We start from the raw sequence: 61,555 nt of genomic DNA, 5'->3' as shown, positions 1-61,555 counted from the left end.
AAAGGTGTGCCCAGGCTGGAGCGCTTGGTTAAAATTAGTTACAGAACCATTTTTTTTTTTTTTTAGATTCCATATATATGTGCTAGCATACGTTATTTTGTTTTTCTCTTTCTGGTGAACCTAGAGCCAGGACAGGAATAAAGCCACAGACGTAGAGAGTGGACTTGAGGACACAGGGAGGGGGAAGGGTAAGCTGGGACGAAGTGAGAGAGTAGCACTGACATATATACACTACCAAATGTAAAATAGATAGTGGGAAGCAGCCCCATGGCACAGGGAGATCAGCTCAGTGATTTGCGACCACCTAGAGCGGTGGGATAAGGAGGGTGGGAGGGAGACGCAAGAGGGAGGGGATATGGGGATATACGGATGCAAATAGCTGATTCACTTTGTTATACAGCAGAAACTAACACAACACTGTAAAGCAATTATACTCCAATAAACATGTTAAAAAAAAAGTTAGCTACAATATAGCTTTGCTAAAGTGGCAAGGAAAGGGGTTTCCTGCTGAGGGCGGTTTCCTGCAAAGACCTGTTTACAGAATGAGATGCTGTAGGTCAGGGTCCAAATATGCACACTTTGGGGAAATGACATTCAGGGCAGCCTCTAAGCTGCCTGTAGTAAACCAGTGATATATTATTGAAGAGGGAAAACGTAATTAAAAAAAAAAGAAATGTCACTACACAGGTGAATGAAAAAATTTTTGTCATATACGTTGGGTTGAAGAAAATTGATTAAAATAATCATTAAAAGAGAAAATAACTTGGAAAAAAGAAATCAATGTAAAATAAGAAAAAAAGGGAATTCAAAATTAAGATTTCTAAGAAAAGGGAAGAAAAAGAAAGATTTATGGACTTAAGAAACACGAGCCTCTAAGGTTGTGCTCTGCAACAGGAGAAGCCCCCACTCAAAACTAGAGAAAGCCTGCGTGCAGCAAACAAGACCCAGTGCAACCAAAAAAAAAAAAAAAAAAAAAAAGACATTCCAAATATATATTTAATCCAAATATATATTTAATAGTGGGTGAATGATTATGTGTTATGGGAATTATATCTCAGTAAAGCTGCCTAAAAATAAATTTTAAAATAGATCTAGATCTAGATAAATAGGTGTTCCAGAAGAGAATAGACGGGATAGTAGTGAAGTGTTACTGAAGAGACAGCAGCTGATAATTTTCTAGAACTGAATAAAATCTTAAGTTGTCAGAGAGAAAGCCTTAGATACACTCTAGTGAATCTATAAAATTATAAGGAATAAGAAAACCTTAAGACTACAATATGGAACTATAAAGTGTATGCAGTTGAAATCCTCCTTCATCTATCCCCTCAATATCATTTCCCTTTCCACCAATGAGCCCTATTAACTGCTTGGTGTATGGGTGTACATCTGTATCCATAGCTGTATCAATAGCAATACATCTATATCTATAGCTATCTATCCATATTTATACAAGTATATTATATAGTTCAGTGTGTGTTGGTTTTTAATTAATAAAGGGAATCTTACAATACATTTGCTGTACAACTTTTCATGTAACAATAAACCATAGGGATCAGATTCAGCTTTTTTACTATAAAGCTCTTCTTCTTTTAAATGTTATTTTAAAATAATGTTTGTTATTTTTTTTCAAATTCAGAGGAAAATAGAGGTGCTCATAATCTCACTACCTATGTATTGATATTTTTAAAATAATAAAAGTAATAATCATTCATGGCTAGAAAGTAGAAACACCTCAGAAAAGAACAACATGATAGCATGTGATTCTTCCTGGAAAAAATTATGTTTATTAACATACACTATCTGTGCAAATTTTTCTTTTGTTTTAAAAGTTAACATGGGGGTTTCCTTGGTGGCTCAGTGGTTAAGAATCCACCTGCCAATGAAGGGGACACAGGTGCCAGCCCTGGTCTGGGAAGATCCCACATGCCGCGGAGCAACTAAGCCCATGAGCCACAACTACTGAAGCCTGCGTGCCTAGAGCCCGTGCTCTGTAACAAGAGAAGCCACCGCAATGAGAAGCCCGCACATTGCAACGAAGAGTAGCCCCCACTCGCCTCAACTAGAGAAAGCCCATGCTCAGCAACGAAGTTCCAAGGCAGCCAAAAATAAATAAAAATAAAATAAATTAATTAAAAGTTAACAAAAAAGGAGTCATTATAACATTGTTCCACACACTGATTTTTTACTTAATAGTATACCTTGGAGATCTTTATATATTCGTATATGTAAATATACGAATATAGTATTCTTTTATTTTTAAAAATATATATATTTATTTATTTGGCCATGCCAGGTCTTAGCTGTGGCATGTGGGATCTTTTTTTTCAGTTGCGGCATGCAGGCTCTTATTTGCAGCACATGGGATCTAGCCCCCTGACCAGGGATCGAACCCGGGCCCCCTTCATTAGGAATCTGGAGTCTTAACCACTGGACCACCAGGGAAGTCCCAGTATTCTTTTCTTTTTTAATGGATTCATAATATTCCATAAAATGCAATGTATTGTACATAAATACAACCATTTACTCTACATGGAATACCTTGTATATAAAATCACTTACATCCTCTAACATTCCGTTAATATTCTTCTAATGACAACTTTTAGGTGGTTTCCAGTGTTTTGTTTCTACAAGCTTTGCCCACACTAAACGTCCTTGTTCATATATCTTTGTGCATATGTGCGAATATTTTTCTTGGACAGATTTCTAGATTTTGAATTCTGGGTTAAGGTATATAGGCACTTAAAATTTTGATGACCACTGTCCAATTTCCCTCCCAAAAAGCTGCACCAATTTACACTTCCTTTAACAAAGAATCTGAGTTCTTTTCTTCTTCACTTCCCATAAATACTGGGTATTACAAATGAAAAAAAAAAAAACTTCACCTGCATGGATAACTAAAAATGAGATCTCATTATTTTAAATGGTATTTTCCTAATTACTAGTAAGAAGGACAATATTTCATAGCTTAATGATCATTTCAGTTTCTTTTTCAAGACTATTTTTTGGTGAGTTTGTGTGTGTGTGTGTGTGTGTGTGTGTGTGTGTATAATCTGATAATTGTCTTTTTTTTATCTGTCATGGTATCTTTTCACTACACCAAAGCTTGAAATTTTTATAAAATCTAATGATCAATCTTTTTATTATGGATTTAGGGTTTAGTGATTTTCTTAAACGCTACATGGCCAAGAAATTGTTTTTGTTTTTGCAGTACGCGGGCCTCTCACTGTTGTGGAGCGCAGGCTCCAGACGCGCAGGCTCAGCAGCCATGGCTCATGGGCCTAGCCGCTCCATGGCATGTGGGATCTTCCTGGACTGGGGCATGAACCCGTGTCCCCTGCATTAGCAGGCGGATTCTCAACCACTGCGCCACCAGGGAAGCCCCAAAATATTGTTTTATATTTTGTTTCTAAGGTGTTTTTTAAAAAAAATTTAGATGTTAGGTTGGGATGTAAATAAAATTTTGATTTTCAAATCCATAGCCAATGATCCCAACATTATTTATTGAATCATCTTTTCCTTCATTGACTTGAAATGTCACATTCATCGTGTACTAATTTCTGATATATATACTCACATATTTGTGTATATATTACAAGTATGCATATGTACACATATATGTGTGTATATATATCTGTGTGTGCATGTGTGTGTGTGTGAGTGTAGAGATCTCAGATCTCTTACTGCAGGAGAGTAATCACCAGCAGCTCTAAGGTAGGAGATAGGCCCCAGACTGAGCAACTGCAGCTGGTCTCCTGCTAATGCTTCCAGATGGGATACCAGTGGGAGCATTGGACCCTGATTGGGTGCATTCTTGTGGGTTTCCAGTCCAACACATGTGCAAAGAAGGTCCTAGGTCTAGGGGAAGGACAAAAGGAGGGAGAAGATGTCAGGTGGAATCCATCTTGGCTGAGAGATGCGTGCCCACCCCAGTACCAAATATGGAGATAATTGGCCAGAAAAAAACCTGGAAAACTGCCCCTATATAAGCAACTTAAGCTGCTCCTATTGCAGACAACTCCGAGCTCATCTGTGTCTTCTTCCACACATACTTTTCTTCTTCTATAATTATTTGGCTTCTAATAAACACTTTTGCCTTTTTCACAATCTTAGTCTCTCTGCTGAATTCTTTCTTCAAAAAAGACAAGAGCCGAGGTCCTTCTTCCAGCTTCTTACAGCTGGAATCAGCTCCACCTCTTACACTCTGAAATCCATCATCTTTTTTGCTCTGAGGCCTCACTTCCCATGGGTTGCTCCTAGTGACTGAGTATCTACTAAGGTAGGTCTATTTCTGGGAGACAAGATGCCTCTGACAAATCACTTTGGCTGGAAGACTCCCTGTTGGCCTGTCAAAACTTTTTCTTTTTCTTCAGCTTTACTGAGGTATGATTGACAAATAAAATTGTAATATGTTTAAAGTGTACAATAAGATTATTATACGAATAATACTTTTATATACATTATTAATTTATATATTAATTAAAATAATTTATATAATAAATATCTTGTGTATATACTTCCAGTTGAACTTGTTTCATAAAAAATATGTATTATATATAGGTATATATGGAAAGAATTCCCACCATTGAGTTAACACATTCATCACCTTACAGATTTACTTTTTTTTTGGACTGGAACACTTAAGTTCTACTCTTTTAGCAAATTTCAATTATACAGTACAGTATAAGCAACTATAGATACCATTTTCTACATTAGATCTTCAGACCTTATTCATCTTATAACTGAAAGTTTATACTCTTTTATCAACTTCTCCCTATTTCCCCCACCCCCTCAGCCCCTGGTAATCCACAGTTCCACTCTCTGAAGCTTTCTTAGAACTGCATTGCAGGCTAAGACCTTCCTCCCTTCCTTCTCTCTTTCCCAGGGTGGGGGAATGGGGTGTGGTCTGCATTGTTGTCTGCTGCATTCCCAGTCCTCTTCCCTCACTCAATTTTCCCTCTCAGGTATTTCCCACTGTAGATGGGAGACAGCTCATATTTTGATTTTCAGATGATCTGGACTAACACAGTATACATGGGTCTCTGTTTCATTGATCTATTTGTCTGTTCTACCTCTGTTATCACAGTTTTTAAAAAAATTTATTATTTATTTTATTTTATTTATTTTTGGCTGCTTTGGATCTTTGTTGCTGCATGTGGGCTTTCTCTAGTTGCGACAAGGGGCGGTACTCTTCGTTGTGGTGTGAGAGCTTCTCATTGTGGTGGCTTCTCTTGTTGCGGAGCATGGGCTCTAGGTGCTCGGGCTTCAATAGTTGTGGCATGTGGGTTCAGTAGTTGTGGCTCACGGGCTCTAGAGCGCAAGCTCAGTAGTGGCAAGTGGGCTTAGTTGCTCCGTGGCATGTGGGATCTTCCCAGACCAGGGGTCGAACCCATGTCCCCTGCATTGGCAGGTGGATTCTTAACCACTGCGTCACCAGGGAAGTCCCTCACAGAGTTTTAATTACAAATATACAATAAAGCTGTAATTACCATAATTACAGCTTTATGGTATATTTTGAAATTCAGTTGAATAAATCCCGTACATTGTCAGAATACATCTTTGTCAGAATATTTTTGTCTATTCTTGTGCATATACTTCCAACTGAACTTGTTTCATAAGGATTTTTTTCTTTTTAATTAAAGCATGCACATGATGACAAAAGGCTGTGTAAAAAGTAAGTTTCCCCTCCCATCTCTGACCCTCACTTCCAGAAATTCCCTTCTTAGAGGAAACTACCTTTCCTAGATTCTTCTATATCATTCCAGAAACATTCTAGATATACACAAGCATGTGTGTGTGTGTGTGTGTGTGTGTGTGTGTGTATACATATACATAGGTATCAATTCCTATACATATCCCTTCCTTCTTGGTCCATATTGTGGTGGAGTATGCACTCTGTTCTGTACTTTGCTTTTTTCATTTAACAATAGATCTTGGAAAGCTTTCAGTGTCAATATTTATAGTTCTGACTCATTCTTTTTAATAACTACTTAGCATCCTACTGTTCCCTCCCAATGCACATTTAAGTAGTTCCCAGTCCCTTGCTATAATGAACAATGCTACAGTGAATCAAAGGAACTTTATTGTATTTTATTATTATTATTATTATTATTTTGGCTGCGTTGGGTCTTCATTGCTGCGCATGGGCTTTCTCTAGTTGTGGCGAGAGGGGGCTACTCTTCACTGTGGTGCACGGGCTTCTCATTGCAGTGGCTTCTCTAGTTGTGGAGAATGGGCTCTAGGCACACAGGCTTCAGTAGTTGCAGCACGTGGGCTCAGTAGTTGCGGCACACGGGCCCTATAGCACAAGCTCAGTAGTTGTGGCGCACAGGCTTAGTTGGTCTGCAGCATGTGGGATCTTCCCAGATGAGGGGTCGAACCCCTGTCCCCTGCATTGGCAGGTGGATTCTTAACTACTGTGCCACGAGGGAAGTCCCTCAAAGGAAATTTAGAATCATCTTATCAAGTTCTATTCTGTAAAAATCCAACCAGGATTTTAAGGAGAGTTGCCTTGAAATTTATAGATTTAATTTGGGCAAAAGAAACATCACTATATTTGGGTCTTCCAAAGAAGGTCATGTAGAATATCTTTCCCTCCATTTAGTTAGAAGGAAAAAAAATGTACATCCTTGGCCAACTTTTATAGTTTTTGTAAATATAGGTTCTTGCCCTTTTGTTTAGATTTCTTCCTGAGTTTTTGTTTAGTTTGCTTGTTTTTTTTAATGATTACCACAATAATTTTAGTGAACATCCATCATCTCATACAGATACAAAATAAAAGAAAAAAATGTTTTTTCCTGGGCTTCCCTGGTGGCGCAGTGGTTGAGAGTCTGCCTGCCGATGCAGGGGACACGGGTTCATGCCCCGGTCCGGGAAGATCCCACATGCCGTGGAGCGGCTGGGCCCGTGAGCCATGGCCACTGAGCCTGCGCACCTGGAGGCTGTGCTGTGCAATGGGAGAGGCCACAACAGTGAGAGGCCCGCGTACCGCAAAAAAAAAAAAAAAAAAAAAAAGTTTTTTCCTCGTGATGAGGACTCTTAGGATTTACTCTTTTTAAAAAGTTTTTAAATTTTTATTGAGGTACAGTTGATTTACAACATTTTATTAGTTTCAGGTGTATACCATAGTGGTTCAAAATTTTTATAGATTATACTGAATTTAAAGTTATTATAAAATATTGGCTATATTCTCTGTGCTGTACAATATATTCTTGTAGCTTATTTATTTTATACATAGTAGCTTATACCTCTTAATACCCTACCCCTAATTTGCCCCTCCCCCTTCCTTCTCCACATTGGTAACCACTAGTTTGTTCTCTGTATCTGTGAGTCTGTTTTCGTTTTGTTATATTCATTTGTTTGTTCTATTTTTTAGATTCCACAAATAAGTGATAACGTACAGTATTTGTCTTTCTCTATTTGACTAGGATTTACTCTTTTAACAACTTTCATGTGTAACACAACTTAGTGTTAATTATATTAACCATGTTGTACATTACCCCTCTAGTATTTATTTACCTTGTAACTGGAAGTTTGTACCTTTTGACCACCTTTATCCAATTCCCCCTCCCCCTCCCCCTTGCCTCTGGTAACCACAATTCCGATCTCCTTTTCTATGGATTTGTTTGTTTACTTTTTGAAGTATAATTGACCTGCAACACGATATTATTTCCTGGTGCACAGTATAGTGATTTGATATGTCTATACATTTCAAAGTGATCACCGCAATAAGTCTAGTTACCATCTGTTATCATACAAAGATATTACATAATTATTGACTATAATCCCCATATTGTACATTTCATACCTGTGACTCATATATTTTGTAACTGTAAGTTTGTACCTCTTAATTTCTCTCACTTTTTTCACTCATCCCCTCACCTTTCCCCTCTTGCAACCACCTGTCTGTTCTCTGTATCTATGACTCTGTTTCTGTTTTGTTATGTTTGTTCATTTGTTTTGCTCTTTTAGATTCTACATATAAGTGAAATCATACAGTATTTATCTTTCTTTCTCTTACTTATTTCCCTTAGCATAATAACCTCAAGGTCCATCCATGTTGTCACAAATTGCAAACTTTCATTCTGTTTTTATGGTTGAGTAAAATTCCATTTTAAAAAATTTTTTAAAAAAATCTCACATCTTCTTTGTCCATTCATCTATCCAATGAGTACTTAGCTGTATTCTGTATCTTGCCTATTGTGAATAACGCTACAAGGAACATAGGGGTGTATATATCTTTTCTAGTAGTGTTTTTGTTTTCTTAGAATAAATACCCAGGATTGGCAATCCTGGATCATATGGTAGTTTTATTTTTAATTTTTTGAGGAACTGTTTTCCATAGTGGCTGTACCAATTTACATTCCCATCCACAGTTCACGAGGGTTCCCTTTTCTCCACATCCTTGCCAACACTTGTTATTTGTGGCCTTCTTGATAATAGCCATGCTGGTGAGGTGATATTTCATTATGGTTTTGATTTGCATTTCCCTGATGATTAGTGATATTGAGAATTTCTCATGTGCCTGTTGGCCCTTTGTATGTCCTCTTTGGAAAAATGTCTATTCAGATCCTCTGCCCATTTTTTAATTGGGTTGTTAGTTTTTAGTTTTTTGTTTTTTTGATGTTGAGTTGCGTGAGTTCTTTGTATATTTTGGATATTAACCCCTTATCAGATATATCATTTACAAATATCTTCTCTCATTCAGTAGGCAGCCTTTTCATTTTGTTGATCATTTTCTCTGCTGTGCAAAATCTTTTTACTTTGATGTAGTTCCCTTTGTTTGTTTTGCTTTTGTTTCCCTTGCATGAGGAGATAGATCTAAAACAATATAGACTTATGTCAAAGAGTATACTGCCTGTGTTTTCTTCTAGGAGTTTTATGTTGGCAGGTCTTCCATTTAGGTCTTTAATCCATTTTGAGTTTGTTTTTGTATATGGTGAGAGAAAGTAGTCCAGTTTGTTTCTTTTGTATGTAGCTGTCCAGTTTTCCCAACACCATTTACTGAAGAGGCTATCTTTTCCCTCTTGTGTATTCTTGCCTCCTTTGTCATAGATGAATTGACCATATAAGTGTGGGTTCATTTCTGGGCTCTCTATTCTATTCCATTGATCTATGTGTCAGTACCAACCCCACCCACCACTGTGTTATACACCTGAAATTTCTAAAATATTTGCCTGTTGTTGGGTGGGGTTGGGTCACCAGGCAGCCAGCTGCAAAGCCCTGGGGGGTCCCCGGGCTATTGCTGGTCCACTGGTGGGCAGAGCCAGGTCCCAGGATGGCTGGATGCAAGGTAGGGTGTTTCAGAGCTAGTGTCAGCCCGCTGGTGGGCGAGGCCATGGCCCACAGGTGTCCTGGGGCTGGTGTCAGCCTGCTGGTAGGTGGGCCCAGACCCTGAGGCAGTTGGCTGAGGGGCCGAAGGTGTCCTGAGGCTGGCGTTGGCCTGCTGGTGGGTGAGCCTGGTCTTGAGATGGCTGGCTGAGGGTTTGGGATAGTCCCAGGACTGGTGTTTACCCAGTGGTGTGTGGAACTGGGTCCTGGAGTCTCTTGCTGCAGGGTTCTGGGGTTCCTGGAGTTGGTGTTGGCCTGCTGGTGGGCGGGGCTTCTTCCCTGGGTGGCTGGGGGCTCAGTGGCAGCTTGTCTGCTGGTAGATGAGGCTATATCCCTGCCTGGCTAGCTGCTTGGCCTGGGGTGTCTCAGGACTGGTGCTAACTGCGCAATGGGCAAGGCCAGGCCGGCACTAATAAACTAGAGGGAGGATTCCAAAATGGCTCTTAATGGCATCAGTATCCTCATGGTGGAACAAGCCCCCAGAATAGCTGCCTCCAGAGTCTATTTGGCCAGGGAAGTCCCAGTTGCCTCTCTCATCTCTGGGAGGCTCTCCAAGAACAGCAGATGGCCCCTTTCAAATTAATGTTTCTGCTCTGGGTATAAGAATGTGTGAAATTTTGTCCATGTGCATATTAACCTATTTGAACCATCATGTGTTCTATATATTAGCAACAAACAATCAGAAAAGTCATATAAATATGGCATCTAGCTCCTCTGTATCAAAATGTTAGAAGGAGAAAGGGTATGGAGAATCGCTCGTGGAACATTTTTGTGGGCCAGGCCTGAAAGGAGGTGTACATTACTTCTGCTTACGTAAGGGTAAATACAAATCTAACACCTGTGCTGGGATATCTGTTGCCGAGAGGAGACAAGATCTTCAACAGGGACTATGCACGAAGTTACTCTGTTCCTGAATGCCGTGACTGGATGGAACTTTAGGATTTCTTCATTGGATAAGGGTCGAGAATGTTCTGTGTTGGGGAACATGTGAATCTCATATTCAGCAGATGCAGAAGCTAGCTAGTTGTTTATTAAACTAGAGGAATTAACAGCTCACCAAAGTGGTATGAAAATGGTCTGAAAATTATTTTAAACTGGAAACATCTGAACAATCAGCTGCCACAGAAAGAAATATTATCTGAACTTAAGCAGAACCTCTAGAAAATACAGCTGCCATTAACCCTCCTCTGAGAAAGTTTCCTTCTTGGAAAAAGACTGACCCTTAGCATTAGGAAGCATAAACTCAGCTGTCATTAATAGCAAAAAATCCAATAGAACCTTCCTTTTGGTGGGAAACATACTTTCTCACTGAAGCCCTAAAACAGCCTCCTTTTTAAAGCTGGTATGTAAATCTTTATCTCTGACTATTCAGGGGATTACTCACTGTGGAGTACTCTTGAGGTAAAATAAACTTTTCTTTGTTAATCTGTCTATTGTTAGTTAATTTGAAGTCCCACCCCAACCAGTAACCAGTAAGACCTAAATTGGTAGAGAAGTTTTCCTCCCCTGCAAAACACAGGCCCTTATTTACCTGGTCATACAGTTTAGTTATATTTATATTCCTCCTGTAGCTGTGGTCCTGTGACTGTGTACTAGCCAATGGAACATGAGTGTTGAGGAAATAATTAAAATTAGTTTTACTGTCAATCCAGGAAACATCTCACAAAGGTACTTCAGGAAGAATAAAGTTTTATTACTGAATAAGCATTAAACCATGCTTGTCACAGTAAATGGCCAAATAGATTGCAAAATCAAAAAGAATTCTTGTCTTTTTATATACACGTGTTAATTATCCTTATCAAAGGGGAAAATAAAACTTCTCAAATCTTTTCAACGAGTGGGAAGTCATATCTTGTAGCCAAGCAGCTGGGCTAGAACAGGCAGCTAGGAAATCATGCTCTTTGAGGTTCACATTTCAAAAAGTTGGCTCCAAGAAAGAGGTTCCTGAGATGCAAAACTGACAAGAAGCTCATTTAGCTTTTAAAAAGATTTACATACATCTCTAGGAGACAGAGAAAGCATTTACAGCTTCAAGTTTTCTAAAGGAAATTCTAAAATGAAGGAAAATGGGGAAATTTCTTTTTCCTTTTTGGCACCAGTGAAAATTTTAAATTAAATCAATTTTAAAAAATTTTAGATTTGTATTTACCCTTAGGTTTTCAGAAATAATGTGTACTTCCTGCAGGCCTGGCCCATAACTATGTTCTATGAGAGATTCTCTACAATATCTAGTCATCAAAAAATATTTTTTTAATGCTTAATATCAGGGACTTCCCTGGTGGTCCCGTGCATAAGACTCCATGTTCCCAATGCAGGGGACCTGGGTTTGACCTCTGGTCAAGGAGCTAGATCCTGTGTGCCGCAACCAAGACCCAGTGCAGCCAAATAAATAAATATTTTTTAAAAAATGCTTAATATCAGGTATTAGTAAATATACCACATACGATTGCTTTGTAAAAGTCAAAAGCTTAAGACTTAAGATAGATATACTCTGTTTATTTTGTGAATGTTTGTACAATGTGCAAGGGAGTTGAAATGGGACAATGTAAAAATCCTATAATATAGTTGGGTTAATGGGATTTCTAAGTGAAAAATGCAGCTGTGTGATTCCCAAGAGGCCCAAAAAAGAACTTGGGAGGCTGCTGTTTTAGACATGCTAATGTGGCCATTATCAGTGAGGAGGGAGGTACTAGAAAATTATTGCACAAATAGTTTACATTTAGGAGTTTGTTTCTTTTTTCAAGCTACATTTTAAATTCCATTATGGTGAATATTTAATTGTAACAAAAAAATAGGTTGCATTTGCATTAGCTTACACCAGATAACACCGAATTGGCACATAAATTTCATTGAAAGGCAATATTCCTACTTCATTAACATACTTGCTACAAGAATTCTGTGATGAAATAATTAAACAAATTTCAAATAAGGGTTTATAGATAAGTTTATTGTGCTGGGGAGTGTTGTGGGTTCAGGAAATAGTCACAGAAGTCTAGTTCTATAATGTGTTTTAAAATATTTCTCTTAGGGCTTCCCTGGTGGCACAGTGGTTAAGAGTCTGCCTGCCAATGCAGGGGACACGGGTTCAAGCTCTGGTCTGGGAAGATCCCACATGCCACGGAGCAACCAAGCCCGTGCGCCACAACCACTGAGCCTGCATGCCTAGAGCCCGTGCTCTGCAACAAGAGAAGCCACCGCCATGAGAAGCCCGTGCATCGCAACGAAGAGTAGCCCCCGCTCCCTGCAACTAGAGGAAGCCCACGTGCCGCAATGAAGACCCAATGCAGCCAAAACTAAATAAACAAATTTTTAAAAAGAAAAAAATATTTCTCTTATAATCATCATTTATTTTTGTGTGCACCATCATTTTTTTTGTTGTTAATTTGGTTGCACCGGGTCTTAGTTGAAGGAGTCGGGCTCCTTAGTTGTGGCATGCGAACTCTTCGTTGCATCATGCATGTGGGATCTAGTTACTTGACCGGGGATCGAACCCCGGGCTCCCCGTAGTGGGAGTGCAGAGTCCTGTACACTGTGCCACATAGGGAAGTCCCTATGTGCACCATAATTGATTTTCAAAGAAATATGGTGCTTTCCTCCTCATAATCTTTTATACTGATTGTGTTAATTATAACCAGGGTCTGTAAAGTCATAGTAGCTAGTTAAATATTTCAAGATTTATGAATAAATTTGTTTGATTTCCCTTAATACACTTAGAATGAATAGATAAAATTTGCTACACCAAACGAGGAAACAAGCATTCTAATCTTAAAGTTAAGAGTTACATGACAATAACTCCACATTATAGTAGACTCTCAGGATTTTCCTGGTGGTCCAGTGGCTAAGACTCTGTGCTCCTAATGCAGGGGGCCCAGATTCAATCCCTGGTCAGGGAACAGATCCCACATGCATGCCACAACTAAGAGTTCGCATGCCACAACTAAAGATCCCGCATGTGGCAACGAAGATCCCATGTACCGCAACTAAGACCCTGCACAGCCAAATAAATAAATAAATATTAAAAAAATAAATAAAGTAGACTCTCATATGGAATTTGACAGAAAGTACACTCTGGCAAATGTCAGTTTCCTTCCTTCCTTCTTCTCTCCTCTATATTATATTGATTTTTTCTTATTAAATATGGTACTTTTTGGTTTATTTAAAGAAGTAAAATTTCAGCAAGCATTAAGCACACATATGATTATCACCAAGTCATCCAACCCTCCTGGATGACCCAAGTTGAAAGGAACAAAATCTGATGCCTGAGAAAGGAGGGGAAGCGAACTGTAGAGTAACAGGTGCAGACACTTGTTTCAATTAAGCCTCAGGTGAGTTGCAGGCAAAAGACAAGGGATTTAAATCCTTTCTCCAGATCCATCTTAATGTAATTTCATTATTCACACTAGTTGATTGTGTGAGGGAGAGTTAAGATTTTGTTTGTGAATTATATCTTTTGTGTTGTTTACTGTGATCCTGTATAACAGCTGAGAAGACCTTAAAATAATGCCTTGGGCTAGATAATGTAAATATCTAGAACTTGAGTCAGTGCATCTATTAGTTTTTATTTTTTTAATTATTCTTACTAGTAATTCACAATGAAAACTGAATTTCCAAAATCTGTGTAGTTCTAAAATGTACTTAAACATTTATTATTTACGGAGAAGAGAAGAAAAAAGAATGTCTGTTCAGAAAGGGCTTATAATCTAAATTTATGCAAAAAATGACAAAAATCAGTTATTTATCCAAAAGGCCAAAGTGATTGCATACAAAATAAATAGATAAGGCACAGAAAAGAACAATCACAGCAGAGCTGGCTTGGTCAGGGAAGGTTTCTTGAAATGGTAGTTGTGAGTCGTTTTCTTGTATACTCACTCTCCTTTAAAGAATGCCTGCATTTGTGTTTATTTTCAATTAAATTTTTAAAAATGTAGTAAAATATACAAGACAAGATTTACCATCTTTATTATTTTTAAGTGTACAGTTCGGTAGTGTGAAATACATTCACATTGTTGTGCAATTGATCTCCAGAACGATTTTCATCTTGCAAAACTGAAACTCTCTACCCATTAAACAACCCCTCATTCCCTTCTCTCCCCACCCCCCCTCCACCCCTCACCCCCAGCAACCACCATTCTACTTTCTGTCTCTATGAATTTGACTGCTCTGGGTACCTCATGTAAGTGGAATCATACAATATTTCTTTTTTTGTGACTGTCTTATTTCAATTAACGATGTCCTCGAAGTTCATTATGTTGGAGTATGTGTCAGAGTTTTCTTTCTTTTTAAGGCTGAATAATTAATATTCCATTCTATGTATATACCTCATTTTGTTTATTCATTCATTCATTGATGAATACTTAGGGTTGTTTCTACCTTTTGGCTATTGTGGATAATACTCTTACGAAAATGGGTGTAGAAATATCTTTTTGACACCATGCTTTCAATTCTTTGGAGTATATACCCAGAAGTAGAATTGCTGGATCATATGGTAATTCTATTTTAAATTTTTTGAGGAATTCCCATATTGTTTTTCATAGTGACTGCATCATTTTACATTCCTAACTACACAAGGGTTCCAATTTCTCCACGTCCTTACCAACACTTGTTATTTTCTGGGCTTTTTTTTTTTTTTTTTTTTAAATAGTAACCATTCTAATTCATGTAAGGAGGTATCTTATTGTGGTTTTGATTTGCATTTCCCTATAATTAGTGATATCGAGCGTCTTTTTATTTTTAACTACTCAATAATACATGTTAATTTAGAAAAAACAGTAAAATTTTATCTAAATAAAAATGAGGAAAAGAAACCACCTTTAATCACACAGTCATAGATAACTACCTCTAACATTTTGGTGAGATTTCATCCAGACTATTTTCTACATACTCATAAAAATGCAAATGAATGGGAACATATTATATTTACTGTTTTAATCTTTTAAAAAAACTGTATACTCTTAATATTATCATTTTTATAAGTGTTATGTACGTTACAGTTTGAAGTGACTGCAGACTATTTCCTTATATGAATTTACTATACTCGATTTAGCCAAATCCCTATTGTTGAGCCTTTAGGTTGTTTTTAAATTGGGGACATTATGAATAACCAATAGTTATTGTCTACTAAAGGGGGGGGTGGGAAATGATCTTTACAAATATTAACAAATATCTACTGTCTCCCCCTCAAAAAAAGTGAAGAGCCTTCCACATCTTTCTCCACTTCAAATCATTATATAGACTTTGCATTCTTTTGTCTTTTATCACATCGTTTCAACAATTGAGTCTATTCTTTGTCACTAATATCTCTCATTTGTTTGAATATTATATTTTCCAAATGCTTCTAGATTTGGATTTCTACTCTTTTTTTCCTTGCCTAGAAGTTGAATGTGTGTGGTTGTGTCTAATAATTTTTGAAAGAAGTTTTAGTTAACTCGTGGACAAAAATGTCTCCTTGCAGGAAACCCAGTAATGAGCTAAGGAAGTGTCAGCATTTTAAGAAATTTGAAATGAAAACAATCATGTTGAGTGTATTTATAAATAGCTCCATATCTTTTCTTCATCTACTCCTCAATCCTATCACAGGTATTCATCGTCTCTTACTCGGGTTATTAAAATACCCATGTTCCCAGTGTTACTCTCTACCTCCTACCCTGCATTAATAAGGATAGCTATGTTGATAGAAAATCAAGACTTACAGAATTTAGTGACTTAAAGAACAATAAGTTCATTTCTCATCTCATTCCAGAGTAGGTTTCCAAGTCAGCAGATGACTCTCCTCCATATAGTGATTCAGTCCAAACTCTTTCTGTCTTAGGTCTCTGCCACCGACTAGGACATTTTCCTCGTTTGCAAAATTAAGGCTGGGTTCTGATTTTTCACCAGCAAGAGGAAGTAGAAAAAGTCTTAGTCTGGTCTAAAGTTGCTGGGAGGGAAGTAAGTGCACACACTTCCATAACTTCTGTCTCACATTCCTTTGCATAGAACATATTCACACGGCCATACCAAACTCAACAGAGGCTGGAAATGTAGTCTGGTTGTATGCTCAGGAAGAAAAGGAGACTGGACTTGGACAGACAGCTCTCAGTCTCTGCCACACCCCCTCAACTTTGCTCAGCCTCCACACTGCTACCAATGTTAGCTAACTGAATCCCAAATCTGATCCTGTCATTCCCACTGCATAAAAGAAATATGCAGTGGTTTTCTATCACTGAACAACAAATATTTTTATTGAGCACCTATTAGGGGTGGAATAGTATAGATACAGTGATAAGGAAAACAAAGATTATTTGTCCTCCTGGAGCTTACAGAGGAGATAAAATCCTGGGAATCATGCAGTTCTTCCTTCTCCGTCACCCCTACACCCAATCCATCATGAAGACCCATGAATTTTACTTCCCCAAACTACTACTCTGCACCCCGCTTCCCCATTTTCCCACCAGTGTCACCGCTGTAGATATGTGTTTAAATCCTAAATTACATAGCTCCTACATAACCAGGTTTATAGAAGGCTTTAGCAAAGGAGCCATGAATGTGCAGAGTGTGCATGGAAATGAAGCATTTAATTTTAACTAATTTGTTGACAATGACCTATTTTTGTGTTCACCCTGACTCTGCTCTGGCTTGAAGGTGTGAGGGGAACCTTTTCAAGGAATGCTATTGGAACCCTTTTCCTTTGTGGAATGACTGGGTTCATTAGCTGTGCTGGTGGTCCATGAGATTTCCTCTCATATTCTTACAACAAACTCCCTTTACTTTGAGTAGTTTGACTAGCTCTCTGCTCCTAGCCACGAAAAGATCCTTCAGTAAAACACTTTTTAAAAAACTTTTTTGAAAAGTGTACTTAACATCTAATGTGGATATTGCATGGTACTAGATGTTTGAGTGTTAGTATTTCATCCTGCTTGGAAAGGGCTTTGGCAGTGGCTGATGCCCAGTCTAAAGAAGAGCAAGACATCTGTATTATTTTTCTATTGCTGCTGTAACAAATTACCACAAACACACATAGTGGCTTATAACAATACCCATTTATTATCTCACAGTTCTGTAGGTGAGAACTCTGCAATTATGTCAAAATTTAAAAAGGAATATTTCACCGGGTTTCGCTGAGAAATAATTGACATACATCACTGTATATGTTTAAGGCATACAGAATGATGGTTTGATTAACATATGTTGTGAAATGATTACCACGATAGGTTCAGCTGACCTCCATTTTCTCATACAGATACAATAGAAAAGAAAAGAATAAAGAAAAAGAGTTCTTAGGATCTACCATCTTAAGAACTTTCCTACATATCATACAGCAAGGTTAGCTATAGTCATCATGTTGTATATTACATCCCTAGTACTTATTTATCTTATAATTGGAAGTTTGTACACTTTGACCACCTTCCTCCAATTCCTTCCCCCTCAAACCTCCACCTCTGCTAACCACAAGTCAGATATATTTTTCTATGAGTTGTTTTTGTTTTTATTTCTTTTAGATCCCATGTATAAGTGAAATCATATAGTATTTGTCTTTCTCTATCTGATTTATTTCACTTAGCATAATGTCTTCAAGTTCCATCCATGTTGTCACAAATAGTAGGATTTCCTCATTTTTTATGGTTGAATAATATTCCATTATATATATATATATATATATATATATATACCACAACTTCTTTATCCATTCATCCATCAATGGACACTTAGGTTATTTCCATGTCTCAACTATTGTTAAAACAATAATTTTTAAAAATACAAGTAGCAGTGAACTAGAGTTAACATGATTTGTTCTAGTTATGGGATTACATCATAAACTCAATCTGAAGTAAGGAGGACAGAATAGCATTGAAAGCAATAAGACTTCTAACTCCAGCAATATCTCTTACTAGTTGTGTGAGCTTGGTTAAGTTATTTAACTTGTTAATAAACAAAATATTGCTGTAATAATTTGTTTATTATTATTTTGTTTATTTATTATTATTTTATTTATATTATATACTGCTATATAATAGTGATAATAATAATACCTAAACCATAGACTAATTATAAATTATATGAGAGTGCTTGTAACAAAGTGTAAGAACTGTTTAGCAAAAAAAAACTGTTCAGCATAAATGATCAATAAATGTTAACTAACTAAATAAATTTTGAAAAATAAAGGAGGTGAATATCTGCTTATTCCATAAAGATATAATTCTTCTTAGCTTTTAAAACAGTGACATGCACACATCTTAAGAATATAGTTTGATGAGCTTTGACAAATGTATGTCTCTGTGTAACCCACATCCCAAAGTATAGACCTTTTCTGTCATCCCAGAAGTTCCCTTGTGTACCTTTCAAGTCATTCCTTCCTACCCTATGAGAGGTAACCACTGCTCAGTCTCTAAAAACTAGTTTACAAATTATTGTAGCTTTGTCCATTGTTGAAATCATTGAAATAGAATTTTTCAATATGTACTCTGTAGTATCTAGCTTCTTTTGATCAAAATAATGTCTGTGAGATATATCTATGTCATTGTGTGTTTCAGCTGTTCCTTCCTTTTTATTGCTGAGTAGTATGAACATATCACAATTTGTTTATTCATTCCCTGTTGACAGACATTTGGGTTATTTCCAGTTATGAATAAAGCTGCTATGAGCATTCTTGAACAAAATTTCTTATGAAGGTAGGTTTTCATTTCTCTTGTGTAAATACCTAGGAGTGGAATTACTGCATCATACAGTAAGTATACATTAAACTTGATAAAAAAACTGAAGAATGGTTTTCAAAAGTGGGCATACCATTTTATAGAGCTCCCAGCAAAATATGAGAATTCCTGTTACTCTACTTCCTTGCTACCATTTGATATTGTCATATTACATAACAGTGAAGGAAACCAGAATATGTCACCCCAAAATATGTTGCTTTGGCATGTTGATTAAAGACACTTAGGAAACAGCAGATATAAGAAGGATGCTCTGACCCTCATTTTTCTTTCTGAAAGTAGGAGATAAAACTACCATGTGCAAGGTTTCCTCCCTGTACCAGGAGGAGAGAAGACATTCTTATCAGCCCAGAGGAAACTGCAAATAAATCTTACTCCATTAGTTTCCTCCCATACCTACTTTCCCACAGTTGGCTGACCTTGGAAGCCTAACTTTCCTTTATCTTGTCATTTCTCTACAAATTTATTGTTCATTGTTTTTTTTTTTTTTTTTTTTTTTTTTTTTTTTTTTTGCGGTATACGGGCCTCTCACTGTAGTGGCCTCTCCCGTTGCGGAGCACAGGCTCCGGACGCACAGGCTCGGCGGCCATGGCTCACGGGCCCAGCCGCTCCGCGGCATGTGGGATCTTCCCGGACCGGGGCACGAACCCGTGTCCCCTGCACCGGCAGGTGGACTCTCAACCACTGCGCCACCAGGGAAGCCCTATTGTTCATTGTTGAAGATGCTCTGTAAGCAGGAATTTTAAGCTGTCATTTTGTGTCACTTTTTGTTTAGATATCTACCCCATGATGTGTTATGTGTACTGCAGGTGTTAATAAACTGGTTTTCTCTTGTTAATCTGTCTTTTTGCTAGAGTCCCAGTTGAAAACCTAAGATGGGTAAAGTTTTGCCTCTTTACAACAGGAATTATGTCCAATTCTCCTTCTCTCTCTTTCTGTCTCTATATATCCGTTCGTCCTCACAATGACCGATACAATAGGTACTAACATTACCCACATTTTGTAGATGAGGAAACTAAAGTACATAAACATAAAATCACTTGCTCAAGGTCATACAACTTTCAAATGGCGGTGCAGGGAATTTTATCGGGTAGCTTGCTTCCAGCACTGCTCTCACTCACTACATTCTGCCTTCTCCACATATAGCTTAAAGAGAGAGAGCTATAATAGATATTGTTACCATATATTATATTTTACACATGTATAATTTATATAATCCAGTTACTTCACTCTCTTTTTTTTTGCTGGCATGCACGGGCTTTCTCTAGTTGCCGCGAGTGGGGGCTTCTCTTCACTGTGGTGCGTGGGCTTCTCATTGCGGTGGCTTCTCTTGTTGCGGAGCACGGGCTCTAGACATGCGGGCTTCAGTAGCTGAGGCACGCGAGCTCAGTTGCTCTGCGCCATGTAGGATCTTCCCGGACCAGGGCTTGAACCCGTGTCCCCTGCATTGGCAGGCAGATTCTTAACCACTGCGCCACCAGGGAAGTCCCTCTTATGTACAAATGAAAAGAATAAACCTGAATAGAATTTGGCACTTGTGCCCTTTGCTCTTCCTAAACTTCCTGGTTATTTTTCAAAGTTTTAGATGCTTAGGTTTATTTTTCCTTCCTGGGTCATGAAAATGATTCCAAAGAAGGAAGGAGGACTGAAGCATAGCTGTTGTGTTAGGACAGAGTGACAATACTCTTAGGTCTTTTCTAACTCCAAATATCTGATTTACTGCTTCACAAAGAAACTAACTTCTGTATAAATAGGACATATCTGGGAACCGTTTGCTAATGTGGGAGAAAAATTAAAGTGGAGTTGGTATTGCTGAGAGAGCTCACTAAAATGGAGGAAGGAGGCCATTGAGGAAGCATAACTTATACAAGTCTCAGCCTGGATGGAATTCAACCTTTTGACCACTTATTGTCCTAACCAAGGCTTCCAGAACATCTGCCAGCATCTCAAGATACTTATGGAGCCCTTACCCTAAAATAAGTCATGACAGCTTATCTACATATCTGACCTTTACCCTAAAATGACTGGTGACAGCCACCCCTTAAGGACAAATATTTCCTTTTTCATGTCAGAGTACAGCCTCATGCCTTTTGCATGAGCCTGACTCTCTTCCCCAGAGCACTCTTTTGGTTTTACCTGAATCTCTGTGTCCCAAATTGCAATTCTTAGGACTCCAAATAAACTCTCTGCAGGCTTCTGCATTTTGTTTTGGTTTGGTTTGGTTGATACTAAAGACAAGTTAGCTTTCTTATTTTGTAATTATTAGTCCCTGTAATCATATTTCATACAAAAAGACTAAGTCGTGCAGAAAAGGGAAAACATTAATTTGAAATATTTTTCTGATTTAAGGTTGAAACTGATATAAATGTGCATATATTTGTGAGTCTATGAATGTGTGTATGTATTTATTTTCTTAACCTAAAAATTGATATTTTGCTTCAAGATGTTCTTTGTACTTTCCTGTGCTCCGTAAAGACGAATAAGAGCATTTGTGTTTTCTATTATCTGAGTTCCACACTGAAAACAGAATCAAAATTTAGAATTTAGATTTAGTGACAGTAAAATGAAAAATCTATTAAGATTCATAAATTATAAAGATGGTATTCTTCCAAGGTCTCAGAATTTATGAGCATATCTTATATCTCACAATAAAATAAATTTGTTTTGCCTGAGTATTCAAAAGGAAACTTTCAAGTTCCTGATTCTGGTTTTGTACAACTGTATAATTAATGGTGATGATCACATTATAAGGGCAGATTTACATGTGTGGGGGAGGTGGTGATGGGGAGGCCCAAATAGAAATTACAAATAAAGGAAATAACATTCCATTTTTTAAAGTACAAAAACCACCTACTGGTTTTGAGTTAGGGATGTGTCACTTAAAAAGAAAGACAGCCTTCTGCATTGCAAGACTGAAGCTAAATTGAATTTATTTTTATAGCTAAAGAAAGAATGTGTCAGTCAGAAGAGGAATTGATGGGTCTTTTAAACAAAAGAAAAAGAAAAGGGAAATTCCTAAAGAAAATTTTGGCTGTACTCATTTAACACGACTCAGGGGAAGAAACTTACTTGGAAAATTTCAGAAATCACTTTCCCAGTGGCAAATCTAACCCAATTTTGAAAGTGGCTGTATTAGGTCTCTTACTAGTAATCATTCAAGTTAACTTATTCCTTTTGTTCCATTTCCATGTCTACTATTCAGGCCTGTGGTCATAATTTTTCTTTTGTCCCATGGAAGTGTGCCTATTGGAGGCAAATGTGCTAGGCTTATTGCCCTGAGTGTTCTGGTCTCTGTAGCAGGTGTATTTTTATTATAAATCCAAACATTGACACTCAGCCTTTAGGCACTAGCTCCTTTGAGCTTGGTTAATGTAAGCTTACTCTAAGCCTGCCTTAGCTAACCTTTAAGCCTTCAGGGGGTAAGAGTCAGACCCTGTAGGCACGTTAGTAAAGTTACCAAGGTACTGACACAAATTACCAGCATTTTTCCCTCCAAAGACCTCTGGATCAGTTTCCTTTCAAAACATCAATGCAGTTGTTGCTCATCTCATGAATCCATTGAAATAGAGTGAAATAATATTTATAGAGAGCTTTTCTCTCCTAGAAAAGAAAAAAGTTGCCAGTTGTTACTTCACAGAACCAAAATGATAGGAATTCAAATAATTTTCTTCTGCTCTTTTAAAATATCTTTCTATCCTGCAGATGGAATGGCCTCTGATCATGAAAAGAGAAACCTTATCTCTAAAATGGTTTTAAAAATTAGCTGAAGATAAAATTGATGAAATATTCAAACTCTTGAAAACTATGAAAAACCCCACAGAGAAATCAATTATTTGAGAGGCAAGTTTTTGAAAATCATTTAAATGTTTTGAAATGAAAAGATGAGAAATAGCAAAATTTATTTTGCAATCATTATATAGAAATTTTATTTTAAAAATATATATTATATGTATATATCCCAAAGGATAATATTAAAATATGAATCTTTTATAAGAAATCATACTCTGTGTAAGAATAATCAGTTTTTTCATTGGAGAAAAATAAATTTGTCAGAAGCTACTTGGAAGTGCAATGGTAATTTTAGGTAAAATGAAAAATGTAATAATAGTGTGAATTAACATTTAAAATTAATGCCCTCTTTCTTTTTTGTCTCAGAAATTTGGTCTTTCAAACAGTATTCATTTACACTAAGGACCTGGAGAGGTTGTTACCCAGAGTCATAATGTCAAAACGTTGTGGACTGGGATTCCCACCCAGGGAGCTTAACTCTAGAGCTTGATCTTTCCATCTACTGTGGTATGTCCCAGAGAATTGATGCTTAACATTAACATACAGTTGTTTGAACCTATGTTTCATTCGCTACGAATTATGTTAAGAGAATTCTAGGTAAAGAATTGTTGACTGAGGGACTTCCCTGGTGGTTCAGCAGGTAAGACTCTGAGCTCCCAATGCAGGGGGCCTGGGTTTGATCCCTGGTGGGGGAACGAGATCCCACATGCACGCCACAACAAAGAAGTCTGCATTCCACAGATAAGACCCAGTGCAACCATAATAAATACATAAATATTAAAAAAAGAATTTCTGACTGAGCTGTCAAATGCAGCTAAAATTTCAAGTAGGAACTTGAACACCTTCTGACAATCCTTGATGACTGTTGGTAAATCCATTCAAATTCTTTACATTTAATAGTACAAATAAATACGGTTCAAGTAAGTTTGAAGTCAGAAATGCCAAACTGATTTGCCTACTTATCCTAAAGTTCCCCTTCACAGCTAAGATTTTTCACCAGAGCACTGGAAAATTCTGTTCTAAATATGTATTCCACAAAATATTATTCTCATGAAATGTTAAAATCTTTAATCAAATAAGTTTGGGAAATGCTGGATAAATGAAAATAAAATATATTGCTTTATCCACAATTTCTCAGAGCCTTTAAATTGGTAATATACACTCCCAAGAAGGGAATGAACCATGCAACATTTCCTAGGTTTATTTAATCATGTAAGTCTTCTTTCTTCAAATGAGCCTCTTGGAGTTTAGTGTTCCCCCAAACACCCTACTAAGAGCTGCCCTAAGCCAATTTTTCAGGCACAGTTATAAGGTACTTTTTGGTAGATTAGTGAAGTATCTATTAGAGTGGATGAAGATTAACTATGCCTCCTTAACCTCACTACTAGGTTATAGGAAAGCAAGTCTGGGACATAATTATGGGACATTTACTAAACAGAAATTCATTACTAATAAAGCATAAGACAATACTATCTCAGTAAAATTCAGGTCTCTGCCCTTTTTTTTTGGCTGTGTTGGGTCTTTGTTGCTGCACACAGGCTTTCTCCAGATGCATCGAGCGGGGTCTGCTCTTCGTTGTGGTGTGAGGGCTTCTCAGTGAGGTGGCTTCTCTTGTTGCAGAGCATGGGCTCTAGGTATGCGAGCTTCAGTAGTTGTGGCTCACAAGCTCTAGAGCGCAGGCTCAGTAGTTGTGTCGCACGGGCTTAGTTGCTCCGCGGCATCTGGGATCTTCCTGGACCAGGGCTCGAGCTCGTGTCCCCTGCATTGGCAGGAGGAGTCTCAACCACTGTGCCACCATGAAAACCCTAAAATGCTGTTTTAAGGATGGTATTTTAGAAATAATGCCCCAGGCTCTGCAATGGCCATTTTCTAATTTTAAAGTTTTCTTTAGTTGGCTATAATAGGAAGACTGTCTTACTTCTTTCCCTGTAAATGTAGGGTTTTGATATCTGGATTCAGAGTTTATAGTTTCCTAGACATGCGCATCCTTGCACCTTAGTTTCCTCAAGGCTGGTGTCCAACTGGGAGGCACTAAGATGGCTGTGTTGGTATTTTAAAGGTGGCCTCTGTGCTGATTGTTTGGTGCTGAGCTCTGTCATTTGTTAAAACTTTAGAGTAATCATCCTATCATCCTTGAGAATAAAGATATCAGTCTGGTAGTTATACATTCTGACTCTCATAGTGGGATCAAGGATGCCTATCTGAATCCCTACAGAGTCCTTTATTCACTCTCTAGCTGGGGAAATTGTCAGTCTTCCTGTTTAGCAGAATTGATGAGAGGAGCAAAGCGACATTGAGATGTGGGAAAATATTTACAGAGACTATGAATATGTGTAGGATCTGTGAGGTGGCAATTTAACCTCTGCGATGATCACATGACTTTCAAAAAGATTTGTTAAAGGACGTACTTCCTTATATAAGTTGTTTGTAAACGCTTTTTAGCTTTTAGGAGACAAAATATTGAAGTTCACTGCTTAAGGTGAACCTTCTTCAGAACTTTGTGATGGGACTTACAGCTGTGTTATTACAGGGTGTGTTAATGTCTCAAGTTTTGGGATATGGTTAAGTAAGCATTTAAAAATCAATGCTTGGACAAATAATGCGTTATTCTACGTACATGAGGTATCGAAAATAGTCAAACTTAGAAAAGCAGAAAATCGAATGGTGGTTGCCAGGGAATGGGGGGAATAGGAGATGGGGAGTGATGCCAGTGGGTATAAAGTTACAGTTATGCAAGATGAGTCCTAGAGATCTGCTGTACAATATCGTGCCTATAGTTAGCAATTTGGTGTTTTGCATTTTAAAAGCTGTTAAGAGGGCAGATCTCATGTTAATTGTCCTCACCATGAAATTGTTTTTTAATTTGAAAAAAAAAGAAAAGGGACACAAGGAAACTTTTGGAAATGATGGATATGTCTGTTACCTTGCTTGTGGTGATTGTATCACGGGTACATGTATATATGCAAACTCATCATATTGTATACGTTTAAATAAGTGTAGGGTTTTGTATGTCAATTACACTTTAATAAAGCTGTAAAAAAAATCAATGCTTGTAGTAAAAACTGGTGAAATCCAAATATGATCTATGCATGAGTTAATAGTACTGTACTAACTTCAGTTTCCTGGTTTCAACAATGTACTATGTTAAAATAAAAAACAATGCTTGAAGGCTTCCCTGGTGGTGCAGTGGTTGAGAATCCGCCTGCCGATGCAGGGGACACGGGTTCGTGCCCCGGTCCGGGAAGATCCCACATGCCGCGGAGTGGCTAGGCCCGTGAGCCATGGCTGCTGAGCCTGCGCGTCCGGAGCCTGTGCTCCGCAACGGGAGAGGCCACAACAGTGAGAGACCCGCGTACCACAAAAAAACCCAACAAACAAACAAAAAATGCTTGATATTAGGGTGTTAAATATTACTTTATTTTACTTTTTGATAGCCATCCTTTCAATCATCTCTTTCTGCTGTTTACACACCCATCTTTCCCTCTGTTCCTCCCAGGTAACTAACAACATTCTGACGTTATTTTTCATAGCTTTCTCCATGCTTATGTGATCACACAGAAGTACAGACATATATTGATGTTTACATTTTTGGTTTATTTCATAACAATATGATTAGACTATATATACTTTTTCTTACCTGAAAATACATTGCGAAAAAAACCTCTTCAAATTAACTGGTATAGATGAAACTGAATCTTTTTAATGCCACCGTAAGGGTCAATGTATCACAGTTTATTCAATTATTCCCCTTTTGATTGATATTCATTTTTTTCCCTAGTGTTTTGCTACTCAAATATTGCTGTAATAAATATCTTATAAATATGTACTTTGGACTGAGTCTGGGGGGATGGGATTACTAGATTGATAGAATATGAATTTAAAACATTTTAAAAGATATTTCTAGACTTCTTCCCCAAATGGTTGCAATATTTTATATTTCCAACAAAGTATGAGAAGAAAGCAAAGCATGAGAATACACTTTTCCTTCATCCCTACCAGCAGTAGGTATTATATTGTCTTAGAATTGTTGTGAATTTGATAAATGAGACTTTATATTCCACTGTTATATTAATTTTACCTTTCCCTGACAATCAATAAGATTGAGCAGGCTTGCAAAGTTTATCAATCGTTTGGATTTTTGGTGTGTGACTTGTTATTCCTAGCTTTTGCCCTCTTTTTTTTCAAATATGTATTTATTTATTTGCCATATCAGGTCTTAGATGCAGTGCACGGGCTCTAGAGTACCCAGGCTCATTAGTTGTGGCATGGGCTTAGTTGTCTTGCAGCATGTGGGATCTCAGTTCCCTGACCAGGGAGTGAACCAGCATCCCCTGCATTGCAAGACCGATTCTTAACCACTGGACCACCAGGGAAGTCCCTGCCCTCTTTTCAATTGAAGTGTTTTTGTCATTTTCTTGAAAATTTGTCAGAGCTCCTTGTATATTACAGATACTAATAATTTAGCTTTCATATGTATTGCAAATCTTTCTTCTAAGCTACTTTTTGCCTTTTGTCTATGTTTATGGCATCATTTGCTATACCACATTTAATTTTTTTTTAATGTTTTGAAATAGGTCTATATTTTTTTCCAATGGCTTCTAAGTTCCCTACATTTTTAAAGAAATTGCTCCCAATCCCTAAATTCTATGTGTATTGTACAAAATTTTTTCATATGCTTTTGTTATTTTATTTAATTATGTACAATTTTCATGGAGTTGAAGTGCTGATTACTAAGCTACCTTCCCTCAGCTTCAGACCCACTCCTCTATAATCTGCTTTGTGCCTCTGGATCTAGGACTCTGCAAACCCCATTTCTGCTTTGCCAGCTGGCTCCCTGCTGGGCTCTGTCTGTGGCAAGTAGAAGAGGGAGACTGGAAAGATACAGGAGGAAGAAGAGACTTGCTTATTCCTGTTTGTCCTGCATTCCTGTCAACATCACTGGATCGACTGGTCTTCAACCAGTGGCAACTAGCTTCAGAACAGCATCCCAATTTGCAGTTTTCCCAACACCTGCAGAAGCAGCCACATCGCACCACCTCAGAGACACTGGCCAGTTGGCACCATGCACCTCTCTGCGGGTCTGACCTCCAGCTCAATGCCCATCTCCAACCTTCTAAATTTTAATAATTCCCACTCCTTCCCTCTGTTCCCCCGTCCCTTGGATTGGTAGTTGCTTCCTGCAGTTGTTTCCTGTGATATCGCAGATCCTCTTTCTGCCCTCTAATCAATCTCTTGAGTACTTGGTTAACAATTCTTTATATTAAATTATCTCTATTAAAATAGCTGACATGATTTCTGTTTCCCCCAGATCCTGAATGATACTGCTGAATTTTTCAATCTTTTCCTTTACAATTTTTGCATGTTATGACATGCTTTTGATATTAGGAATTTCCCAGAGGCCAGTACCACCTCCCTCCACCACTTTTTTTTTTTTTTGCGGTACGCGGGCCTCTCACTGTTGTGGCCCCTCCCTTCGCGGAGCACAGGCTCCGGGCGCGCAGGCTCAGTGGCCATGGCTCACAGGCCCAGCCGCTCCGCGGCATGTGGGATCTTCCCAGAGCGGGGCACGAACCCGCGTCCCCTGCATTGGCAGGCGGACTCTTCACCATTGCGCCACCAGGGAAGCCCCCTCCACCACTTTTGACTACTTACCGAAGATCCCTCACATTTCTCAGCTCCGATACAGATACAGTATGAGTTCTGGCCAAAGGGATGTAAACAGAAATGTTATATGCAACTTCCAAGAATTGTCCTTAAATGGAAAGACTATGTCCTTCTCGTTCCCTTCCCTTAACTTGCTGACTGATATGTGGGTGTGATGGCTGGAGCTAGAACAGCCATCTTGAGCCATGAGGTGACCTTGAGACTGGTGAAACAATAGAGAAGTGGCCTGAGCGTTTGAGGATTTGCTGGAGCAGAGCCACCTGATGTCTAGACTGCCTACATCTTGACTTTAATGCCAGGAATTAACATCTCAACTTTAACATGAGAAAGTAAATTGTTGTCTTGTGTTTTACTGTTACGCCCATCAAACTTAATTCTGACAAATACATCTTCTGTAGAGTTTATGTCAGTTTATACTTCCACCAACAACATATGAGAGTGCTACTTCTCCACAGTGTCAACAAGTATGTTGTCAAATTTTGGATTTTGATAATCTTAAAAGTGAGCAAAAAAAAATCTTACTTTTAATTTGCATTTCTCTTTTTGTGAATCAGGTTGAATATCTTTTATGTAAGGATGGTTTATGTTTCTTTTTCTGTAAACAGGATGGAAATAAGTATTTTTCTATCAAGTACTTGATTTTTTTCTTTGTTTCTAGGAATTCTTTGTATATTAGGAAAATTAATACTTTACCTGTGATATGAGTTGCAAAATGTTTTTCCAAATTTGTCTTGTCTTTTGACTTTTCTTTCTCTTTTTTTTTTGGTGATACAGAAGATTTCTAAAAGTTTTGGGAAAAGCCTGTAATCTAATTTTAAAAACTTTTTCCCTGGCATTTAAGTTTTAAGTTCTAGTAGAAATCAAAAGTCATAAAATAATTCACCCATTTTGTGTTCTGGGACTTCTATGGATTTGTTTTTTAAATTTACGTCTTTGAATGTAATATGTGAAGTATGAGCCTAACTTTATTTCTTTCCAAATGGCTCCCTATTTGTGCAAACCACTTATGTTTATACCATTGATATGAGATGTTGTCTTTATAATGTACTAAATTCTTATATTTATTTGGTTCTATTTCTAGACTTTGTATTTTGTCCCATTGGTTTGCCTATTCATATGCCAAAACCATATTTGAATCACTGAAGTTTTAAAATATATATCCATATCTAATAAGGTTGGTCCTTATTGCTTTCCTTTTTCAAAAATTTGTTGGCTATCCTTTTGTTTAATTTTTCATATACAAATTTTAATCACTTTGTGTAGGTCTAGAAAAAACTCTGTTGACCTATTTATAGAGATCTCATTCAATTTATCAATTAATTTAGGGACAGTTGTCATCTATAGGATGTTAAGTATTCTAATCCAATTTCTTATTCAGTCCTAGGAATTTTATTGCTTTTGATTGCTATTGCAAGCGGTGCTTCCTTTTCCATCCTATTGTCTAACTGGTTATTATTTGTGTATGTGAAGTCTATTGATTTCTGAATGTTAATTTTATATTGCCTCACCCTTTTTGAATTCTCTTATTGTTTTTAGTAGCTTTTCAGTTGATTTTTTAGGCATACAATTATATCTGGAAATGTAGACAATTTTATTTCCTCATTTTCAATTCTTACATCTTGGAATGATTTTGTGATATAACAGTTGTTGTACTCCTAGTTCCTGGCTGGTCTCCCTCCTTCCTGTCTTTTTTACAAGCCTGGGTCAGCAGCCTTCCTTGCCTTTCTGTGTTACTAAATATTCTCTGAATAAATCCCTTTTAATTTAAAGTCAGAACTGGTTCCTTTATCTAAGAAACTTGACTAAAAATTTCACTTTGCACAAATAGGGTCCAATGATACCTCATCAATAAGAATATCTGTTGCCATTTATTGAAGGCTTACAATGTGCCAGGCAGTGTGCCAAGTGATTTGCATATAACCTATCAATCAATTCCTAGAGAATGCACTTATTTTTTTTTCCACATCTTCATTGGAGTATAAATGCTTTACAATATTGTGCTAGTTTCTGCTGTACAACAAAGTGAATCAGTTATATGTATACATATGTCCCCATATCCACTCCCTCTTGAGCCTCCTTTCCATCCTCCCTATCCCATCCCTCTCGGTTTTCAGAAAGCATCGAGTTGATTTCCTGTGCTACGCAGTAGCTTCCTACTAGCCATCCATATTACATTTGGTAGTGTCTATATGTCAATGCTACTCTCTTACTTCATCCTAGCTTCCCCTTCCCCCACTGTGCCCTCCAGTCCGTTCTCTAAGTCTACATCTTTATTCCTGCCTAGCCATTAGGTTCATCAGTACTGCATTTTAAAATTCCATATATATGTGTTAACATATGTTATTTGTTTTTCTCTTTCTGACTTGCTTCACTCTGTATGACAGATTCTAGGTCCATCCACATCACTACAAATAACTCAATTTCATTCCTTTTCATGGCTGCATAATATTCTATTGTATATATGTGCCACATCTTCTTTATCAATTCATCTGTCAGTGGACATTTAAGTTGCTTCCATGTCCTGGCTATTGTAAATAGTGCTGCAGTGAACATTGTGGTACATGTCTCTTTTTGAATTATGGTTTTCTCAGGGTATATGCCCAGTAGTGGGATTGCTGGGTCATATGGTAGTTCTATTTTTAGTTTTTTAAGTAACATCAATACTGTTCTCCATAGAGGCTGTATCAGTTTACATTCCCACCAACAGTGCAGGAGGGTTCCCTTTTCTCCACACCCTTTCCAGCATTTATTGTTTCTAGATTTTTTGATAATGGCCATTCTGACTGGTGTGAGGTGATACCTCATTGTGGTTTTGATTTGCATTTCTCTAATGATTAGTGATGTTGAGCACCTTTTCATGTATTTGTTGGCAATCTGTATGTCTTCTTTGGAGAAATGTCTATTTAGGTCTTCTGCCCATTTTTGGATTGGGTTGTTTGTTTTGTGATGTTGAGCTGCGTGAACTGCTTGTATATTTTGGAGATTACTCCTTTGTCAGTTGCTTCATTTGTAAATATTTTCTCCCATTCTGAGGGTTGTCTTTTCATCTTGTTTATGGTATCCTTTGTTGTGCAAAAGCTTTTAAGTTTCATTAGGTCTCATTTGTTTACTTTGTTTTTATTTCCCTTACTCTAGGAGGTGGGTCAAAAAGGATCTTGCTGTGATTTATGTCATAGAGTGTTCTGTCTATGTTTTCCTCTAAAAGAGTTTTATAGTGTCTGGCCTTACATTTAGGTCTTTAATCCATTTTGAGTTTATTTTTGTGTATGGTGTTAGAGTGTGTTCTAATTTCATTCTTTTACGTGTATCTATCCAGTTTTTCCATCACCACTTATTGAGTGAAGAGGCTGTCTTTTCTCCATTGTATATTCTTGCCCCCCTTTGTCAAAGATAAGGTGACCATATGTGCATGCGTTTACCTCTGGGCTTTCTATCCTGGTCCATTGATCTATATTTCTGTTTTTGTGCCAGTACCATGCTGTCTTGATTACTGTAGCTTTGTAGTATAGTCTGAAGTCAGGGAGACTGATTCCTCCAGCTCCGTTTTTCTTTCTTAAGATTGCTTTAGCTATTTGGGGTCTTTTGTGTTTCCATACATATTATGAAATTTTTTGTTCTAGTTCTGTGAATAATGCCATTGGTAATTTGACAGGGATTGCACTGAACCTGTAGATTGCTTTGGGTAGTATAGTCATTTTCACAATATTGACTCTTCCAGTCCAGGAGCATGGTATATCTCTCCATCTGTTTCTGTAATCTTTGATTTCTTTCATCAGTGTTTTATAGTTTTCTGAGTACAGGTCTTTTTCCTCCTTAGGTAGGTTTATTACTAGGTATTTTATTCTTTTTGTTGAGATGGTAAATGGGATTGTTTCCTTAATTTCTCTTCCTGATCTTTCTTTGTTAGTATATAGGAAGAATGCAAGAGATTTCTGGAGAATGCACTTTGAACTCTTGTCCCTGGTTATAGTACCAAATTTGAACTCATCTTTTTACTTTTCTTCAAAGAGTCTCTGCTTTCCGTGTCAGTAGTAGCTCTGAAATGTAAAAGCCAGTTTAATATGTTTATGCTTTTATTATTTGTCTTGACATTATAAAATCAAGTTTATTAGATTAACAGGTTTCAATTTTTTTTTTTTTTTTTTAGCAGTGGTATCCTATTTACAAAGCAAATATTAAGTGGAAGCCCAGTATAAAGAACGGAGAAGCTGCAAAGTTTAGGTAGATGGTGTGGTAATAAGTTACTTAAGTTAGAATTTTGTGATGCTTCTCAGCATAGACAAAAAAAGAGAGGATGTTCAAATGGTGAAATATGGACATTTCTAGACACAAATCTGTTTTTGTTTTGGCCTCCCCACACAGCTTGTGGAATCTTAGTTCCCTGACCAGGGATCAAACCTGTGCCCCCTGCAGTGGAAGTGCAGAATCCTAACCACTGGACCACCAGGGAATTCCCAGGACATAGATCTTGGTGATTGTTATGGGTTGAATTACGTCCTTCTGAAAAGATATGTTGAAGTCCTAACCACTAGTACCTCAGAAGGTGACCTTATTTGGAAACAGGGTCTTTACAGAGGTAGTCAAGTTAAAATGAGATAATTAGGGTGGGCCCTTGCCGCCAGCCGCGGCGGGTCCTCAAAGTGCAGCAACAATAGACGAGAGGGGGTAGGGAACTGAACGCACCAAGGTATGGGATCAGAAGGGCACAAGCAACTGATGGCTGCAAGGGAAGTTTAATTACAAAGCATAGCCATATATATACCCCTAAAGCAGGGAATTTGCTTAGTCATGCCTTATCAGCATCAGCTGGTTGATTGGCTTCTCGGCTTAGTCACGCCTTATCGGCATCAGCTGGTTGATTGGCTTCTCGGCTTCTCCCTCAAAGGCACCAATTTCCCCTCCAGGGTTGCTTTTCCTAGCTTTAGGGAACCAGGGACTCCCAGTAACTGAGCAGGTCCCTGGAGCGATTTGGCCAAAGGCCATCTCCTTTTTTACGTTCATACCATAAAGTCCAGGATGCATACCAAGGAGAGTACAATCAGGCCCTGAGGCTTATGAGGGTCTTAATGGCGCCTTCCTCAGAGGGCAATGCTCGCCACAGGCCATAAATGACTGGTGTCCTTATAAAAAGGAAATTTGGACACAGACACACACAAAAGGCAGACAATGTGAAGACAGAGAGAATGCCATCTACAAGCCAAGGCACATCTAAGGCTACCAGAAGCTTGGAGAGAGGCATGGACCAGATTTTTCCTCAGAGCTCCCAGAAGGAATCAACCCTGCCAACACCTTGATTTCAGACTTCTGGTCTCCAAAACAGAGAGCCAATAAATTTCTTTTGTTTAAGTCACCTAGTTTGTGATACTTTATTATAATAGCCCGAGGAAACTGATAGAGAGGTTTAAGTGGCCAACTGGACAGAGTTTTGTAGGTGGAATATCCTACAGATTCTGGAATGAATGTTCACTGTACATGTTTTTCTGGCATGGGTCAAGGACCCTTGATTAGTTATATGCTTGTTATTTATCAAAGGTCTATTCTGGCTCAGCTAAGCAGACAATTCTTGTAATTATTGAGTTCATCCCTTGGAGTTAGAAATCTATTTTTAGGTACATACTTTTCATGATTTAAACCAGAGGTTGTAAACTGGCAACCTGCTTGTAAGTATTTCGTTTGGCCCACCCAGTGTTTTAAAACAGGAAAAAGATGTACTTGCTTACCAGTATTTAAAGATCAGATTTCTTGTAAACACTTCTGGATTTCTGATTTTTTCTTGAAAATGAGATATGCATTCCCTCATGGCAACAGTTGGCTATTGCTGAAGACTTGCTTCCTTTAGCCAGGCCACATTTCTGTCAGCTGCATTATCACCAGGCCCAATTTGCCACAGGCAAAGAAGCAACAGTGGTTGGAGCAGAGCAAAAGAGAGAGTGGTAGGAGGAATACCCAGAGGTTAAGAGGATGTGTCAGAACATGGCACAGTTTGAGGCCATCAAGGACTCTGGTTTTTACTCCGAAATAAATGGGGAGCTATCGGGAGGTTTTGAGAAAAAGATCTGACTTAGATTTTTAAATAATCACACAACTGCCCTGCTAGGATTAGACTGTAGGGGTAAGACACTAGACTGCCACCGCAACAGAGAGTAGCCCCCGCTTGCCCCCGCAACTAGAAAAAGCCCTCGCGCAGCAACAGACCCAACACAGCCAAGTAAATAAATAAATTTATTAAAAAAACAGGCAGATTGTGGTAGTATGGCTGTATTGCCAGGATGTCTGGGACTGCCTCTTCGTGTCTGATCATAGAATATGCATGATCTTAGTCCCAGTGCTTGGGTCTCTCCCCACCTCAGACATCATTGCTCTGAATCCCTACCCAGCAAACTGAGGCTCATTCCTTGTCAGCTTTACTGAGTCTTATAATCTGGTAAACTACAGAAACAAATTTGAATCAAGTTCTAAAATCCATACCTGGGGCTCTTCCCTCCATGCCACCTGCCAGTCTTTGACAAGGCTATCTTCCAAAGACGCATTCTCTTTGCTTTCTCATCCCCTTTCTAGGCATTTAAATTTCTAACTTCCCTGGGCCCACTTGATTTCAGTAGCAGGAACCTCAGTGCTGAGAAACTGAAATATTAGGGAAAATCCTCACCTAAGACTTTCTGGCTCCAGCTACTAGGTGTATTTTGCCCTCTGTCGTCAACTAATTCTTTTTTTTTTTTTTTTTTTTTTTTTTTGTCAACTAATTCTTAATTGCTCCATCCGGGTTAAAGTTCCCAGGAATTCTAAGGTCCTTGCAGGCCTAAACTTTTCTCATTCTTAATTCAGTTCAATTTATACTCTTCTTTGAATGTCTCTAGGTCTGAATAACAGTGGTCCAGCGAGGAGAGAAAAGGCATGCTCCCAACTAGCTGTAACCATGGCGACACTCCCCAGAAACGCATGCCGCCCGGGAAACTCAGAGCTGGACCCAGATCCAAGCTTTGTCCTTGGACCGGGCGCTCTCCTCTCTTGGCTTCCCGGAGCGCGGGCGGTTTCCGGCGCCGGCCCCCTCCTGCGGGGGCCGGGCCTATCGCTCCCGCTCCCTCCTCCCCGGCTGCGCGCGGCTGCGGGCCGCGGTCACGTGAGCGCGGCGCGGCGTGGGAGGGGCCCTGGTTTCCGGGCGGCGGAAGGAAACGCGGCCGCGTGAAGACGAGGAGATTTGAAAACACGCTCCGGGGCCGAGAGCCTGAGGCCGGTGGTGCACGCCGTCGCCCCGTGGACACCTCCTCAGACGTTCTCTCCACCTGCCTCCGTGTCCCGGTCCCGGCCGGGCCCTCAGGTGAGCTGCCGCCGCCAGTCTGGCCGGGCCCTCTCCTGGGCGCGGGACGGCGAGCCGAACGGCTCGTGGGGCCGTCGCCCCCCGGTCCGCGGCCCAGGCGGGCAGGGGCAGCTGAGGCCAGTCTGCGCCCCTGCAGAGCTGGGCCTCGGTGCGGAGAGGGGCTGTGTGGGTTTGGGGCGCCCCGCGGGCTTTTGAAGCGCCTCAAGTGACTGGGCGGGGCGGGTTCGCGCGGTTTCGGGTCTAGGAGACTTTAAGGCCGGGTTACGTTGATTGGGCCCCGCTTTCCCGACTGTGGTCCTGACCGCCGTCTCCAGGAGGAGCAGGAAAGATAGTTTCTTAAAACCGCGGTGTGTTCACTTCTGGGTTGCGGGACCAAAGTCTGGGGGTGGAGATGCGCAGCTGTCTCCTAATCGGCCCTCTCGCCGTCCAGGTGTGGACGGTTAAGCGCTCTGTATGAAGCCCCAGTCTGTGGTATTTGTTTTTTGGGAAGTCTGGTGCCTCCGATTGGCCCCCTAGGTAGAGTTTGGAGGAACTCGTGAGCGTAAAGGGTTGGAGAGGAAATTACCAAAGGCCGAGTACAGTGTGCTTTCTTTTTTTTTTTTTGCGTTACACGGGCCTCTCACTGTTGTGGCCTCTCCCGTTGCGGAGCACAGGCTCCGGATGCGCAGGCTCAGCGGCCATGGCTCACGGGCCCAGCCGCTCCGCGGCATATGGGATCTTCCCGGACCGGGGTACGAACCCGTGTCCCCTGCATCGGCAGGCGGACTCTCAACCACTGCGCCACCAGGGAAGCCCCAGTGTGCTTTCTTGATTCTTTTTTTGGCAGGGGAAAGAAGTTGGAAATCAGGGGAAGGTAATGAGGTGGCAGACAAACTAACTGGGATTCGGTTAGGTCGAAATCCTGATAGGCTAGAATCTCCCTTTTGTTGAAATTAGAAGGCCTGCAGCTGGAGTTTATGAAATTCAGTTTTAAAGCTTTTGAGGCTCACCTGGTGTAGTGATGTGAGAGCTCAGCCTCTGAGGCTGGACTTCCTACCTTCTTATTCGATACCAGCTACTATAAAAGTGGCTTAGTCGGACTATTTGATTTGCTGTACTATGAAAAATCTTTATTTTAAGCGAAAATAACAAGTTGCTGTAGAACTTTTAGTTCTTAGTATAAAAATGTTCCCTGTGTACCATGAAAATCATCTTACTAGCTTGAAAAGTCATGAAGGGGCGGTTAAGCCCACTTTTCCTAACGGAAATGGTAGAGTGATTAATAAGCCCACTTTAACTAACGGAGAACGGTAGGATGATTAATACAAAGTGGTGGATAATATGGCATAAGCTTGACAGTAGACTGTATGTTGGACACTGATCAGATAGTGGCTCAAGATAGCACAGAGAATTGGAGGGTGGTGGGTTAATTCATCGATTTTTCTGAATGTCTTGTTCCATTTGTTTTCATCTCTGATATTAGCTAGTAATAAAATTGTAGGGAAAACTCACAAAATGTGCTTGCTTAATTAACAGAGACCAGGTGAGTATTAGGGCCTTAGTTTTCAGTTACTCATTTTTTAGACTAGAAAAACTAGAGGTGTGGGTGGGGTGAAAATTTACTATTGGGATAAATAAGGCAAGCCATTTTGCCACTTTTTTCCACTCCTCACCTGAGTTCCAGTATATATAACATAAAGTTGGTTTTGCAGAGTTTAGTCTTGTTTATGAATCCCTTTTCAACTCCTTAATAAGGGACTGACAAACCTTTCTGAGCTATGTCTTTAAAATGGTTTTAGTACCACCTTCTTCACATGGTCTTGTGCGAATTGAAAGTTATTGTGCATCTAATATTATGCTTGGTATTTACTGGTCCTGAGACTAAGAAAATATATATGTTTGTGCTTATAGCATATCTGTAAGTGTACCAGGCACAGTTCGGAGTGTTTTACAGATACGAGCTCATTTGCTCCTCATTCATCCTACCTCAAAACAACTGTATGAGGTAAGCATTATTATTATCCCTGTCTTGTAGATAAAAACTGAGGCACGGTGGTTAACTATGGCTAGAAAGTGGCAGAGTCTGGATAAGAACCGAGTCACTCTGAGTCTTGAATCTGCTGTTTACCTGTGTAGCCAAACCCTGGATCACGGGGCTCTAATGTAGTAAAACCTTGCAATCATGTGAATTTGGATATAATGTCATAGGTGATTGCCTTCTGGAGTCCTAGAATTTGAGCTGTCTGGTCTTGCACCAGCCATTTTATTAATCTTACAATAATGCAAGCCTTCATTTTAGTCAAATTTTTTGGACTCCCATGTGTAGCATTGTAACTTTAAAAAAATAGCTAGGGATAGGATAATTATGACAGATTAGGAGTTTTATTTATCCCAGAGATATCTACTGTAGTGGGTGTACAGTGCAAGGCAGAATTCAGTATTTTTGTAGTGTGTGGAAAAGGCTTCAAGAAGCGCTGGTCTAGTTCCAGGTATAGGAGGCTCTTTTTTAGATAGAGGTTAGTTTGTGGAAAAATAAAGCTGGAGAGGAAGTTAGGAAGGACCGAATATGTCAAGCCAAGGTGTTTTTACTGTAAGCAAGTAAAAGGAGCAGCTGAAAGCTCCTGAGCTTTGGTCAGATCTGTGTTTAGAAAGAGCCCTGTGGTGATTCTCTACCAAATGGACCATGGGGTAGACACTAGAGACAAGACAATAATTCTGTCGGGGGAACTGATAACAGTCTTGGGTAGAGATAAAGGACTTAAGAAGGGGCCTGGGAATGGGTAGGAGGCACAGATCAAAGATTTTGTGTGTAATTGGGATGATTTGGATGTAAGTTGAAAGTATGGTGAAGAGGGGGATTATACCTGAGTTATTTATTATAATAGTGACCTAGCTGGTCTTTGTTCCTTATTCCTCTGTTATACTATATTTTCTTTTATACTGATTTTTCTCCTGCATTTTTGTTTACTGTTTATATCTAGTCTGAACTATTCCTGGTGTTCACAGTGCTGGTACGTTCATTTTTGCCTATACCAGGCTTATCCCTACTCCTGATCCATACTCTGTTTTCCTTGCGCATGAAATGCTCATTAACTGTCCTTGATGCATATCTGAATCTTACCCATTTTCAAGCACCTAGCTTAGGTTCATGAAACTTTTCCTAACTATTACAGGCTGTATTAAATAATAACATTGGTTTTCAGACTTTGTTTTGCTAGGGTTTCTTGGAGGCTTCTGGGCCAGGAGCTTCCCCGCACATGCAAGGTGTATCTATAGCAACTCTGTGCTGTCTCCCCCTCATCCTGTGGGCACAAAAAATTTTTCAGAAGTTTTCTTTGTTTTTTTTATTGAAGTATGTATATTAATTGAAGTATACAAAAGTTTTCTATTTAGCACATTGCCCAGCCAAAGGTCCTGTTTAGAACATTGCTTGACAAAACGTTCCATGGCCCAAAATCTCTTGACTAAACTGATTTTTTTTTTTTTACTTCATAAAGGTAATTTATCTTTGTCTTTATTGATTGTTTTAAAATTAATTCTTTTATCATAGTACTCAAGAATGACTAAAAAAAGAAAACGCCAAGATGATTTTCAAAAAGTAAAACTAAAAGTTGGTAAAAAGAAGCCCAGGTTAGAAAATGCTACTGTTACAAACTTTAAAACAAAGACTATACATCTGCCTGACCAACTCAAAGAGGATGGAACACTTCCAACAAACAACAGAAAACTTAACATTAAGGTAAATTGTAAATATTATTTTGATAAAGTAGGATTTTCCTTGAAATCATCTAGAATGTTATATTTTTGTGAAAAGTTGTTTTAACTCAGGGTTTATTAATGGCTAAAGGTTGGAGTTTATCTGTCACCCAGATCTGATGTTGTCACTGCAGCTTTCCCACTTCCTCCAGAAAGACTTGCCCAGCTAAAGTCAAAGTGATTTCTCCCTTGTATATTTATTTGATGATTTAATATGTCATCTGGAAATAATTTCTGTATTTAACTTTTTGATGCATCAGGTTTTTGATATGACAGTTTTTAAGCTGTTTTTGTAGCACATTAAGATAGGATCCTGTCTTATCCATTTTTGAACCCTTATAGTATGTAGTTTATTCCAGATTCATAGTGAATGTGTGAAGTTAATTGAAATTTGAGCAGTGGTTTTGCTTAAAAATTTAAGTTTTATTGAAATGTAATTTACACATAATAAAATTTATCATTTTAGAGTGGACAATTCAGTGGTTTTTAATGTATTTACATTGTTATGCTACTATCACAATAATCTAATTTCAGAACATTTTTGTCACTTCAGAAAGAAACCTTATACCTGTTAGAAGTCACTCTCCATTCCTTCCCCCCACTAGACAGACACTGATCTATCTGTAAAGATTTGCTTATTCTAGACAATTCCTATAAATGGAATCATACGAAATGTGGTCTGTTATTACTGGTCTTTCACTTAGCATGTTTTTGAGGTTCAACCATGTTGTAGCACGTATCAGAACAGTACTTCATTCCTTTGTATTGTCAAATAGTATTCCACTGCAGGGCTATGTCATGTTTTTTCACTCATCAGTTGATGGGCATTTGGTTGTTCCCACTTTTTGACTCTTATGAATAATGCTGTTATGAACATTTGTGAACAAATCTTTGTGAATATATACATTTTTTAGTTTTGCTTTTTAATCTCTGAAGGTTAAATAATGTCAAAAGGTATTTGAAGTTATTGTTTCTTTACAGATTATATAAATTATTCCACAAATAAAATTGCCAAGTGTTGTACTCTGAATAAAATACACAGACACCCTGAAAGACCACTTAAAATAGGTAGAATATAGGTATAAATACATATTTGGTACATAGTAGGTCTTTAAGTGGTGGTAATGATTGCTGTCATTTTAAATGATAGTGTGCCTAATCCTGTGTAGTTTCAAAAAGAAAATTCTGACTGAAAGTTATGTTATGCTTTTATTCAGCTAAAGCTATGCTAAAGATAAAACTTTCTGCTCTTAACAAAAGCTTCATTTTTCTAAAAGTAACATTTAGAAATACTTGCCAAAGCAGTCTCCAACCCCCCACCCCCACTGGGGTGTCAGTTTATTAGCATAGTTTTAGTTAGCATGCTTATTTGAAAATGATACAATGTGTATGTATATATCTAAAGCTTGTGTTTTTATTTTTATTTATAGGATTTGCTGTCACATGCATCACTACAATGCTGGGGTTAAACAAAGTGCTCTTCTTGGACTTAAAGACCTTTTGTCTCAATACCCATTTATAATTGATGCACACCTTTCAAACATATTAAGTGAAGTGACTGCTGTGTTTACAGATAAAGATGCTAATGTACGATTAGCAGCAGTTCAACTTCTTCAATTCCTGGCCCCCAAAATACGAGCTGAACAAATTTCTCCATTTTTTCCTTTGGTAAGTGCCCATCTCTCTAGTGCCATGACTCACATTACTGAAGGAATTCAGGAGGACTCTTTAAAAGTTTTGGACATTCTGCTGGAACAGTACCCAGCTCTAATTACTGACCGTAGCAGTATATTGCTTAAGAATTTTGTAGAACTTATTTCTCATCAGCAGCTGTCCAAAGGACTGGTAAATAGAGACAGATCCCAGTCCTGAATACTTTCTGTAAATCCTAATCGGAGACTCACTTCTCAGCAGTGGAGGCTGAAAGTCTTAGTGAGAGACTCAGTAAATTCCGTTAGGCCTTGGCAGATGGATCCAGTAGGGTGAGAGAAAGTGAAGGACTTCAGGAATAAAAAGAAAATCCCCCCACTAGCAACTCCATTTTTATCAACTGGAAGGAACATGCCAACGACCAGCAACACATCCAGGTTTATGAAAATGGGGGTTCACAGCCAAATGTCAGTTCACAGTTCAGGCTACGGTAAGAAGGATTTCAGTTATGTCCACACTCAGTTTTCCTATATTGAATTATAACTGCTGACCATTGATGGCTAATGGTGGGAAGACATTCAGTTGTCTTCTGTAGTTTCATATAGTTACTCATAATTTGATTTTATTTACTGATGGGAGGAGTCATTTCAAAGTATATTAATTTACTCATTTGTAGCAAAGCCCAATGAAAAGTAAAAAATTACAGTCTTTTGGCTTTGTCATCTTAGAATTCTGTTTTTCTTCCTAGTGTTGATCCATGTAATTATCAATTCATGGTGCTTCATTTTGCTGGTACTTTATATTTTAAGGTTTAAATTAAGCAAGGAATAATATTTTTTAATTAAAAATTTTAAAAATTCTTACCTTTCCTTGTTAGGTACCTGGTTGGAGGACTAGGCAGTGTGGATGAAGGCCTGTCATCTACTGAAAACCTGAAAGGATTTATTGCGATAATAATTCCATTGCTAATTGAGTGCTGGATTGAAGCTGTGCCTCCACAACTAGCTGCTTCTGTTGGAAATGGTATAGAACGAGAATCTCTGCAGGTTATGCAGCAAGTTCTTAACATTATTTCCCTTCTGTGGAAACTCTCTAAACAACATGATGAGACCCATAAATTGGTGAGAACTAATAGGTTCTTTATTTTCTGAGTAATGCCTTTTATCATGACAAATTAGAAATCAGCATATTACTACTAGTTGGTTATGCATTTTCCAAAAAATTCCCAGGGTTTAACTGTAAACTTATTTCTTACATTTGCTCAGTTTTGCGAGTTTATTACCTGTATGTTTAAATTTTTAAGCGAAATGCATAACAGTGTGCTTGATTTCATTTGTTTTTATTAGCTCTAATTCACAATAGTGTTACAATGTATTGTTTATGGCAGATTGATTATGTAGGAACATTATAGTTTCTGGAGACCCCTTATAGGATTTAAAAAGTGGCTTATTAAGTAGTTTCTTCCAGTTTGTGCCATGTTACCAAGTTTATGGCAAGAAATGGACCAAACTGAAGATCTCATAATCAACCCAGAGAAGTTTTTAAACTACTACATTTTAGGGAAGAAGCTACACACAGATTTGCTTAGTGTATGCTTTTTTGTTTTTTCTTGATAAAGGATGTAAGATCAGAAAACATTTCTTTTTTTGTGATATGCGGGCCTCTCAGCGCTGTGGCCTCTCCCGTTGTGAAGCACAGGCTCCGGATGCGCAGGCTCAGCGGCCATGGCTCACGGGCCCACCCGCTCCGCGGCACGTGGGATCCTCCCGGACCAGGGCACGAACCCGCGTCCCCTGCATCGGCAGGCGGACTCTCAACCACTGCGCCACCAGGGAAGCCCAGAAAACATTTCTTAAAGTTACCTTTACTGCAGGTAAGCTGTAGTTGTAGGTATGGTGTGAGTGAAGTTAACCTAAGTAATTCCAAGTCATAGGACAGTTTCTTGCTAGAAAGCTGATAGCAAAGACATATTTCTTGACGAGTAAATTTACCTCCTATTTGGGGAGAATTGAGTGTTGGTGGCTTTTTAAAAGTGTTATGTTGTAGTGAATATAATATATAGTGCATGGAGCAAGTAAGGAAGAACAAACTCTAAGATTAATTGGTGCTGGATTAATGTGGTTAATCTTTTTTTAACTTTATTTTATTTTTTATTTTTTATTTTTTTAACATCTTTATTTGAGTATAACTTTTACAATAGTGTGTTAGTTTCTCCTTTACAACAAAGTGAATCAGTTATACATATACATATGTTCCCATAACTCTTCCCTCTTTTGTCACCCTCCCTCCCACCCTCCCTATCCCACCTCTCTAGGTGGTCACAAAGCACAGAGGTGAACTCCCTGTGCTATGCTGCAGCTTCCCACTAATGTGGTTAATCTTAAAAAGGGTAGCTGCAGGACAATACTAAAACTTGAAGCATCTGTTTTACAGAATAATTTCTGCAAGGACTTGACAAGGCAGGTGTGAATCCTTGAAGTTGCCTACATACGTCCAAAACTGGCAAGGCAATTTTTTAGTTTTATTTAGCTCTTTTTATTTCATTCAAGCTCACGAGTTAGTAAGACACATAAAGTAAGACTGGGGTTAATTATAATAGTATTTCATAATCTTGAAAAGCGTTACACAATTGTACTAAGGTGTGTGTTTCTTTTAATAGCTTACTGTATCACTATTAACCCATTACCCATCATTCTGTAGGGATGGATGTTTTATGAATTGCTTTCTCAAATAGGATGGCATTTTGTTGATTACAATTTTGAGCCTGTTTTATGATTTATTGCATAAATTGGCAAGAAAGTGATCATGATTAGGGGTATTGTATATGATTTTATGGAAGTGAAGCTTGTTCTCCTTTATGGCAGTTAATCTGTGATTGTAGGCTAGTCACAGTAATAATGCATGCAGCTTCTTAGAAAATATATATATTATTTGGAGTCTTGAATGGCTGTATTTTCATCTGAAAGGCTAAGATAAGAAGTAAAAGTAATGATATTCAGTGTGATCTTAAGTACTAGGCTTTCTTTCATTTTCGGAAAGCTGAAAAATAAAATTCCAGGCATTTTGGTGTTTGTTTTTTCATGGGCACTGGTTAGTGTTTGTTATTGCTTTAGTAATAGTATTTGTAATTAGAATGGTAGGACTAAATGCAAATTCATTAATTGTGCTAGTTTTGGATCATCTACTGTCATTCAGATGATACTGACAAAGGATCTAAACACTGCCTTAATTTTATGGATATTTAAAGTAGCTATATTCAGAGCTATTCTGTGGTACTATAACATGACTATATTTATCAGCAGTCCGTTAACATAGGATTCTAAGTTCAGAAGACTGGTTTGCCTGGACTGTTGAAGGTTATATAGAATACTGAATTGGGATACTGTACAAAATTGAAGTAAACCGAGGTGGTTAATTCAAATAGGAATAGTATTTAAAAGCATCCACTGGTAGAATTCGCCAATTTACCCTGGCAAATTTGTTATTTTCGAACTCTAATAACTAGGTAAGGTAAGATCTATTATCTTAGAGACAAAGTATAAGTGTGTATGTTAGTTATATCAGGTGACATTAAAATGCACGTTAGTATTTTTGTTTTGTTTTGTATTTTTGCGGTACGCGGGCCTCTCACTGTTGTGGCCTCTCCCGATGAGGAGCACAGGCTCCGGACGCGCAGGCTCAGCGGCTGTGGCTCATGGGCCCAGCTGCTCCGCGGCATGTGGGATCTTCCCAGACCGGAGCATGAGCCCATGTCCCCTGCATCGGCAGGCCGACTCTCAACCACTGTGCCACCAGGGAAGCCCAATGTTAGTTTATTTTTTGTTACCGTTCCCACTGTTGGTTCCTCTCTCTCATTCACCTTCAGTTATAGCTTAGTAGTTAAGGTATTGGGTGACCTGTAACAGCTCAGACTTTAGGAGGAATGAAATGGCATTCCTTGGTCTTAAATTCTAATTATGTACCACAGGCTGAATTGTAACTCTTTTCTCTCAGAAAATGTGTAGGTTTTCTGTTGATAAATTGACATCTGTATTAGGTGCAACCTTAGGGTCACTGACCACTTACTTTTAGGTTTTGCTAAATGCATGTAGTGTGTTCGTATTTTGCTGCAAAGTTGCGAAGTTTCATTTTTATCCAAGTAGTAGTCTTTTAAACCTTTTGAGGAATCTGAAATCTTTCATCTGCTTTGAAAAGAAATCTCAAGTTACATTAAATCTTATTTGCAGTGGTTGAGTACTCAGATCCTTACTGAGGTTGCTTATTTCTGATATACTGTGTGTATCTTTAATATATAGCTAGTTTTAAAAATGAAATACAGGGCTTCCCTGGTGGCGCAGTGGTTGAGAGTCCGCCTGCCGATGCAGGGCACGCGGGTTCGTGCCCCGGTCCGGGAAGATCCCACATGCCGCGGAGCGGCTGGGCCCGTGAGCCATGGCCAGTGAGCCTGCGCGTCCGGAGCCTGTGCTCCGCAACGGGAGAGGCCAAAAAAAAAAAAATGAAATACAATTTAACATTAACTTTTTAATTAACTTTGGTTTTTGGAGTCATCCTGTATTAATAGCTTCAGGTCAGTATTATAATTTTACACTATAGAAATTTTGTTGTGTCTTAGCTTTGTATTTTAATGCTTGCTACTTTTTGTCTAAATGTTTCATTATTGTTGTCTTTTTACCATGAAGATTAGAATTTGTGAAGAAAAATTAGATGCAATCATGCGTCAAATATTTATTGAGCATGTATAAATGTGGGTCTTTAAATTAATTAAAATTCAATTCCTCAGTAAACACTAGCCACATTTCAGGTGCTCAGTAGCTTCAGGTGGTAGTGGCTACTGTACTGGACAGCATAGTTATAGAACAACTCCATCATTGCAGAAAGGTCTTTTGTATAGCACTGCTCTGCAGTGTGCCAGGTTCTGTTCTAGGCTCTGGGAATACAGAGATGAACGTGAGTGACAAGGTGAGTACTTAGCTCTTGGTGGGGTTGATGGATGGTAAATAGATGATGTTGTTATTAGGAATGAAGATGAAAGGAAAGTGGGGTAAAGGGAGAACATATGATGGAACAGTGAGGGGGAGCTATTTTAAATAGGAGGTCAGGAAATGCTTTCTTTTTTTTTTTTTGTACGCGGGCCTCTCACTGTTGTGGCCTCTCCCGCTGCGGAGCACAGGCTCCAGACGCGCAGGCTCAGCAGCCATGGCTCACGGACCCAGCTGCTCCGCGGCATGTGGGATCTTCCCAGACCGGGGCACGAACCTGCGTCCTCTGCATCAACAGGTGGATTCTCAACCACTGTGCCACCAGGGAAGCCCAGGAAATGCTTTCTTGATATTTAAATGTCACTGAATGAAGTGAAGGACCAAGTCTTCTGAAGACCTGTGGGAAGGACCTTCTAGGCACAGGGAACAGCAAGTGAAAATCCCTGAAGTGAGAACAAATATTGACATATTTGAGGAATGGCAGGAAGTCCTGTGCAAGTGAGGTACTAGGAAAATGGTAGATGATGAGGGAGAAAAAGTGGCAGTATCCAGATCATATGGTACCTTGTGGTAAAGAGTTTGGATTTTAACCTGAGTGTGGTGAAAAGACATTGGAGGGTTTGAGCAGAGGAGTGGCATCATCTAAATTATGTTTATTTGTAAATTTGACATATTAAAGTTAAATAAAACACTAATGAACTCCCACTTGCTCACTATCCAGCTTTAGCAAAACTGGAAGCCAACTCAGACCATTGATCCCATGGATGACTAGTCCTGCCCTACATACACACCTATTTCCTTTATCCTTTCCTATATTATTTTGAAGTGTGATTTATGTTTTAAAAGATCACCCTGGCTGCTATGTAGATTATTGTGTTTCGGGGAGCAAGACGAAAAGCTAGGAGACCATTGGGAGGCTGTTATAGTAATCTAGGTAAGAGGTCATAATGGTGGCTTGGAGTAGAATTGTAGCTAGTGGTTGAAGTGATGAGAAACAGCTGGATTCTGGTAAAGCCAACAGGACAGATGGTGTGCATAGTGAAGAAAAGAGGAGCAAGGGTGATCCCTATGTTATGGTTCAAATGACAGTGTGACTACCTGTGAGGAGAGTTCAGTTCATTCATTTTAAATTTGAGATGCCTGTTAGAAGTCCAAGAGAAGTTGTCAAGTACACATTTTTAGGTTGGGGCGAAGAGAAGAATCCATTGAAGGTAACTAAGGAGATGTAGGGTGACTAGCTATTTTAGCACCTCAAATCCCACAAGCCAGGCAGCCCCTCAGTCCCTGGCAAAATGGAATGTTTGGTTCTGTGGATAGCAAGAAATAAGAGTGTTGTAATCTGAAATTAAGACTGTTTCAAGTAGGAGAAAATGATACATTGACAAATACTGCTGAGCAATTTTAGAGAAGTGCATTGCTTTGTGAAAGTGTTAAATACCTTTAATGGGCAACAGAATTGCTAGGGAATGGAGTTACAGTTAAGTGGAACACTAGGTTGAAAACTTTCTTGTATATTTTGTAAATATTGTATTCAGATTCAGAATTTTCTTATATCTTATTTACTTTCTCCCTTTTTCTCCTTTTTAAACAGATAAAATGCAAGTAAAAATAATTAAATAAAAGCACCCAAAAGATGAAAATTGGATGGCCTAACAGTTTATTCTGACTTTAAGATTTATTTTCATATTGTATCATTAGCAGAAGGTGTATTATAATGGTAAATTTATAGTTGAATATTGACAAGTTGTTAGATTTCTGCTTAAAGTCTTGTCATTTTAAGTTATTGTTTCTTATAGATTTTCTAATCTTTGCTTATTTTACTAGGATTCATGGCTTCGAAAGAATTATCTTATTGATTTCAAACACCATTTCATGAGTAATTTTCCATATGCCTTAAAAGAAATAACCAAGCACAGAAGGAAAGAGACAAACAAAAGGTACTGCCATTCCTTTCCCCTGGTTAACCGAAAATTATCAGAAAGTTATTAGCCTTAAACTGGAACTTTCTATACTGTGAGGTGTTTTTATCTAGATTTTGGCAAGTAAAAGATAAAAGCAGTAGTATGACTGATCATGAACAAGTCACTTTAAGCCCTGGGACTTCCAATTTTACTTTTATTTTTTTAATCTTTAAAGTGAACGTTTTGTACTAAATGAGTGTCAGGTATCGAATTATGTAGATATGAATTTAATAAAATTTGCTGAGGTGGGTGGTTTATTTGTGAGAGGCACTGTGTAATTATTGAATCTTAAGATGAGAGAGTATCTTAAAGGTCATCAGTTCATTTGTACATGAGGAAACTGGTAATGAAACTAATATCAGTATCCTGAAGGAAGAGGGATAATTGGAGAAAAATAGTTCTCTTTTCTAAAAAAAATTTATGGATTAGAAGATGGAGTTTTAAAAAAATGTAAGCCTGGAAGTTACTTAAAATGTTTACCTCAAGTGAGAGCAGATAATATAAAAACAAATTGTCTAATAAAATTTGACAAGCAGGGCTTCCCTTGTGGCTCAGTGGTTAAGAATCTGCGTGCCAATGCAGGGGACACAGGTTTGAGCCCTGGTCTGGGAAGGTCCCACATGACGCGGAGCAACTAAGCGCGTGTGCCACAAATACTGAGCCTGCACTCTAGAGCCTGCGTGCCACAACTGCTGAAGCACGCACACCTAGAGCCCATGCTCCGCAACAAGAGAAGCCACCGTAATAAAAAGCCCACACACCACAACGAAGAGTAGCCCCCACTCGCATCTAGAGAAAGCCTGCGCACAGCAACGAAGAGCCAACGCAGCCAAAAATAAATAAGACAAAGAAATTTAAAAAAAGAAGTCTACAGGTTTCTTTAAAAAAAAATTGAGACAGATACAAGCTAGAACACGAAAGGTGCAGTTCCCCACCATGAGCAAACACTTGAAGGGATCTTGAAGTCTGTCAGAAGGTTCTTAAATTTATCAAAAGAAAGAAACTATGTGGAGAATCAGGCTCATGGAGCAGAGTTCAGTGGATATGCTTAGAAGTGATAAGTCTAGAGGTAAGTCTATTGTAGGCAGATGAACTTTTCATTCATTCGCTAATTATTTTGGTTGCAAAGTATTATGACAATCAGATGTCTTAAGGTATACTCCTTGTTCTCTTAAGTGATTTCATAAATTGCTAAAATTGGTACAAAGTCTTAAAATTGATAAAAGAGTGTGTCATGGTCTAGTCAGAAGATGGAAATCACACCAGTGATTTTAACAGAGAATTTAATACAAACAGTTTTTAACTAGGTATTAAAGAAGTGGAAAGACGAAAGGGAACAGTAAGGTATTGTGGAGGTAGCACCTACAGGAAGTGGCTGCTGCCTCTAGATTGGGAGAACAAAGAGAAGAGGGGAAGAAGTTTGGAGGAAAGCCTGTCTGGAGCCAAAGCTCAGACCTCTAGGAAGGGGTTGGTGCTTAGCTGGTGCTAATGTCTTTGACATCACAAGAGCGGCCCTGTGGGGCAGGGGTCCAGGATTTGGCAACAGGGGTTCTGGCTGGCTGATGCTGGTGTTCTAGGGGCATGATGATGCTGGTTCTGTGTCAGAAAAACCACAAAGTGGAACCAGCTGTGGCTACTAGAATGAACTGCTGCTGGCTTCTAGAAGAGTTGTTGGGTTGCACTGGTGGCAAAGGGAAGCAAAAGTAGGACTAGGAAGCAAACAGGAAAGTGTCCCATTTTCCTCTTATAGCTTTCCAGTCTCTAGTACCCCCTTATTGGCAGAGCCTAAGGAGAAGCCAGCTGTAAAGGAAAAAAATGTGGCTCAGTTCCAGGATCACAAAGCAGAGTGTAGAAGGGTGGTTTTGAAGCTGAGAAACAATAGCTCAATAACTTGCAGGAGAAAAAGTGAATTTACATATTTAACACAAGGCGTATGTAAGTGTCATTAGAACTTTACAATTAAGAAGTGCTGTAGGAATTCATAGGAAGAGACATCCTTGATAGGATAAACAGACAAAGCTGTGTTAGAGGGTAGTATTTGAGCATGGATATGATTTTAGCAGGCAGAAGTGAAGCAAGGGAGGAGAGATTACACTAACTGGCGGAGATAGCATATGAGAAAGCTGTAGTGTTAGGTAATGGAGAACATGGGACCGATCTGGGTCACATCTGGTTTCTGCTGTTGACTAGCCTTGATGCTGAAAGTCATTTCTTGTCTCTGAACTTCCTTTATCTTTCATCCTTGATCCTTTTGGCATTGAAGACTATTGGTTGGATCAAAGCCATGTTTTAGGAATGTTAATTTAGAGTTTCTGGAGTTGGAGGGGACAGAGAATCAAATAGGGAGATACTTTCTTGAGCAAGTAGGTTGTTAGGGATTGTTTCCTCCAGACACAGTTTTCTTACTAAAGCAAAAGTTTTTAATCAGGTGTGTGGATAAGCTTCAGAATATCCTTGAACTCTTGAATAGAATTGTGTGTGTGTATATTTTGTCCAGTAAGAGGTTTCAGATACAATTTTCATCAAAATGAGATTAAATAATGGTTAGGATGTTTGGAATTTGGTAGACCATTAAATGTAAGTAAATTTTTCAAGAGTATATGGGTATACTGTCATTATTCACTTTAGTCTGGACACTTAATATGTTTAAGGCAGTTACTATACCAGGTGCTGAGCATTTAGTGGAAAAGGCGGTAGGTAGGCCAGTTCTCATGGAGTACAGTCTGGTGAGGGAGACTTTATTTCTATGATTCTTTTCAGTGACCAACTGTGATAAGATCAGTGAAAAAGAATGTAGGGTGATATAAGAGTATATGATAAGAAGCTGGTCCTGCTCTTTCATGGGGGGAGTAGAGTCCTAGGGAATGCTGCCCTGATGAAGTGGTTTGTGCCAAGATACAAAAGGTGAAAAAAGGATGTGAAGAGGCTGAGGTGGTGAAATTGTGGAATTTTTAACAAAAGTGCATTGGCAGTATAATTTATTCTTCGTAAATTTCCCCAGTGATTTGTTTTCAGGGACCATAGGCTGCTATTGTATTGAGTTGGCCAAAATACTTCCATAGAGCAGTGCGTTGACTATTTAGCAGATAGCCTGTGGAGGGCAACATGGGTTAAAGTTAGGGAGCCAACAGTGGTCTAGGCCAGTGGTCTTCATACTTACTCATGTACTCCCAGTTAATATTTGACCTGATGTCTAAATTTTTTAAATCTTAGGTTGAAATGCAGAGTTACAAAGGATGTTGTTTATTATTATTGTGGTAAAATATATATAATGTAAAGTTTAGCATTTTAACCATTTTTAATTGTATAGTTGAGTGGCATTAAATACATTCCCATTGTTGTACAACCATCACCACCATCCATCTCTAGAACTTTTTCATGTTCCCAAACTGAAACTCAGTACACATTAAGCAGTAACTCCCCATGCTCCCCTTCCCCCAGCTCCTGGGAACCGCTCTTCTACTTTTTTCCTTCTATTAATTTGATTTTTTTAGGTGCCTCATATCAGTAGAAGCATACAATATGGTTTTGTGTCTGGCTTAATTTCTCTTACCATGACAATCTCAAGGTTTATTCATGTTGTAGCACTACTAGCATTTCATTCCTTTTTTTTTTTTTTTTAAATTGAGTTTATTTTTTAGAGAAACTTTAGATTCATAGGAAAATTGAACAGAAAGAATAAAGTTCTCATATACTGTACTCCTGCCCCCACAGATGCATAGCCTCCCTCATTGTTGGTGTCCCACCACACAGTTACATATGTATTGTAATCTATGAACCTATGTTGACACATCATTAACACTCAAAGTCCATAGTTTATGTTAGGGTTCACTCTTGGTGTTGTACATGCTGTGAGTTTTGACAAATGTGTAATGACACGTACCTGCCATTATAGTATCATACATGATATTTTCACTGTCCTAAAAATCCTCTGTGCTCTGCTTATTCATCCTACCTTCCCCCATGTTTTTTTCATGGTTTGATAGCTCATTTCTTTTTAGTGCTAAATAATATTCCATTATATGGATGTATTCATTCACCTACTGAAGAACCTCTTGGTTGCTTCCATGTTTTCATTACTTTTTAAGTCTAAATAATCTTCCATTGTATGTATATATCATATTTTATCTATTCATCTGTCAATGGACATGTGGGTGGTTTCTACCTTTTGGCTGTTGTGAATTATGCTGCTATGAATATTGGTCTCCAAATAGCTGTTCCAATCCCTGCTTTCAATTCTTTTGTGTGTATCAAAGGTTATAACTTTGGCATTACTGAAAATAGTGACATTTTAAAAATTCAGTGTAGTTGAGTGGTCTTTAAAAAAGCTTTCTTCTTGTACTCATCCTTTATTAGTTTATACAGTGATTATTCTAATGAGGTAATTCTAATATGTGCTGGGAACAGATAACAGCTAAGTCTTGCCTTTGGCTTACAAATCAGCTTGTGAGAGGGAAAAGTTCACTGCTGACTAGAGAAGCCTAGTAGTTGGGAAGACTTTCCAATATGCTGGGAAAATTAATTTATTTTTTCAGAGGGATTGGAGAGCTTTGATTGATTTAGCAAGTTGAAATTAACTAAGTGGTGGTTGGGTGGTTGGGAATCTATTGCAAAGTGTATTGGGAGAGGCTGATTTTCTCTTTATGGTAGTGATAGAAAGTTTCTTTTAGAAATACTTGTTTTTAAAAAGTGAGCTATATTAAAGAAACATAGCGGGTAAATAATAGTTCAGACAGTATGTGAATGATTACATTTTAGAAAAATGTACTAACAAATAGATTCTTTGTGGGAACCCGAGGATAGAATAAGCCCCAGAGAAAGACAGTGCAGTAGGAATTGAGTATAGTCGACCCTTGAACAGCTCTGGGGTTGGGGTGCTGACCCCTCTGTGCAGTGGAAAATCCACAGATAACTTTACAGTCAGCTCTTCATATCCTTGATTCCACATCCTCATATTCAACCAACTGGGGATTGTGTAGTACTGTAGTTCGTACTCATTGAAAAAAATCTGTATAGGTGGGCCCGCGCAGTTCAGATCCATGTTGTTCAAGGGTTAACTCTACTTAAACAGAAATCAAAAGGAAATTGACTTGCAGTTTCATCTATAGAAGAAATCTGGGCTTCCTGTAATTGAACAGAAATGTTTGTGAAGGCTAAAAGAAAAGGTCGTCTGGGACAGTATAGAAGGTTACTTAGTAAAAAGAAATTTGTTGAATGTATTGTATTGTACAAGCATACCTCGTTTTATTTTGTTTTGCTTTTTTGCCCTTGGCAGATAGTGCATAATTTTTTTTTATATAATTTTTTATAAATTGAAGGCTTGTGGCAACCCTGCATTGAGCAAGTCTGTTGGCGTCATTTTTCTAACGGCATTTGCTCACTTCATTCATGTCTCTCTGTCACGTTTTGGTAATTCTTGGAATATTTTGAACTTTTTCCTTATTATATTTGTTACAGTGATCTGTGATCACTGATCTTTGATGTTACTACTGTGACTCACTGAAGCCTCACGTGGTGGTTAGCATTTTTTACCAATAAAGTATTTTTAAATTAAGGTATGTACATTTTTTAAAAGCGTGATGCTATTGCACATTTAATAGACCACAGGTGAGAAATTGCTGTAGTGCCATTTTTCTCCTTTCCTTTAAAGACTCTAATTGAATGTACCTGCTTACTGACTTTTCTACCTATTTCTCTTGTCTATAATTATCTCATATCTTCCAGGTTTTAATTTTTTAGTTTTGTTCAGTTGTATTCAAACATATTTGTTGAATTTGTTTTCTGTTTTTATTTTTCAGTTTTAGACTTTCTGTGCAGTTATTCCAGCATCATTTGTTGAAAAGACCATCCTTTCTCCATTGGGTTGCTTCTGCTCCTGTGTCTAAGATCATCAGTTGACTATACTTTGTAGGCCTGTTTTAGAGCTCTTCCATTAACCTATGTTTATCTGTTCTTTCACCAATACCATGCTGTCTTGATTACTGTAGTTGTATAGTAAGTCATGAAATTGAGTAGTATGAGTCCTCCAACTTTGTTCTGCTTCAGTCTTGGGTAGTCTAGGTTTTTGCCTTTCTGTATAAACTTTAGAATCAATTTGTCGATAACTAAAAAATAACTTGCTGGGATTTTGATTGGAATTGCGTTGACTCTATAGATCTAGTTGGGAAATTGTTACTTTGGCTGCTGAAATGATGCAAAACTGGGATTAAGTTTTATGTAAGAGCTGTTTTTACTTCCAGTTCACCTTTACCCTGGAAGGGAGGCCCTTAAGGGTCCAGCTTGAAGTAGGGATAATATATGAAAGTCCCCATGTTTGGCAGGCCCTGGGCTTTGTTTGACTTTTCCCTGTGAGGCCTCTAAAAGGTTACTTCATTTTTCCAGCCTTTTCTTTGGAATTGGCAGTTGCCCTCCGGTCTTGCTTTATTTTAGATTTGGGGACCCAGTAAATGTTCATTTTCTTGTTAACTCTTGACTGCTTTTGACTTGTTAAAAACTATTTCATCCAGCTTTTAAAGTTATTTTCAGGAAGGATTACTTCTAATTACCTGCTGTGTTATTGAAAATGAGTTTCCCCAGTGGCCTGCCTCCCTTATAAAATTGGTGGTCGGCTTATTTAGACTTTAAATTTTTGTATAAATTATTGGAGGAGCAGGAAGAATTCTCCCAAGTTTGCAGTGTCAACTGAGACCTTCCAGACAGTAATAGATTATGTTGCTTGAGGTAAACTTAGGTAGATCTTGGAAAGCTCTACCTTTGTTGAAGAAATGTTGCAATTGAGTTTTTGTGTGGTCTAGTCTAGTTAGTGTAAAATGTGCCTTGGTTTTGGGCGCTGAGCAGTTTGGCAAAGAGAACCTACTAGTAATTTTGGGTTTGTGGTATAGATTGCTAGTTGTCTGTCTCAGCTTTCATTCATTCTCCCCTCTCTTAGTGATGGAATTTCCAGGTTTTAGCTGGGCATATGACTACACAAAATAAAAACTAGATTTCCTAACTTCTTTTGTAGTTAGGAGTGGTCATGTGGGTAATTTCTATTTAAATAGCTCAGGCTCCTCCCTCCAGTGTCAGACTTATACATTGAGTTGTTTGATGGCCATCTCTACCTGGATTTATACCAGAGACACTTTACGCTCAACATGTTAAAAGTAGAATTTATTTTCTGGATATTTGTTCCTCTCTGCTACCAGTCAACAGTGCTAGAACACTCAATTCTTCCAATCCTCATCATCCTAAAACTCACATACATGTATACATTTAAGCAGACTTCAAATCCAGCTAATTTTTATTCTTCCTAAATGTCCCCCTTTCTCCCAGTCTGTACCAACATTGGTTCTTGCACTTGTCGTGTCTTGCCTGTATTGTTCAAATAGACATACAACTGCTTCTTTGTTTAGAGTCTTGTAACTCTGATTTTTTCTTTTCCATCCGCAGAATTATCCATCTGAAACAACTTTTCAACCATGTTACTCCTGTGCCTGCAGAGTTGATTTCAGTGTCCTTAGCCTTCAACTCTTTGTTATCTGGTCCCATTTTACTTTTTTTAGGCTCATTTGTCATTCCTAGCCCTACATTTGATCCCCTGATAGCACCCGATTTTTAAAATTTTTCTGCCCATGTATTTGTGGTTCCTTACTACTGTGTCCTTGCATGCCTAATCCAGTATTAACTTTTTCTTTTAAAATAAGTTAGTTTGAGGTTTTTAAAAATTTTAATCAACTGTACATTTTTCTGAACATGAAAATAAATAGACTATGCTGTTGAATACATTGTAGCCTGAAATAAGTATTTATATCCTAAGTTGCAAATTTTGTTTTTGTTAAGGTATTCTGTTTGAAGTTTTTTTTTTGAAATTTCTTTGAAGCTTTGAAAGAAATGTGTTTTATTTGGCTAGAAAAAAGTGATTTTAATATGTGAGTCATAAAATTAAGTCATTTCAGAATAGTGCTTATCTGAACCAGTCTCCTATTTCACACATAATGAAATTGTGGCCGGGAGAAATTAGTGATTCTGTTAAGTCAAACTGAGTTAGAAGCAAAATCAAGGTCTGCTTTGACCTCCATCCTAATATAAGTATCTGCTTAAAGAAAATCTTCCAAGTGTGTTGAGGTTTTTAAGTCTTCTTACCTCCAAGTTACATCTAGGATTACCAGGCAATGTTACAAGAGCCTGTACTTTTTGTGTGAATAGCAACTTGGGTAATGAACTGAACAAAATATGCATTCCTTATGCCTTAACAAGCCTGATTTCATAATGAATGGTTTATTTACAAAACAATTGCTTTATATTCCTGCCTTCTTGGCAGTTTATCCTAGGGGGATTTTTTTTTTTTTTTTTTTGCGCGTGGTAAGAGGGCCTCTCACTGTTGTGGCCTCTCCCGCCGCGCAGCGCAGGCTCAGCGGCCATGGCTCATGGGCCCACCTGCTCCGCGGCATGTGGGATCCTCCCGGACCGGGGCACAAACCCGTGACCCCTGCATCGGCAGGTGGACTCTCAACCACTGTGCCACCAGGGAAGCCCCAAAGGGGAGCTCTTTAGTTTTGCTTTTCCTTTAAATTATTATAAATTCATTACACCGTGGGAAAATTAACAAAACATCAAACAGTAAATTCATTTTCACTAGTATTATCTATTAGGATAGTTCTAGAAATTAATGGTTGTAGATGCTTCTTGCATTCTTTTTTAAAAATTTATGTATTTTTGTCTGCTTTGGGTCTCTGTCGCTCTGTGCGCGCTTTCTCTAGTTGCCGCGAAGCGGGGGTTACTCTTCGTGTGGTGCGTGGGCTTCTCATTATGGTGGCTTCTCTTGTTGCGGGGCGTGGGCTGTCGGCACGCAGGCTTTAGTAGTTGTGGCACTCGGGCTCAGTAGTTGTGGCTTGTGGGCCCTAGAGCGCAGGCTCAGTAGTTGTGGTGCACGGGCTTAGTTGCTCCGTGGCATGTGGGATCTTCCTAGACCAGGGATTGAACCCATTTGCCTTGCATTGGCAGGCAGATTCTTAACCACTGTGCCACCAGGGAAGCCCACTTCTTGCCTTCTTAAATTGTCTTTTAAGCCACATGTTATTCACAAATTCAAAACTGAGCAGGTATTTTTATAAAATTCCTTTGACGCTTTGGTGGCAAATTTTACTTACTTAACCATAATGGATATCTTGTATGACTTTCATCTATTAATAACTTTTTTTATTCATCACTGAAACTTTCATTTTTTAAATAAAAATATCAATAAAGCATACTGGGATATATACATATAGATAATTTATATTTATTATTGGGATATAATTCATATACCATAAAATTTGCCATTTTACAATGTACAATTCTTTGATTTTTTAACATAGTCCCACGATTGTGCAATATTGTTCATTATCTAATTCCAGAATATTTTTATCACCCCAAAAAGAAACTGTACCATTAGTAGTCCCTCCCTACTTTATCCTTCCCCACCTGGCAACCACTAATCTTCTTTTCTGTCTCTGTGTATTTGCCTATTCTGGACTTTTTTAATAGATGGAATTATATAATGAGTCTTTTGAGTCTGGCTTCTGTCACTTAATATACTGTTTTTAGGTTTCATCTATGTTGTAGCATATATCAGTACTTTATTTCTTTTTAATGTTGAGTAGTATTCCATTTTGTGGATATACCACTTATATTTATCCATTCATTAGGTGATAGACATTGGTTTGTTTCCACCTTTTGTGGGTAATATTTTAAAACCTGTATTTTTCGGTGTTGCTCATATGTGGGGTGTGTGTGTGTGTACACGGATAGGTCTTTGGCTTTAAGTCGCTATTATAATTGTCACTGTTTGGCAAAAGTGCTTGTTTTTTACCGTTTCGCTTTGTGTCCGATCCCATTAACCCCATCATAGTTTTTATTTCAAATAACGCGTTTGAATGTTATGAAATTAATAGAGTGTTAAACATATCTTTTTTTTTTTTTTTTTTGTGGTACGCAGGCCTCTCACTGTTGTGGCCTCTCCCGCTGCGGAGCACAGGCTCCGGACGTGCAGGCTCCGTGGCCATGGGTCATGGGCCCAGCCGCTCCGCGGCATGTGGGATCTTCCTGGACCGGGGCACGAACCCATGTCCACTGTATCGGCAGGCGGATTCTCAACCACTGCGCCACCAGGGAAGCCCAACATATCTTTAAATGATTGTATTCATTGTTTTACTCTAGACAATACCTTAAGCCATACATACATGCTTTGTGAAAAAACTTTTTTCCATGTAATTGATGTATTAGAATTCAACATAACACAGTGAAAATAATCATTTAATCTGCTTTATTAATTTAACTCTGGTTTGTATATCTTTTTTAGTTTAACTTATCTTCTTACCCCACTAGATCCACGAGAAGGCACTGTGGTGGTTCTCCCAGCAGAGTCTCAACAGCTTTTGGTCCAGCTTGTATATTTTCTACCCAGTCTGCCTGCTGATTTGCTTTCTCGGTTAAGTCGTTGCTGTATTATGGGAAGACTCAGTTCAAGTTTGGCTGCCATGCTTATCGGGATACTGCACATGAGGTAGCATGCTCAAGTGAGCTGTATTTTAAGTGTATAATCTCCCCCCCCCACCCTCTGTCCTTTTACTGGCAGGCAATTCATGAACTACAGAGGCTTTTTAAAATACTGCTCCTCCCTTCATTTGCTCTTAATGCAACAGTTAAAACTGTTGATACTATTATTAGATAGAGGAAGTTCACTAGAGTAAGACTGTTTCACGTTATTTGTTTAGTGACTTGTGTAGGTGGATTGGAATAAGGGTTAAAATTATCAAAAGTATGCAGTAAGGGTTCAGTGGCAGGTGAGAGTACTGTGCTTAAAACCTTCGGTGTTAAGAAATGGCAGTGCAGACCTTCCTTTCTGGAAGGGAGCTCAGAATTTAATGTAGCTGACGAAATAAGTTTGTAGACTCAGACAAGGAATCACTTGAAATATCTTCGTGTGTGTGTGTGTGTGTGTGTGTGTGTGGCAAAATATATATAATATAAAACTTACCATTTTAACCAGTTTTAGGTATACAGTTAAAACTGTTCAGTGGCATTAAGTACATTCATATTGTTGTGCAACCAGCACCACTATTCATCTCCAGAACTTTTCATCATCCCAAACTGAAATTCTGTACTAATCATTTCCCCTTCCCCTAGCCCCCATTTACCACTGTTTTATCTTCATGATTTTGATTATTCTAGGTAACCTCATAAAAATGGAATCATACAATATTTTCCTTTTGTGTTTTGCTTATTTCACTCAGTGTAACTTTTCAGGGTTCATCCATATTGTAGCATGTTTCACGGTTTCCTTTTTTAAGTCTGAATATTCAATATTCCATTGTATTCCATTATACCACATTTTGTTTATTCATCTGTTGATGGACTCTTGGTTGTTTCTACCCTTTGGCTATGGTGAATAATGCTGCTGTGAACACTGGTGTACAGATACCTGTTTGATGTTCAGATACCTGTTTGAATCCTTTTAATTCTTTTGGCTATATACCCAGAAGTGGAATTGCCAGATCATATGGTAATGTTTAATTTTTCAAGGAACTGCCATACTGTTTTCCATAGTGACTGTACCATTTTACTCTGAAACGTCTTATAACTAATAGTGTTTCGTATTGCGAGTGTTCAAAATATTCTTAAAAATTTCGTGTCTGTCAACCCGCAGAATGGGAGAAAATAGTTGCAAATGAAGCAGCTGACAAAGGATTAATCTCCAAAATTTATAAGCAACTCATGCAGCTCAATAACAAAAAAACAAACAATCCAATCAAAAGATGGGCAGAAGACCTAAATAGATATTTCTCCAAAGAAGATATACAGATTGCCAACAAACACATGAAAGAATGCTCAACATCATTAATCATTAGAGAAATGCAAATCAAAACTACAGTGAGATATCATCTCACACCAGTCAGAATGGCCATCATCAAAAAATCTAGAAACAATAAATGCTGGAGAGGGTGTGGAGAAAAAGGACCACTCTTGCACTGCTGGTGGGAATGTAAATTGATACAGCCACTATGGAGAACAGTATGGAGGTTCCTTAAAAAACTAAAAATAGAACTACCATATGACCCAGCAATCCCACTACTGGGCATATACCCTGAGAAAACCATAATTCAAAAAGAGTCATGTGTAAAAAAAAAAAAGAGTCATGTACCAAAATGTTCATTGCAGCTCTATTTACAATAGCCAGGACATGGAAGCAACCTAAGTGTCCATCAACAGATGAATGGATAAAGAAGATGTGGCACATATATACAATGGAATATTACTCAGCCATAAAAAGAAATGAAACTGAGTTATTTGTAATGAGGTGGATAGACCTGGAGTCTGTCATACAGAGTGAAGTAAGTCAGAAGGAGAAAAACAAATACCGTCTGCTAACACATATATATGGAATCTAAGAAAAAAAAAAATGTCATGAAGAGACTAGGGGTAGGATGGGAATAAAACACAGACCTACTAGAGTATGGACTTGAGGATATGGGGAGGGGGAAGGTTGGGCTGTGACGAGGTGAGAGAGAGGCCTGGACATATATACACTACCAAATGTCAAATAGATAGCTAGTGGGAAGCAGCCGCATAGCACAGGCAGATCAGCTTGGTGCTTTGTGACCACCTAGAGAGGTGGGATAGGGAGGGTGGGAGGGAGGGAGACACAAGAGGGAAGAGATATGGGAACATATGTATATGTATAACTGATTCACTTTGTTGTAAAGCAGAAGCTAACACACCATTGTAAAACAGTTATACTCCAGTAAAGATGTTAAAAAAATTTCATGTCTGTATCAGGCATGGCACTTTAGTATTCAGCAATATTTGTTACTGATTGTGGCCTATGGACAGGGTCTGATATGGTTTTAGGCAGAACTGAAAACTTAAAGACTAGCTTCCTTTTGGCTTCTTGTACAGATCCCCTATCCCAGTTCAATAGGAGTAGCTCACATTATTAGTAGATTTTCTTTAGCTTTGTTCAGCAGTCTCTTCATACCAGTATAGGACATATGTTTGAATGTTGTCACCCAGAGTATGCTTCATAACTGATGATAACGTTTCCTTTTATCAAAAGAGAGCTGTTTGCAATGTGTTGTTTGTATGTGAAAATTCAAGGTTTATTTCTGTGTTCATGTGCATTAAAGGAAGACTTGGTCTTAATTTGAAGTACTCTAAACATTTATTAGTTTCCCATGTTTTCCTTTCTTAGAAATTAAAAAACAAAACAAAACAAAAAAACCAAAGCCCTGCTTTTTGTCTAGTGCAGCACTTAATGCTAGGCCTTTAAAGAAATATTATTTCTTTCCTTATAAATTAAGTGGTTTCAAGTTAATAAAACTTCCAGTGGAGGGCACTGTTCCTTTGATATAACTATTGGAGGCTCTGCTTTAACATTCATTTAAAAGCACCTTTTGAATACTTCTTGAAATTGATTCTCTTTGGAAGCTA

At 38.4% G+C, this 61,555-nt stretch overlaps 1 pseudogene; it reads left to right on the top strand.

The window, feature by feature from the left end:
- Nucleotides 1–35,590: 35,590 nt before the first annotated feature.
- LOC136794748 (testis-expressed protein 10-like) lies at nucleotides 35,591–60,295 on the top strand (annotated as a pseudogene).
- Nucleotides 60,296–61,555: the final 1,260 nt, after the last annotated feature.

Source organism: Kogia breviceps, chromosome 8 (assembly GCF_026419965.1).
Source record: "Kogia breviceps isolate mKogBre1 chromosome 8, mKogBre1 haplotype 1, whole genome shotgun sequence".
NCBI classification, from domain to species: domain Eukaryota; kingdom Metazoa; phylum Chordata; class Mammalia; order Artiodactyla; family Physeteridae; genus Kogia; species Kogia breviceps.
Note: the sequence above shows the minus strand (reverse complement) of the source record. Positions and strands in the feature narration are given on the sequence as shown.